Source organism: Ahaetulla prasina, chromosome 3, assembly GCF_028640845.1.
Source record: "Ahaetulla prasina isolate Xishuangbanna chromosome 3, ASM2864084v1, whole genome shotgun sequence".
Classification (NCBI taxonomy): domain Eukaryota; kingdom Metazoa; phylum Chordata; class Lepidosauria; order Squamata; family Colubridae; genus Ahaetulla; species Ahaetulla prasina.
In genome coordinates, this window is record NC_080541.1 from 124845517 (window position 1) to 124903824 (window position 58308).

At 39.5% G+C, this 58308-nt stretch overlaps 1 protein-coding gene across 1 annotated transcript; it reads left to right on the forward strand.

The window, feature by feature from the left end:
• Positions 1 to 2684: 2684 nt before the first annotated feature.
• On the forward strand, positions 2685 to 57979 carry LHX4 (LIM homeobox 4). The gene is made up of 6 exons (XM_058177064.1): positions 2685 to 2760; positions 29799 to 29970; positions 46950 to 47152; positions 53302 to 53456; positions 55467 to 55638; positions 57588 to 57979. Exons 1-6 carry the CDS (start codon positions 2685 to 2687, stop codon positions 57977 to 57979), a joined length of 1170 nt encoding a protein of 389 aa, XP_058033047.1.
• The last annotated feature ends 329 nt before the right edge of the window (positions 57980 to 58308 follow it).

Sequence of the window (58308 nt, forward strand, 5' to 3'; positions counted from 1 at the left end):
AACCAAATGTGTTGAAATTTTATTTGGTAAATTTATTTCATGTAAGGTTCCTCTCCCTCCCACTCCCTTATGATATTCAAATGTTCTGAGAATTTAATTCTTAATTATACTGGGAGATTCTACTCCTGCCCCCATTCTTAGAAAACGCTCTCGGCCACTTATCTAATGCCTGAAAAGAATCGAGCAATTTGTAATGGTTGATGTTAACATTTTAACACTATGGAAGTAAATGGCCGACGACAAATGTCCCTTTCTGCTGATTGAAAAGGGAAGGTTTTGCCCCCATGTTAATTTCCTTAAACTCATCAGCTCAATGCCAGCCAAACAGAACCGAAGTGGAAGCTCAACATTGTTAAAAGTAGCCAGAATATTGCCCAGAGAAAAATCTCATTTTCCAAGCTTCCATCTGAACTCTTATTTTCGATTGCGGGGGGGGGGGGGGGGGAAGAAAAGCTGTGTTTCAGGAGCCCGGCTTCTGTTCGCCAGCGGTGTCTTTTCTTGGTTCTTGCTGTTCCCTGCGCCCAGCCCATCACTTCAGCCCTGCCACATTCATTCATCGCCGGTTGAAGTTTTCTGCAGATTTAATCGCAGCGTTATTTGTGGTTATTTGTAACCATCTACCTGGTTACTTGCCGCCCTCTCCCAGCTGAGTTAAGGCCGGACAGGAGTAGAACAGTTACACACAAAGAATTGGGTTAGAAATAAATGTAATGGCAAAGAAAGGCTGTGATATAATCCTTCAAACGGCAGGAAATCCTACATCGCGAAAAGAAGCGTGTAAACCAGGCTTACTCCTGTTCGGAAACGCGCATTTACGGCGCAATCCTAGGAACCCTAAAAAAAGGAAGCCCGTCCAGGGAAAGGCCCTCGGGATCCGAACGAAAGGCGGTCGCTGTAGTTGAACGAAGAATGAAAAGGCTGGGAAGTGGCTGCGTCTTTAAAAGCTCTCTTTTCTCAGTGATGGCCGAGGTAGTTAATTGGAAGCAGAAATGAATTTTTTCTTCCGTTTCTGATCCGCGCATTACCTCCACACACACACGAGTGAACGCCGTCAGCTGATCGGCTGCGAGTTTGTGTGTGATGAGAGAGAAAGAGAGAGAGAGAGAGATGAAGATGAGCGAATTTTGCAGCACGCTTGCTTTCAACTTTCGATCAAGAAGCGAATGCTCTCCACGTCTCGTCTCAACTTTTTCTTTTCCCGGGGAACCTAAGGCAAGGGTTTTTTTTGGCCACGGAGTTGGCAGTGGATCAGAAGCCAGCAAAAAAGAAAAAAAGAGAGTTTAGGGGTTCGTGGGAATTTGAGGAAGCAAAACAAAATGTAATCTTTACCTCAAGCCTTTAGGCTCATAAACCACCCCGTTTTCTTGAAACAGACCGTGATAGGCTCAGCTTATTTTCTCCACCACAGCCTTGAAAGAATGGGTCGAGTGAGTCTCTTTACAGAAGAGGGTGTGTGAGGGAGAGGGAGAGGGAAAGAGAGAGGGAGGGAGGGAGGGAGGGAGGGAGGTTGGGCCCAGGTCTTAAACAAGAGTTTTGGTCAGGCTTCCTAATTCAACCCAAATCCCCACCAGGTTTGACAAAGGGAAAAAGGGTCGAAGCGAAGACTACCTAGTAGTCGGTAGGGAGAGAACAGTCCATCACCCCAGCGCAAAGCTGCTTCTCCGCACTCAGGGCCTTAGGAGAGACCCTAAACGCTCAGACTTCGTGCTCGCTGAGAGGGAAGGAAAAAATCCTTTTTGCTGAGCCTGGCAGAGACCGCTAAGCGCTTCTTGCAAGTGGTCCTCCTTTGGGATGGGGAATAGTCGTACACAGTTGGAAAGGAAGGCGTGTTTATTTTCTATTGCATCAAGCGTCAAAATTGCAGTGTTATATTGATGTCTGGGGCTGTGATGAACCTTTTCACGGCAGAAAAATACCATCTTTTGAAGACATCCTTAAAAACTACAAATAGGGTGGCTGGGTGAGCTGGGCTCGTGAAGAAAGGGGGGCTTAAGAGGCCTCCTTTTACGTTAAGCGGAAAGGGCTTGGGTTACCTCGGCTGGACAGCTCAGAAACAAAAAATCCAGGGGATAAATTTTGGATGGAAGGCGGCGGTGCAACTCCCGTGGAAAGAGATCCACAGTCTCTCCCGATGCCTCGCCTATGATGCGAAAGACTAAAAAAAGAGGGATCCGACGGGACGGAACGCTCTCGCTGGCAGAGCCTACAGCCCAAAGGCAAAAAACAGGCACGGCTTGCGGGGGTCTTCTCGGCTCAGCGGCATCCCAGAGACTCCAAGATCCTTTGGGGTCCATTTTCCCCGCCCAGATTTTTTGAAAGAGGGCGCACCGGGATTGGCTATGGGGGCGGGGCTTCCCTGCGGAAAGTGACGTCACGCCCTCTCCCTGCAGTGTGAATGAATCAAAGCTGCGTTCTCTGGACCAGCACTCGGCTAGCAGGCGACTGCTGCAGCATCACTTTCCAAACCAGGATACAGTCAAGCTGGAATAGCAGGAGACTCCAAGGGGATCTGAAACCAATTGGGGCCAACCTTCTGCAAATCGAGAAGGATCGGTCCCGAATATACTTCATTTTTTTTATTCTGAGTTTTTTTATTTATTATTTTTTAAAAAAATAACAATCCCCTTGGGTGTTTTTTCCCCCCTTCACTCAGCGTTTTCGTCTTCTCTGTATATTGAAATAAAATGATGCAAAGCTCAGCACTCGCCACGGAAGGTTCAGTCAAGGGGCTTCCAGAAATTCTTGGTGTGCCAATGCAACGTAAGGAATCTTCTTCTTTTTTCTCCCTACTCTCTCTTTCTCTCTTCCACGTTAATTTAATAATCAAGAAATGTGGCAATTTGGAGAGCTTGAATGGTGCAGGGAGGATAGCTATTAAAAACAGCTGCGTTGTCCTCGTTAGGAACAGGGGTAGAAGATTCTGCCTGGCAATATGTGTACATTCGCGTGTGTCTCTTAGGGGGCCTTGTGCGAGCGATCTTCCAAGGTTGTGACCAGGAGGAGGACAGGTTGTTTTGCAGGGTTGTCTTTTTGCCTTATGGATCAATAAATCCTACCGCTGAAAACAACAGCATGCCAGATGGCGAGTGGTAGCAGCTCACAGGGACTCACACAAGAGTGAGTCCCGCTGAGTTTCATGGGTCTCTTTCCCAGATAGGCAGGTGGGGTGGGCAGGAGGTTAATCGTCAGGATGTTGGGCAGACCCGAGAATGGCCTTACCGTGGAGTAAGGAGGGCTGAACAGCGGCTTGCCTCTGTCTTTTCGCTTATGAGCCCACCGTTCCCCTTCCATTGCCCTTCAGTTCATTTGCAGTCTTGTTTTGAGTCCCTTTACTGGACCGGATGTTGCTTGCGTTTGGGGCATCTCCGGGTGGTGGTGGGGATGTGGGGTTAGCTTCCTTCAGCAGAGAGGAAAATGAGAAGCAGCCGGGCTGCATTTTGCTGCAGACCCGAAAAAATGAGGAGCGTCTATGCTGTGTCGTGAGAAGGCGCCTCTTTCTCCCTGCAAAGAGGGGCCGGGTTAATTGCTGAAATCTGTTGGAGGTTCCTCGGATCCCATGAGGTGCGTCAAAGGAAGCGGGAAGTGGATTGAAAACCGGTGGCAGAAGCGGGAGCGTTTCCTTGCCTTTAAGGCAACGCGCATACAAGGCATCAGGGGAAAGGGCAGGGCTCTCTCGAATATATTTCATATGTACACCTTCTCCTCTGATGGGCGTACTTTTTCCAACCTGAGCTCTGCTATGAAGTGGGCCTTCGTGAGCAACAAGCTTCTGTTGGCCTCGGTTCCCCTTCCTTGTGTCCCGGCGGATCTGCTCATCGACCCACCCTGAAGCTGTGTCCCTGGGATTTTAAAGGGGGCGGACCTTTAGGAAGAACCCCGCTCAGGTAGTGCTGGCCTTCCCAGAGGTGCGTCAACTTCGCTTCCAAGTCAGAGACGATGCTTCCTGGGAGCAAAAAGGAACTCGGGAAACTTCCTTCTGGAGGAAAGAGTCGCTGGTTTGGCCTCTGTAAAAATTCGGTGCTTTGCGAGGAGCGATTAAGCAAGCCGGGAATGCATAGATGGTGCGGATGGGAGCTTTCCGTTTTGTAGGCAGAAGAGCTCAGTCCAGGCTGGAACAGGGTCTCCTCCTCCTCCTTAAAGACTGTCACTCTGGAGAAGGGAGAATTTCCACCGCGGGCTGCCAGCCTCCGCTAGTTTGCCTCAATGCCATCGCAGAACGCCAGACCTCGCGGGTGCGCTTTGGCCGGAAGGAGGGAGCGCATTAGGGAATCCGAATCTTCCCAAATAGGCCCCGGTGGAACCAAAGCGAAGGGCCTTGAGGTTCACTTCAGGTCAAGGGAAGCCTAGGAGGGGAAGGTTAGGGGGAGCATATCGGTGGGTAAAATTACCCTCGCGAGGTACCTTGGCACCGCATCCCTTCCTCCTTTTCTGCAAGGCTTAGACGCCGCCAACCCTCCCCTCAGCCTGAAGGTCAAAAGGGCCGAGAGTCTCCTGGGTAGCAGCAGTGGCGCTGGGACTTGGTCAGGACATATCAATTGCTCTCCCCTCGCCTTGTGCTGCTTGGGGTTCAGCGTGGCGCTCTGATCGCGCAAGGCGGCCAGAGCAGCGCTGCGGTCCCGTAAAGTTGGCCAGGTCCTGTCCAGCAGTGGTGCGAACGGGTCAGGACCGAGTGTCATTTGCTTGTCAAGCTGCCCTGCCGCAGAGTCCTGTTTCCGTCACTCCGTTCTCGGCTGTCTGTCGCTGATTTCCCGGCCTCTTCGGGTTCTTCTCTCGTCCCACCGCTTCGGAAGGCCTTCGTTGTATGGAACTGGGCGCTCTCACCGGGCGATGCAGGCTCCTTCGCCAGGGCAAGCCGGATGCTTCCCGTAGGCGTCCTCCTTCCAGAGGAGAGCACCCCCGCAAGAGATGGCTCCGTTTCGCTTTCAGTCCATAGGAGACGAGGGTCTCCTCCGTCCCCGCCCGTTGTACGGAGGGTCAAAAAGGGGATTTGAGGAGTTGTCTAGGGAAGGAGGCAGGTTCTCTGGCCCCAGGAAGAGGGAGATTGATTTGGAATAGGGGATCCCAGGCTCGCGCTTCCTAAGCAAGGCAGCCCCGTCCACCCTGACCTTGTCCCCGCTGAACGTCTTTCCTCCATTTCTTCCCAACAATTGCCCTAAGCTTGACTTAGGGCAATTGTTGCTTATGTCAGAAGTTCCAGTGTGGAAACAGCAGGAGGGAGACTTTCTAATGGAGCAGGCTGTCCGGTAAGGAACCTGGCCAGCTTCTCAGTCGGCCCTGTCACCGGCCTCAGCCCCAACCGTTGCCCGAAAAGCGCCTGGCGGGCAGGTGAATTGGCCTGAGAACAGCTTTTCGTTGCTAGAACCTGACTTGGGCTGAGTTGGTTTCGCACCTTGAGTGAAGTCAGCCATTTTGAACCAAGGCGTTGCACCTTGTCTGAACCCGGTAGTAGAATAGAATAGAATAGAATTTTCATTGGCCAAGTGTGATTGGACACACAAGGAATTTGTCATGGTGCATATGCTCTCAGTGTACATAAAAGAAAAGATACTTTCTTTTATAATGATACGTTCATAGTAATGGCTGGTCAAGCAACCAGAGTTGAAATACCATGAATTTTAGGGCGATTTATGCCCTGATTTTTGACTCCAAAACGCGAGGGTTATACCTCATCCCCCGCAAGTCTAGATTTTACTGGAAAGAGACTTCCGAGGATTGATTTCCCCGCATTATCTTGATGCTGCCAACCTCTTAGAAGGTAAAGTTGGAAGTGGTGAAACCCGTGAATTGTGAAACCCGGATCTAGCATGATTTGACGTGTGGTAGACCCAAGATTGGCAGGAATATTATCTTTGTTTTAACGTCGAACCGGCTTCGTTTCTTCATACCTTACCTCCTCCAGCTTTAATTTCTTTCTCCGCATCCGGCGTTTATTCCAATCAAGAATCCTTTCTTGATTCTCCTCTTGGTGGAAAACCGTCCTTACCTCCTTAGTAAAAATGCCACTGCAGGACAAGTCCTTTTATTTTCTTGGAAACCGGTTCCCACTAAATTAGGGAGGAGGAACCGATTGAAAGCAGAAACACAACTCGGAAACTCGCTGAAAACCATGTGCCCCAAATTTATAGCCTGGGTCACTGCTTGAGTTTGTCTAATGGAAAGTCAATTGGTTCCATTCAATTAGGCCTAGAATATAACTCAGAAAGTCCTTTAAATTCCAATTATCTAACCGCTGATGTGTGTGCATTCTCACTTTTTCACCTGCCTTGCTTTCATGCCAAGAGCCGTTTACTTATCAATCGGCATTTTTCTCTCCTCAGTTAACAGTGGGGTGCACATCTCTCCCTCTCCATAGATATGCTCATATACATACACACTTTTTGTACCTTTACACACACAATCCAAAGTCAAGTTCAATGCGCCTAAGGATACTAATACCGTATCAGCACGAGAGCTGTAGGTAACTGGTATAATGTACTTTGCATATATATATATATATATATGTGTGTGTGTGTGTGTGTGTGTGTGTGTGTGTATGTATGTATGTACGTACGTATACCTTCCAGACCTTCGCAGCTTTCCCTTTTCTTTTCTTGACCACAAATGTGAGAACTGACAGCAGGAGTCATCGAAAGACTGGCGTTTTACCTCAGTTTTGTTCGTTTGATGGGTTATTTTAGTAGCAGTTTTTTTGCACTTTCTCCTTTCTCCAGACTCTGCATCTTTTCACACACTATTTCTCTCCTTTCAAAGCTGCCTTGCCCAATATAGCGATCTTGGTTCCCATCAGTTCTGGCCTTTCCCATTTTTTTCTCATGCAGGAGATGTGGGATACTCTGACGGGGCCCTGTCATTGCTGGCTCCTCACTTGGAGGCACAGTCAGATCCTTTCCTAATTACTCCTTCCTCTCTCCGCCGAAAAGGTAATTCTGGAGAGAAAGCCCCGCTTAGGTGCGTCAGGCCTCCAAAGGACGGTGGATTGTGGACTCAGGTCGGCTTTTCCCAATATGGTGCTCTCAGTTTAGGAAAGGTTGACTTGGCCTTCTAAAGCATTTGGGAAACACATGGGTGAGGCGGGGTGGGGTATGGAATGTCCTTGGATTTGTTTTGCGCTCCCGAGTATTGCTGGAATAAGATCCCCAAAACACCTCTACTTCGCGGAGAGGAGTTGAGCATGGGAGTCAGTTTCCTTTCACTTTTTCTAATGACAGGAAGTAATCTGGTTCAAAAGCCCAAGATTGGTGGTCCCAAATCAAGCCTCGGCTCTTTCTATCTTTCTTCCTTATTTATCTCTTTCTTTCCTTTCCCTTCCCCTACGAGGTATCTCCAAGGCAAACAGGCTGATATGAAGCAGAGGAATGGAAGGGCCTTCAGGTGTGAGTCCAGCCTTTTTCCCAGCTCAGAGTCCCCTTGGGGCAAAAGGCGCTGCAAGTGGAGAGAGGTTCCCTTCAGAGGCAATTCTTCCCTTAGCACAGTTGACCTCTGCTCTAATCCGCTGTAATTGCTGGAAGCCTAACTAGGACCTGGAAAATTTGTGGAATAGCAGCAATTTTTGCTTAATTGTATGTCAGGCAAATAACATATCCCTCTCCCCAGGGTGAGGAATAAAATCGATTTTCCGGCTTTCCCTCCCCCGCCGCCTTCCCGGGATTTTCTGTCCTGCACATGGTTTAGAAATGGAGCAAAGACTCTGTTTGCCATCCTCCAACCAGGCGCAACAATCAGCTGCGCTCCGTTTATTTTCTATTAGCGAAAAGCAAGGAGGGGCTAAGAGCTGGAATAAGCCCTGGTTAATAAGAAGCTGGCGATGCGTAATTTGCTTGACTTTTCCAGTCACATTGTTCTCCAACCGATTTAATGCAAATGTGCCTTAATTCGAGCAAAATGCCAAGCTTTCCCTCCGTGGAGAGAAAAACAGGACAAGCAGGTGGGATGACTTCCTGGGTCTTGCTGTAGATAAACTGCTTGGGGGAGGGGAGGGAGGGAGGGAAGAAAGTCTGAGAAATCCCCCTTTGGCGGTCGTGGGATAGAACAGATTCATCTAAGGCGCTAAACTACGATGTCATTTGCTTGCTTGTAGGCTCAGATATGAGAATCTGAACATTATGTTCTATCCAAGAAACTCAGTTTGAGCGAAGCCTGATTGGGCGAGATATGTAAATGGCTTTAATTCTAATTACACACGCGAAGGACACGTGTACAATTTTCGATTGTTCTCTCGGATGGAAAGCTTATTTCTTCTCCACCTTGGTAGGTAGGGCATAAGTAGACTAACAGCTCTGCATTTTTAAGATAGATTCAACCATTCTCTCCCGCAACCCTCGAGTCTAGTTCCTCGAAATAGACTTCGGTGTGGAACCCGGATTTCAGTTTAAATATCCCCTTCTTCCCTTTCTTCCGATTTGATAGGAGGGAGAATTTAAACAGACAGATTAGACTCGAAGCAAAGTCTGCTCCCGGTTCATCACAGCTGGGATCTGCTTCAGTCTTTTAGGAATAGCTTTCCGAGTTCCGAAAAGATTCGGATTAACCGAAATAGCTGCCGTGCACTTCTCTGCTTTCCTGTCCAATCTTGATTCGGTTTTAGCAAGTTTCGGTTGTATGAGTTCCGCAATTTATTTAACCGACAGTTTTTTTACATCTGCTAGTTAGGGCAATCAATAGATACAACAAGCAGCTTAGAGTTACAAAAAGCAACCATCAGAAGCAAAAGATTAAGAGTGAAGGACGTAAAGAAAGAAAGGCAGGTAGAGAGGCAGCATTCAGCATGGCAAATATATATATTTTTAATGGTATGCAACGGCAGACTACATACACTCTAACATGCACTTTTCCAAGTTTTTATTGCACCTCCATGCAAGCGGATCGGGCCACTTATGCAGATGGGATGTGCCTGTAAGTGAAGGTCCCATGTTAAGCGCGGGAAAGCTCACACTTGCGGGGACCTGCGGCCGGTCATATCCCGGAGGCTTTGCTTGCTCAGCTACTTTGCGGTTTTAGGAAAAATCGGATCTTATCGGCAGGGAGGGGCTTCTTTGGGGTTGCTTGCAATCGTTTTCTCCTTCTTGTAGAATCTACAATGCTTTGTGTAAAATCGCAATTCCAGTTAGAGTCTGAGAGAACAGCCTGAAATAGCATTTCTAATCTAACCTTAAGCAAAATACCGATCTGGTATGTTTGCCGCAATGTACCTTTTCTCCCTCAAATTCGTGTATTTTAATTTCATTTGGGACCAGAAAAAATAACGGAAGGAAGGGGAAGTTATCCTCAAAATAAACATGGAATTAAATTGCTGGCATATTTTTTTAAAGATATGCTAATCTTCGTCTTTCTCACCTTTTGTTTGGGAGAAGCTACAGAAGAAGAAAAAAAGACAGTCGCTCGAATTGACTTATCGAGACCAAAACAACTAAAACAGAACCCCTTGTGTTTTTCAAAACTATAGTTTGGAAGCATAAACATTACAATTAAAAACATATTCTTTTTGAAAGTCATATTTGCGGGGGAAGGAGGAATAGATATATGGAATTCAATTATTGCTCGGTGTGTCAAAGAGATTGTGAGCCTCTCCCAAAAACAATGAAAACAGCCCTTCATCTCTCCCTCATCCCCAGGCGGGACGAAAGAATCCCGACCATTTGGGCTCTTTGCTTGCGCCCAGACGACTCCCTGTCCTCTGCAGGTGATGCTGACCCGGACGGGTGCTGGAACGAAGGGACCGGTCTCGGAGGCTCGACCCGTGACCAGGGATCGGTCCTTCTTCAAGGGCCTTTAGTGCTGGCCAACTTAATTCTCTCTTGCAGACGAAGGGCTCCCGCCAATCCATTTTGTTGAATTTCTGTTTTGGACCCTGTAGAAAGAGCTCGGATGCCTCTCTCCTTCCTTCCCAGCCTAGCTGGGACAGAACAGCGGCGGGCGGGCCGGCGGGCGACCTCCAGGAGGCGACGACACCAATTTACCAATTTTAGGGGTCAGGATGGCGAAGGTTTCCTCCGGAGGTTCGAGCGGCTCGCGAAGATTCTTGAGCTGCTCGTCGCTTATAGGGGAGGCTCGAGGGAGCCCTAGGAGAGGCAGCCCGTGCAACACCGGGGAAGGAGGGCAACTTTGAAGGGAAACGCAACCGAGAAGCCGTCCTGTTCCTTCAACAGCAGCCCGGAGGGGACTGCAAACCCTTCGTTTCGCCCGATCGGAAGCCAGTCAAGAAGCCGCCGAAACCTCCCTGCTGCTTTTCTGCCCCACCGCTCCTCTGGAGACTGGCCCAGGCACTCCTGTTTTTCTAACCCCCGCCCCACCCCAACCTCGTGGGATTTGTAATGAAACTGGGTTCGCCTTCTAAGGAAAATCCGGAGGGGAAAGGAACCGCCGTAGGATGTGGAAACCCTGCTCGCCTTCACTTGTGACAGGCGCGGCAGGCAAGGAAGTTCGTAAAATGCAAATGAATTCAAATATATTTGTGCTGCGCGACCGAGAGTGTGTGAGCGCCGTGGAAAAGGAAGAGGCGGCCTGCCACCTCCTCCGGCTCGGGGAAACTATTCCGCGCCTCTCGGACGTGAGGCCGGCCTGCCCTTCTAGCGAGTCCCGCGAGGCTGAAGGAAGCGTTAGGTGGCCATTTGGACCAGCGTTAAAGGCGCGTGGCAGCCAGAGAGGCCTTTTACCTCACGGGGAAGGAGCGCTAACCTCGCTGTGCTGAGGGGTGGGCGGTGGGCGGGGCCGCGAAACGAGGTAATGCTGCCTCCGTTTCGGAAGCGCCCCAGAAATTCGAACCGAAGAGCAACGAGGCCTTCGAGGCCTTCCCCCCGCCCCCATCCTTTGGTCTCCTCCGAGGCGTTTTGGGCCCAGTGCGGCCTAAAAGGACCAAGATCCTTCGCTTTCCTAGATGAGAGAGCAGCACTTGCTTCTCTCCTCTACGGTTTAATGGGTTTAATGGCCGGATTCTCCGGCAGGCCTCGAATGAGCAGCGTGTCCTGAATTCAGCCATCTTCACCTTTTGTTTGCTTTCCTTTTGATTTGTGGTTTTAAAAAAAAAACAAGCTTGTTTTTTATCTCAAGTTTTAGTCTCTTATTAGAGAAGAGAACCAGCCAAAACAGACCATGAAACAGATGAGATGATGAAATGATAATAATTACTGCCTCCCAATTCCCTCTTCTCCTTTTATTGCAACAAAGTCTGTCCTGAATTCAACAAATAATCTACTGCAGAGCCTAAGGGTAGCCAACAATTCAAAAAGAGATTACTCAAGAATTAGTCTGTAGAGTTGGGTTTTTTGTTCTCAAAGCAATGACTAGAAGGACAAACCAAGATCAATTTCAATAAATCTTGCCCTCTAGAGGCATCACTAGACACTAGAGGCATCACATCCAAAGTGGTTTGAAAAGCATGCAGCTTCTGTCCTAGAGAAGTCATGCTCAACTCTAATAAAAGAGATCACTCACTGATTGTATGTCAACAATTTGTGATAAGTAGTTATAAGTTGATCTATGTGGTATCAGAATCTTAACAAAGAACACACATCTTACTCCTTATATAAGTTCCTAAAGACTTTCTGAATATTGGACAATGAATTTGCTTCCTTTCCATCTTTAAGAATAACTTAAAATTAATTTTGGTCTATGGAGGATCAGTTTTTTCAAATAATACATTTAGAATTTTTCCACGAACTTCTTGGCAGCTCTCTAATTGCTGTTGCAAATCTACCAACTGGTTGTTAAGCTTAGTTTAGTGGGTTCTGGATCAGAGGCATGATTCAATGGTGCAGATTGTAGATCAATTTAAGATTAATGTTCATGCATTTATTCTCTTCAGCAAAAAAGTATCTTGGAAAAAAGAATTGTGTTGTATTGGAACAAATATGATTTTATTGTAGGAAAGGAACTTGTAACTAGGTATTTTTGATAAAGTCAGTGTAAATTTACACCATATCAAATGGATCCTGTGGTCCTTCCTGTCGTACTTTTGTCCTTTAAATTAATTAACATTTGTTTGAATTTCAGAGCCTGTGTGGAAATTTCTGACTTTTCCCTCCAACCCCCTCCAATTAACCTGAGGCTCAGTCTGTTGGGAGGTTTCCTAGGTGGACCATAAAAGCTTCAAATATGCTTTGATAGTTTTCCTGGACCTATCCTTCAAATCAAATGATGGAGAGTAGGATAAATGTTTTCCTGACCTTGTTTACAATGTCTAGTGAATGTTGTCTGATAGATCAGCTAGAAAGTTGGGGGGGGGGGGAAAGGACAAGGAACAAATTTTCAATATGTATTCAATGTGGATTGATATGCCTGAGGAAAAAAACTACAAAGTTAAGAAACTACTCTTGGACTCAAGAAGAGTCCTTCTAAAAATGGTATAGAAATACAATTATTATTGCCTTTGCTATTGTTAATATAATGAATACATAATAAATTTCTTTGCTTAAAGATGGTGACTACTTTTATGTCTCATAATATTTAACACAAGACACAAATGACTTGATATATTGCTACTGGTCCCTTTAACTACTACACAACACTGAATCTCATTAGCATTGCTAGAAAAGAGGACTTATTAATTACCTGGGGTAGTTATTACCTATATTATATTTTATTTACATTTAAATTAAATCAAAATGAGGTTTTGACCTAGATTTAGCTGCTCTTTTGTGCTGCCCCAGCCACTTGTTGGCAAATATCCCTTGTCTTTAAGTCAATGGCCAGGTACAGAACTAAGTCTGAAAAATGATTAGGTTCTCTATTTTTTTCCTTCAAAGCATAAATACACACAAAATTAGACAGGTGACAATCTACAATGAAAACACTCTTCATCTATTCTTCGTTACTGATATGGTGCAATTAATTGTGAAACAACCTGATATTTACTTACCTAGTGACAAACTTTTTGTGTTTATGTCTAAGTAACCATCTATAGGATTGCACTGTACATGCATTGATTGGATACAATAATGATGCAGTTTTTTAAATCTTTTGAATACATTACATTTTTAAGTTCTGATATATGTACAGGGGTGTTCAAATGTACAATTAGTTTGGAAACACATCCATCTTCTTGCAAAAATATGAAATTGTAAAGTAATTCTTTCAACTGAAGGATTGGATGAGGTGTGGGGGATACTTAATTGTGGATAAACTCACATTTAATTATATATATATATATATATCAAATTTATAATGGTGTTGCTTGTCACACTTAAGCATATTGCAATGTATATTATTTCACAGACTTTTCCTCAGTTTATTAAAATGTTACTCTTTTGTTTGTATCCTTGGCTAATCTAATTATTTGAAATGTCAGTTTTATTGTCTCTATCATATTCCCTGAAATCTCATATTTATATGTCCTTACTTTATAGGGACTTAACTGAACATTTTGTCTTATTTAGATAAAAAGGCATTTGAAGAACTCTTTCACAGGGGGAGTGTGAGGGAAACAGTTTCAAAACAGCAAAACATACAGATGTTATAAGGCAGCTGAATAGTCAGCTATGTCCATATTTTTTTTCTTTTCCATTCATGTTTACTCATGAATTTTCGTTGGCTGTGGAGTATATGTGATCCCTCATTAACCTGTATTTTCATTTAGAGTAAAAATATTTCAGAGTTGATTATTTGGGAGGATTATCATTAATAATATTAATAATGGGTTTATTTATATATCAATTTTGCTCCCAAATAGAATTTTGTACTTGTACATTCTGTTACCAATAGTGTTTCATCTCTTTAAATTCTCCATAGCCTGTTTTGGTTCAATTTCTCTAGAATTCATCACTTCTGTAGAAAATCAGAGGGGGTGATAAAGGCAGGAAGTATGGCATTGAACCTCCAGTTCTGAAAGCTGGAACCTTTTTTTCAGGCACATTTTCCATTTGTTCAAGCATAATTTAAGTCCCATTGTAACAGAGCCAAAAGCCATTTCGTAGCTTTTCTCCTAGATATCCTTCTCATCTCATTGTCTTCTACTTCCCACCTCATCATGTTTTCACATCCTAAGTATAAGAACTTTGTCTTCTTGGTTCTGCTGTTCTTAAAGTATAATAAACTTTAACATAAGTAATGGGTTTCTACCAGCAGAAAAAAAAGGGCAGTCCATGTATTGGTATACTGTGCCCAAGTGATGTGGTAACCAGTTTCTTGGAACTGCATGAAATTTCAAGATAGATAAATAAGTAGACTGATACTCTGCACAGTCCCCTAAATCCTATTGATTCTGCATGTTCATCCCCTTGGTAGGGGGAATTTAAGTATCTGTGTAAGGTGAGAAATAAAGCAAAAAAAAAAGTAGATGATCTTAGCACCACATTTGGTCTCTTGCTGAAGCAAAAATCAAAGAGAGACTCTCTAGTCTGTTTGGGGAAAGACAGGGAAATCCAGTGTGCTAAATTGCTAATTAACTCTGGTCAGCTTTCCCATTGTTCTCTTTGCCTAAGCTATTGCACATTCAGAAATCTCTCACTAAGAAAGGAAGGAAGAGAGCAGATCCACAAAATCATACAAATTAATCTGGGCTGCGTGTTATACCAGAGTTAGAAGAGTTATGAAGCAGAAAGATGATTGTCTGGAAGAACTGTAGTAATATATAAAGTCAGGAATATAAAAGAAGAGAGTGCTGTCATCTGACAAAGTCTGTAAAGTAATAAAAGATTTGGTGAACTAGACGGCTGATTCTGGATTCTGCCCTAGATATATGAGAATTGAGCCATCTGTTTATAATTCACAAACAGCTGTTTTCTTAGGATCCAAACTGCACCTCTACCCAGCCTACCAAAGGATCCAGGGTGGGATACGTAGCTGATGTTGGAGTCTGCATTAGTACATCATTCCAAATGCATCCCTGGCATTTGGTGCTCATGGTTGAATGTCTGAATGTAATGCTCAAAGGGTTTTTGGGAAGAACCCTTGAGAATGAGCTGCACTTCATTTTTTTCATATGAAGCAAGATGAGCAATTAAACTGTGTCTATTCAACATTTTAGGTTATCTTTAGAGGTAGGTCAATGCCACAAGGTAGCAGGAGGAAGGCTGCCTCTATATTATGGTATTAATATTATGCAAACGAACAAGCCTCCTTTGAAATCAATATTAAGTTGTTCATAATCACTATAAAAGGAAGGTTACTGTGTGGGGACTGTGGCAAGATACGTTCTCTTGGGTTTAGAAAAGTTCTCTTGTTGAATATGTTTTCAAGTTATAGTAATGAAACAGCAAGAAATAGCTTAGCTTGACATTCTGGAACTTTTATGAAACTTGTCAAGCGGTCTCTGACTCTTTTGTTTTTTTACAGAAACAAGAATGTATGGAGATTGTATTGTGGATGACAGCCAATGCTGTTCCAAGGTTCTAGATGAAAGCACTAAGATGACTGACAGATAAACCAGGGCAAAGGAAAAGCCCTTTAAAATAATTTGAACCTTAAATTTGGAAGTAGTGCTTAATCATTTCAATATATTCCAACATTTCAACTTAAGGTTTTCTTGTTGTGTGTTTATATAAGACATACAAGTGCCCTTGAGCCTCTCCTGGACAATCTACTCTAGATTTTGCCCTGTGCAGAGTGTCTAGATTTTAGAATGTGCAATAGTTTTACTGATTATACTTTTTGTCCTGTTACATTATTGATAACAAATAATGGTTTCAGTCACCATCAACACATTAAGCTTCTGGCATGGTTGGCAGAGAGAAGAATCACTATTCCCATTTTGAATCCACCTCAGATTAAAATAAGTGTGCTATATTGTTGAAAGGAAGGACTTTCTAGACCCGCATTTGGCTGAGTTGTGGATTAGAGGTCTTTATGTGCCCATATTTTAAGATGGTGATTGCTTTGGCTTGCTGCTTACTATAATTTTGCATTTAGCAATTAATCACGGCAATTCTGTCTCTCTCGTTGTTAATAAGTGTTCATTTAGCTAACTTCCTCTTCTAAGGCACAGAGGGAATCCCTACCCTACCCAATATCTTTGCAATGCCAGCTATTACTTTTCCCAAGTGTAGTAGAGCTGTTATTTAAATCTTCTGCTTCATGCATTTGAAACTTAAAGTATGTTAAAAATATCACATTTAAGTAAGGAAAGTAATTCTCAGGAAGTATTTGATATTTTTTAGGAGAGAATCAATCACAATCAATCTGCTTTAACCCAACAGTCTTTTAATTGCTTCTATACTTTGATCTTCCAGTCAGAGGTGACACATTTTTGTTTGAATTATGGACCTCTGCATAATGGAACACTTACAGAAGCATAACTAGACTGACTTGGATGAAACTGGGATAATAAATTAAGGGTATCATTGCCCTATAACCTATCTTTGTTTCATGTATGAATTCTAAAACTGAATTTAGCCGGGACACTCTTATCAGTGACAATATGAATTGTGTTACTATTATTAGCGTGTTTTCTTTACATATGCAAAATGCTATTGAAGGATGCTTTGAATTTATACAAGTCAGAGATTGTGATTAGTGAGATGAAATTTGGAAAGGTATTCTTGTGATCTATTGGAAATGGGCAGAAATGGATTACAGGAAGCACAGCATGCCCAGGCAACACTGCTTTTCTGTTACTATATTCCAGCTTCAAGGGTTGCTAATGACTTTTAAAATGTGGCATTGTCTCAGAGTTTCATTGCTCACCTGGATATACTTCCTGGAAGTTCTCTCAACTCTGCAGGAGAAGCAGATCCCAGGATGCAATTATTACAGGCAAAGTTTTACTGGGGTTTCCCCCACTGTCTATAAGTCTTGCCAAAGGAAACATCATTTCAGGCATTTCTAGGTTTTAGATCACACTATGACTTCTCTTTCTCCCCTTTTGCAGTATTGAGATGGTTTTTATTTTATTGTTGCAATTTTATATTGGCCTTCTATAAGTCCTACCATCAATCAGAGTGATGCATCATTTCAGGTAGGAAAAGCTTAGTATTATGCAGCAGTCATGGATTGTTGACAAGTTCCTCTTCATTCTGATCTGTTGGAATCCAAAACCTTCAGCCTCCATTGCATTCTGTACTGTAAACAAATTTGCCCTCAGATATGGTTAGGGATATTTGACCTTGCTTTTACTCATGACATGCTTATCAGAACTGAGAAAACCTACCCCATCAAGGGCACTTTGCTGGGAAAATTGGCATCCAAGTTCTATTAGGCTTTCTATGTGGCTTGAACTTACATCTTAAAATAAGGGATAGTCTCAGCAGTTGGAGTGAGGCAAGATGATATTCTGATGAAAGAACAAGGAAAAGGAAGCTAAAAACTAGGGAAAGCATATTTGAAGAACCAATGGGATAAAATAAGTGCTTTTTTAAAAAGAGAGTGTTTATATTTCCCTTATTTGATTTATTCTGGCATTAAATATTCTGTAATATAATACTTCATATAATTTTATTTTACATTATAAAAAGGCAAAATAAAAGTATATTTGTACAAATTAAGATAAATATAACTTTTGAATTTCTCAGTGAAAATCTATCAATTTCAGATAAAGTAAAACCCGTAATATTTTGGAACATAGTTGACTTAGTCCTCTCTTAACCTTCTGCCCAGAAAGAAATTCTTCAATGATAGGAGACAGTCTGATCAGTATTAGTACATCAAAGAGATGTAGACACTATGTTGCACCTTGCTTGATATGTCCAAATTGTTTCAGGCATGTTGTTTTAATTACTGTGTTTCGATACAAATTGATTGATTTTATTATTTATTACTATTATTTATTGTTGGTACATACTTCAAGTAACATGCAGTTGGTAGAGATTACTGAATGAATATTGCTATCCCCACCTCCATAATGGCAAGGGCCATACAGAAATGTAAGAGTCATGTTATAATGTCTATAAAAGTTTTAACATTCAAAGTACTATATGAATGCTAAATAACTATAAATAAATAAATTTAAATCTTAGGGTAAATAAATTAATCTATTAATTAAATCTGGTAGCCCTAATTTTCCTGCGTTCCATACTGCTCTAATTTCTAACTTGCAAAGTATTAATGATGTCATTAAAATACTCTACTTCCTGTTATGTACACAACAAGTTCCTGTCACTGACTAGGTCAAGTCAATGCCAACTTTGGCTCCAGCTCAAGGAGAACTATCATTTCCTTCAAGCTGTACTTTTGGGTGATGTTCAAGTTCTGCCCATTTGAGTGACATCACTGTTTCTATGGTAACTAATGCACTTCAAGGAGAAACCATTATTGGATTTTATTTTCTTTTTAAAAGGGGAACTAAAATTGGTGGCATAAACAAAATCTGCAATGTCAGTGATGCTATAAAGTTTTCATTGCCACTTATGGGGAAGAGCTGTATAACTCACTGACGTCTTGGGAAGCCTATGCAGTCTCAACTAAGGGAAATAAAACTTTTATAGAGCTGAATTCTGCATTAATTTTGGCACTGTCACCATATTCCTCATCAAAATACATGAGGAAGCCCCCAAAATAAGGCAATGAGCATAACTTGCAATCTTCTTTCGCCAGGATCTACAGAACACTAAGAGAAAATAGCATCATCTAATGGGGAGTTCATAGCAGAATCTACCTTCCAGGGATGTTTTTTTTTTTTTACTTCTCAGCAACTTGATTGACTATATCTTTTTGCCAAATTTAACCACAAATTTAGTTACGGCCTTTTTACAATATACAGTATCTATCTCCTAGTTGGTCTTCAGAATGGCAACCGGTGGTGTCTCCTGAGATTTTTGAACCTGTTTCTAAACCGATGAGTGAATCATTGGTGCCTTCATCAATCACTAGGAATCTTTTTCATTATATGGGCAGGATAAACAAAAAGACCAAGAAGGTCTGGGTGGAAGAAGGTGCAAATCACAGACAAATTAAAGGAAAACCCCCAATTTCCATCTGGAAAGCATACCTACAAGTTATAACATGTATATTTTGATTTCTGTTTTTCCCCTGTCTATTTTACTTGGGCTATTATATTTCCCTTCCTTCCTCCTCATTTTTTCATTGCCTATTTATTTTATGTCCTTGCTACCACATTGTTACAAAGAAATGCTTATATTTCTTTTTAAAATCATTTGCTAATTTAGAAGCCACTAACTGTCAGTTGGTCAAAAGCCTTGAAAATGAGGAGTACTAAATGCCTGGAATGCAAAAATAGTCAGAGGAGCTTTGATTGGACACAGAACAGACATCCTGAATTGAGGAAACCAGAAAGGAAAGAATAATTATTTCCAAAATTTCAAAAGTTTCTGTGTCGCTTTCAAAAGCTTAATTAATATCACTTTTTACTAACAAAAACCTGCCCTGAATAAAATGCAACAAGACTCTAAAAGCAAGGTAGAGGTGAGAGGAGTCAAAATCACAATTCACAGGTAGAATTAGAAAGGCAGATAATGTGCAAAATTGAAATGGTGTTGAAGTGCATATAGCAGCCCTACCTTTTCTTGCTACAATATTCAGATCTTTTCCAGCCTAGAGGGAAAAATTGACAGAACCAGAGAGGACATGTAAAGGAGAACAAAAATAGTCTTGAAGAAAGAATTCAGGAGGCATTAGTTACCTATGCTCCAAGTTTTTAAATAGAAGTTATACCAGTGCATTTGGAAGGAAGAGTAACAGTTTGGCACGGCTTCATCTCAAAATCTTGCCCCATTTCTTACCAAAGCAACAGATAGACAGATACCGGTATATTGATGGACTCAAAGCTTAACTTGGACATCTCTCCCCACTTCTGTTTCTGATTTTGTTCCCACACAAATTCCGTCCAGCCCAGTAAAAATATTGTTTAAGTAGAAAGAAGTGGAAAGAGAGCTAACATAATCTGTTGTCTCTTGGGCAGTGGGGGAGGGAGCGTGTTTGGAGTGGAAAGCTCTTCCCACAAAATCATCATCTTGGATGTTTCAACTGTGTTTGACTTAGGGTTAAAAGAGGGGGTCCATTAGCTGGTAACCTAATCAAATCTGTGGCCACTGAAAGCAAGTTCAGAACATATAACTCTCTGCGTATATTGCAAAGAAAAAGGCAGGTCTGTGGTTTGTGTTTGTGAAACAGATATGATCATTTATTTAAAAAATGGTAGAAGAATCAACACAGAAATGTGTCTATATTTTATATTGTAAAGAGACAAGCTACTTTCTCTGCAATTTGTTTAGCTTTTTTCTTAAAGAAAACAGTTTTTTCTTACTTAAGTCCACAGCTCCATAGTTGGTGTCCTGCTTCTGATATATTTAAGCAATAGCTTTTTTCACACAGTTCATTACCTTGCTGACAGCTTCTTGGATTTGAAGGTGTTTTTCCGAAATTATAATATATTATTTTTTTGGTCTTGAGTGATCTCCAAGCATACTTTGAGATACGATATTGCTGATTTTCCCTTTCCTCTTTAACACTCTTCTCATTTTTGAGACATTTCCTCTTATGAACTTTATTGTGGTTTATGTTGGACTTCTTCACATATTACCTTACAACAGGGATGTCCAAACTTGGTCCCTTGAACAGTGGTGGACTTCAACTCCCAGAATTCCCCAGCCAGCAACTTGCTCATATTTATGGTTCATGCTGGCTGGGGAATTCTGGGAGTTGAAGTCCACCACTCTTCAAGGGGCCAAGTTTGGACATCCCTGCCTTACAACTTATTTAATTATTTAAACTTGCTCATAAATTAGAGTAGGATTTGGGGAAAGGATGCTTTACCATTTATCTCAAATGATGTCACTGAGCAGTTTTCTGTAGTACTATACAGTACTCCCCGGCTGTTCAGGACTACATTTCCCACCATTCCTAGCTAGCTCGTCAAAGGGCATGGCAGGCCCTAATTTGGAGAAGATATTTGGAGGGCATTATCTAATAAATTGTTGTGAACTGAAATCGTATTTCATATAGTGCTCACTACTGATACATATGTCACTGCTGAGACTGTTGGTCAGAAGCAATCCATTTCCCAGTGGCAGATTATCACAATCTTTGTTGCTGGAACAATGCAGTGTCATTTCAAAGGTCTTCTGTAGAATGGAGTTGATGTTTTCTCCAGCAACGGAATAACAATGGCATATTCCATGCCCTAAGCATCCATGAAAGAGTCCCTACCAACTTATAGTTCCATTCAGGAACTTTTGTTTTGTTATCATCTGACATTGTGAAAGACAGTGAGGCATTTTGAAATTTCAGAAGCAAGGTATACAGGATGTTCTAATATTAATGATGTATAAAGTGCCTGATTAAGACTCTTTTGAAATTCCTAATCATTTCTGAGAATGTTGGCCAATTTATGGCCAATTTATGGCATATTTAGCATTCTAATGTTTCCTATTTATTTTTAAGTTCAATACTGAACAAAAGTCCATTAAAAAAAAACAGATATAGGCATTTCAAAAGGAATTGTCACAAACCTCCTAAGTTTTAAGCAAAACCTTCTGTTAAAAATGTAAGACTTGCAATTCCCTGAGCAGGGAATTTTCCACTTCACTTGTACTGAAAACTCTGGAAAGAAACAGCTTTCAAGGGATTCCACAATGCTTCATTACAATTTCAGGGCCAGGAACTGAAGAGGTAATTTGGCTTTGAAAAGGAAGATTGATAACATGACTTGGGGCTCAAGAATTTAGTACTTACCCAATGGCCCTAGTTTGTAACCGGTCAATTAAACAGCAATACAAATCTAATTCTGCTGGGCTGGATAACTGTCTATTCTTAACAGACAAACACAAAAGAAGCTTCTTTATTCTAATAAAGTACTGTATTGTAAAGATAAACATTTCATACTATAAACATTAAGTGGAAGTATTTGTTGCATTAAACAGCATTAGATTTTAATTTGATCACAAGGTATAATTTCACTAACTGTTACTATTATAGTTAAAATAAATTACATAATTGCTAGATGGAAAGATAGGAGAATAGATCAGCAAGATTTCTCAGGACAAATAATTGTACTTAGAAAGTCAAAGTGGGCATACAGATTTTTCACTGAAGCCCTGTTTTATTTTCATGTTTTGCTAATCATTGGAGGGAAATGAATTTTATAGTTTGGTTGATTTATTTCCTGTCATATGGAACAACCAACTTTTAAAGAAAGAAAAATCAAGTCTGAATAGTTTTACATGTTGTTATTTCTTTATTGATAGAAATGATATTGGATACCTCCATAGGAGGATTCTGTGCCAGTTTGAAAGCAGTTTCTGATATGTTCATACTCATAATATAGACAATGTTGGTGAATGAGACAATTTATTTCCAACTCAGCTGATCTGGAACTCAACCCTAACAGTTCTAATTTTATTCTTGCTAAGCGTTAGCAGAAAATCTTGCTTTGCCACACCGCCTAGCTCATGAATTCAAGAGAAGCTTATTATTTCTCTCTTTTACCTGCTTCCGCCAGCTTTAGTATAAAAGGCAAGTATAACAATACATCCCTAAGCAGTAGCCTGATCTTCTGGTGAAGCAAAAGGAGAAGCAATTCAAATTCACCTTTGCCTTCTTTGTCTGGGCCAATAAACACCCTAGAGATGGTTTGAGGGATCTGCAATTAGTTAAACAGCCTAGAATCTAGATCAAACTTGGCTATGATCTCTGGCTGCAAAAATGCTGATGTGCTATTCTTTTGGCTTCACAGTACATAGTAGTTTTAAACAGAAAGAATGGCTCTTTGTAGCCAAGGAAGTTCTCCTTGTAACAATGGCTCAGATTGAGGTTGGTGGATAGGTGACATTGACCACAAAAACTCACAACTTGTATTGCAAATGAGGAGGCATGTGGAATGGTGGAAATAGATTTTGGTTAGTTTTGGAACTGTTACTAACTGTTAACCCAACCCTAGGACATGCTCAGACAATAATTATATATCTTCATTTAATAGTTATCCTAATTAGCAATCCAAGAATTACATGGATAGTGAATTAATAGGGCATCTTGGGATACTGAATGATCAATTAGAATTCTAATGCCATTTTGCAAGCTCTTTAAATCTTATAGAGAGATCTCTGTAAAATCTTGTCATTTTTGGAAAAAATGGCAAGAGCATTCAACGAGGGTGGACAATATATGTTCAACATTTAATGTTGATTCTGTATGTTGTGTGCACATTTTTTTTTCGTCTTCTTCTTTTACTTTGTCTGTAATTTTTACTTTTGTTTTTATTGTCTTTATAGTTGTTTGTATTAAATGTAATAGCCTATTTTTGAAATAAAATGTTCCATGGGAAAAAGTGAAATGGCTATCTAAAAAACCCACAAATAATTTATTTATTTATAAAGAAAGAAAGAAAAATGGCAAAAAGTCAGGATTTTACTTTGCCAAAGAATATATTAACTTTCATTGCCACCTGCCTCTGTTTAGAGGCTTTTTCAGATTCCTGACCTCTTAGTTAATGCAACAGGCATTCTCCTTTAAAATAACCAACTTGTATATTGGGATTTTGTTTAATTCATATCTATTATCATCTAAAAGCTGACATTTATGTTGTTCCTTTGTCAAACTGTGGCTGGCCCTACATAATGCTGCACTGCTAACCAGGATTTTAAATATGAGCGCTTGGAATAGCAATCATCATAATAAACAATGCTGAAATGAAATACATGCACAATGATACCATCGTGGAAGTTCATCTTTACATACTTACATCCTGACATTTGTATATGAGATCATGGGTTCAACTAGGTAACAACCATTTTACAGAGAAAGGTATTATGCAAAATTAATCTTGTCTTGCAGGTTGGAGGTATAGATGCCTGTGTATTGCAGTGAACCTGTGGCACTAAATGATTAGTTTCAAAACTGACGTTAAACCATTAAGAGACTTGGTTTTGGCACAATCTGGTCAGTGAATCCATCCATGATGGCCCAGCAGTATAAGCAAATTAGAATACTACAGATTGTCCTAAAACACAATTTAACCAAAGAATCTTGACTTAAGGTTATGGGAAGGCAGTTATTCTCAGACTAGATCATTTTAAAATTGTAATGAAAATAAAATGGGATGATTCCTTACAGGTAAATTGAGATAAAAGTTTAATTAATATAAACATTCAGGAGGAGAGGAGGCTCAATTTACTTCATAATGTGAATTGGAATCTCATTTGGAGGGTTGCAATGAGTAAAGTTTCTGCCGTCCCCCTATTTTGTTTTTTGGGTTTTTCTTTCATTCTTCATGACTTAAATTGCTTGGCAATTGAACAGCTTTAGAAATTGAATTACAGTAATAAGATAGAGAGTTCATTTATATTATAAATGTCTTTCTCTCATTTTTTTGTAATAAGGCTGGTTAGAGAGGAACCTCAGATATAAAATGGCCAGAAAATCCACTGAAAAGGAAGGCAAGAGGTTCAGGGATTATCATGAAATCAAGAAGAAAAGGCGAATATGATGAATAATGATGCAGATGTGTTTATTTAAAAAGCCCTGTGCATTATAGCCTGCGTTCAGCACTTCAGAGGCAACCTTTATAACCTCTGTAAAAAAATGTAATAATGAGCTGATTTCATCTGGAATAAGCTTTATATCTTCACTTAAATTTTTTTTTCTACTGCATATTCATATCCAGGTATTCCCTGTTCTTTCTGAATTTTAATTTGAACTTTTCAATGGCACATAGCATTTTATTGCAAGTTTTGTGGATTAGAGCAATGAATTAAACTGAATTGAAATATTTGAGTTATCTTGCAGATATTAAATTCCGCATAAGTTTTCCATCAGGCAGCCCATGCAACTTTCCAAATTGGAGAGTCAGGCAGAGAAGACAAGTTCTTTTAGTTGATATGTATGCTGGAGGACACAAGGAGGGTGTGTGTCCTTGAGGGAGAGTGGTGTCTTGGGGGTGGGTGGGGGTGAAAAGAACAAAATCAAATGTTTGGAAAAGAAAAAAATTTCTTACAGTCAGATTTAACATTCCTAACAGAACAATTAAATTTTGGTGAGAAAAAAGGCAGGCAGTTGACATTAATGGATATTGTTTTTCTTCAAAGCTTAAATGCCAACATTGTAGAAGGGGATAAGAAGCACTTTTTAAAAATTTCACAATGTGTTTATGTGTAGCTGTTATTTTTGTCATCATAGCTGCAATCCCCCAATCTTCCTTATTTTCATTAAGACCCAGGCAAAAAAAATAAAATAAAAACAATCCCAGACCATTCCAGTAATGCTAATGGACAATTGAGTTCCAGAGATCTTGGTGTAGGATTGATCCCCATGCTTGCTTCCTGTTTTTCATATCACTGAAAATAAACTTGTGTTGAGAAAATTATATGTGAGGTAGAAAGCATGATCTGGTGGTGAACTGTATTTAATATGAAAATCATGGAATAAGAGTCTATAACATGTTTGTATGTTTTTGAAAAAGGCCACTTTCCAATAGGCCCACTTTGCAGCTGGATACAACTATTTTAGGAATGGAAGGTTATATCATATCGGCATAATTTCCCATTGTATATACAATTCTTTCTTTAGTCATACTCTCCATCTTTCTTGCAGCTTTTTATGCACTGCAAAACCTTGCATTACCGTATATACTCGAATATAAGCCGATCCGAGTATAAGCCGAGGTCCCCAATTTTACCCCAAAAACTGGGGTAAACTGGGGACTCGAGTATAAGCCGAGGGTGGGAAATGAGGCACCTACCGGTTGGGGAAACCCTCCCTCCCTCAGCTGAGAAGGCTGGCGGCTCCCCCGCCCCGCCCTCTCACTGCACCGGCAGGGCTTCCCCGCGCCGTCCGGTAAAATGTGAAAAAAAGGAAAAAAAAAAAAACTCGAGTATAAGCCGTATATACTCGAGTATAAGCCGAGGGGCTTAAAAAAAAAAAACAACTCGAGTATAAGCCGTATAGACCCGAGTATAAGCCGAGGGGACGTTTTTCAGCACAAAAAACGTGCTGAAAAACTCGGCTTATACTCGAGTATATACGGTAATCTATAAGCAAGCCTATAGAGTAGATGTTGAAAATTTCACAAAAGGCCTGGCTTTTATTAGGCAGCCATCTTAGGGAAAGAAATTAATGGTAGGAGTTAGAAGACAGAGCAGAATTGAGAAAGAACACAGTGTAACACTCTTTAAGACAGCCTGCTGACCTCAGGATAATGCTCTCCTATCGTCATTGCTGAAACCTGATTTCAAATCCTGTTCTGCTCTGTTCTGTCCCGGGGACCCTGCTTTTTATTTCAGCCAGCCAGAGAAAGGTGTGGGGGGTAGGTAATGCTGGGTTCATGATTCCATTTTTAGTCCTCTTGAGAATTAGAATTTTTTTTTCAGCAATAGAATACTCCTCAGTAAATAAGCCAATCAGTGGTTCTGTTTCTTTGGGATTTCAATACAAAAGCTTCTGAGATGCCTGTCTGGCCATCCAGAGGATTTGTAGGAGCATAAAAAGGCAACAAATTCTTCATATTTACTGTGAGTCGGTCTCCTGCCATTCCAAAACTGCCTCCTTTCCCCGAAAAAGGAGGGAAAAGAGGGGGAAGGAATAGAAAGAAGCCTCTGATGCATAAACATCTCTTGAAATATTACACCATATCTGCTCTGTGGTTTGCTTCTTCAGAAATCAATCTTTTCTTCAGACATATATATTAGAATTTATGTGCATTGCTTTTACTGGGAAATCTCCCCTGGCAGACTTTACAACATCTTCCATTATTTGGAACTATAGGCAAACAGAAAAGAGACATGAACTCACAGCTCTTTGCAGCTGTATACCCTACCTATTTCTCCTGCAGACAGATGACTCATGTAGAGACAGAGTGCCCAATCAGACTATATTTTACTGGTCTGACTAATAAGCCTGAACTTGGTCACGCAAGCAGGATAGCGGTCAAAATTCAGCAAAATGGTACCTTTTGCCAGGCTTTGCCCACTTAGCAACCTCATCCAGCATTTCGCATCCTTGACTCTCCAGGCTTGGCCTCACATAAACAAAAAATTGGCAGTCCCTGTCTATTTTTATTTATAACCACTGAAGAGCCATCTTTAATTTATGCACGGCATGTCAGAAGAATACAAAGATTACACCAATTCTAGGAAACTCTGCAGGTTTTCTCTGACATACATGTTAGGTATTGTAAAACTGAATTTAAACAGCGCTGGATTTTATCTTGTCTCTGGTTTCCCAAGAACAAATATTTTTGATTTGTTAGACATGTATTATCTATGTAGATTTTTGGCACTGATTTCAATCATGTGTGGAAATAAATCCTTCATGTATTGTATATATGTACCAAAGCCCTAATAAAGGTTAAGAAGGTTGAAACATCTTATGGAGGCAAAACCATCCATCCATTTTTTCTAATCTCCAGCTCTCCTGAATGCTGGATCTGTTTAAATACTAAGATCATTTATTTCTCTGTACCTTGTTAAAATGGTTGATAAAGTATAGGATGATCATGTGTCCTGTTTTACATAGGAAAATCCTTTATTTGAAGACCTGTTGAGTACAAGTCTGGTTTAAATATGAAGCATAATAAGACTGGGTAGATGAAGCCATGGAAGTCACCATCCTAATTTACTATCTGGATTGAACAGGCACACAAGTCACAGCCTCTCCCACTATGGTGAAATGTACTGCATTTCTATTGTGATATTATGTCTATTTTAATCTTTTTGTTGGGAAAATGTAGGTCATATCATTAATTACAGGATTTCTCAGGATGGAATCCAAACTTAGTGTGCTATTCTTTCCAAACCATTTCTTGCTAGCTTTTACTGACAGAAATCAGTCAGACAGAAATTAACAGGTGAAGTTTCCTGGGGTATAAAAATGATTGCAGTAGAACTGTCACTTATTGAATGTCTGGATTCCACAGTTTGACACAAGGAATTATGCCAAAAGGAAGGGAGGGAGGAAGGAAGGAAGGAAGGAAGTTTGAATTTGGAAAAGATTTTAAAAGGAGGATGTTTAGTATAGTCACTACAACTAATTCTTCAGAGTTGACTGATCAATATGTTAGAAAGAAGGAACAAAAAAATCCCATCTGTTAGAAATATGAAGATCTTACATTGCAAAAATAGAAAACCTCTGAAAAAAGAGTTGTCATGACAATATTAAAATTTTAAAGCCTTTAAAAGCAATAGTTTTGTTTTTTATTGAGTCAACATGGTTTTCCCCCTAGTTTCTTTTAAACTAAGATTCTTAGAAAACTAAGAATCTGCATATTTTTACAATGCTACACAGCCTTAATGGCCAGCAGAGACTATGAAACTGTATGTTATGCTGTGAGTTATTTTGTTTGGCTACTGTTTTAATCAAGGTTGACTCAGCCTTCCACCCTTTATAAGGTAGGTAAAATGAGGACCCAGATTGTTGGGGGGGCAATAAGTTGACTTTGTAAAAAAATATACAAATAGAATGAGACTATTGCCTTATACATTGTAAGCCGCCCTGAGTCTTCGGAGAAGGGCGGGGTATAAATGTAAACAAAAAACAAAAAAAAATATTTGATAATATTTTCCATCTGATAAGAAAAACAGAATTGATTTTAGATGGCAAGAAACTGAAGCAGTCCAAACTGTAATGTCACTTTTCTTTTGAATTTTAGTCATGATCCAAAATGATAACAATATATTATGGAAGTTTCTGAATATCCTTAATAAACATGGTTTGCCTTGGCAGAAATCTGAACATCCCAGCTTTAATTTCAGAAAAGAAATCAAAGCTAAAATTGGGGAAAAGGAACATAGATCCTACACGAGTTTCTCGATCCTACTTATTATGTGCTTTCCAGTTTTACCCTGACCTTGATGTCTTGCTCTTTAATTTTTGTGAGCTGCATCTATATATATTACATCCTCCCAAATTTGACAATTTGACTACAGAATTTGGGCTTTTCTAGCTGCAGAGCCTAAAATGTTTAAAAATTACCAATGGTTTATGGATGAATAGATGATAGAATTTGTATTCGAGCTTACATTGGGTAAGGCTAAATACAGGTTGTCCTCAACTTATGACTACAATTAAGCTCAAAATTTCTTTTGTTAAGTGAGACATTTAAGTGTCTCATTGTCCCATTTTATGACTTTTCTTGCCACAGTTGTTAAATGAATCACTGCAGTTGATAATTTAGTATCCTGGTTGTTAAGTGAATTGGCTTCCCCATTGACTTTGCTTATCAGAAGGTGCAAAACATGATCACATGACCTTGGGACACAGCAACGGTCTTAACTATGAACTAGTGGCCAATCATCTGAATTTTGTTCACATGATCATGGGGATGCTGCAAAGGTTGTAACTGTGAAAAATGGTCATAAATCACATTTTTTAGTGCTGTTGTAGCTTTCAGCAGTCATTAAATGAACTGTTGTAAGTCAAGGAGTACTTGTAAATGAATTTCAGACTGAACTTGGATTATAAAAGTTTCCAAGCTTTTTAAATGATAAAAAAAAGCAAGATGTTTGACTTTAAACAGGCCAGATTTGTTTGTAAAATATAGAAGACTTTGAATCATCTTCAGTCATAATATTATGCTAGAATCTACATGGAAATGATGGTAATGGAGGTGGTGGTATGGAATTGTTGTTGCTTAGAATTTAATAGCAGTGAGTGGTGCTGATAAAAACTAGAGGAAACCAACACCTTCCACTTTTTCCCCTGTTAAAAATGGACATTCCATGATCTTCATGTTCAGGTTCCTGCAGGTTTCCTTCACTGGGGAAAATGTGGGAAAGAGAATTTTAAGTTGGAAATAATAAAACAGGGTTAAACTTACAACCTCATTCCCATGTGATTCAAGTATCTCCTTCATATTTAATTGTGCACAATTAAATCCACCCCCAAGTCCCCTCCACCAATCAGATCTGCCTGCTCGCTGCAGTCTTTTCATGCTTTGCAGAAATGTTTGTTGTTTGTTGCTGATATTGTTCTTGTTCTTCCTTTGCCAGAGATCCCCCAGTGTGCTGGCTGCAACCAGCACATCTTGGATAAGTTCATCCTGAAAGTCCTTGATCGACACTGGCACGGCTCCTGCCTCAAGTGTGCAGATTGCCAGATGCAGCTGGCAGAACGTTGCTTTTCCAGATCTGGAAGTGTCTATTGCAAGGAAGACTTCTTCAAGTAGGTACAGAAAAGCTATCCAAGATGCCTTGGAAGGCTTGCAGGACTACTGTCTGGCCATGGGCAATGGCCTGAAATGCCCTTGTTTTGGGGAGGTGGCAAGGGGGTAATTGAGGGATGGTATAGTGGGGTTGTTAAAAGGGCGAGCTAAAGAGATGCTACTTAAATGTCAGTGCAGTCCTAAAATGGCATTGCCTCTGGCAAACTATGCTGATGACTTGAGATCAGACTTACAAGATCTTTTGAAAAGACTATTGCTATGAGATTTTTTTTTAGAAAAAATCATTCATAATCGCTTATCCTGATGCTTTGATGACTTCTATATGTAATGCTATTTTGGAACAGCATTCATAATACAATAGAACCTATGACTTCAGCCAAGAATACCTATCCCTGTCTTATATTGGGAAGGGAGGGGAATGTATTTGATTTGGATTCTCTAGTCAACATTTTCTTGATGTTGGTTATTCAGGCTGTAATTCCATGTGCCTTTCAATTCCATTGAATTCTGTTGCTTTTTTCTGTACTGACCCATATAGGATTGCCTTATCAAGGTCCCACAAGCCTATTCCTTTAAGATGGAGTCCCTTAGGATGCTTGGACCATCTGCTTGGTCTTCTGGTGCTAATTCCCAACTAAGCCTAGAGCTGGGGAGGGGAGGAGGCAGGCAGGGGAGAAGCCAGGAATAATGTTTGTTCGTAAAGCACAAGCCCGGCAGTGGAAGAGGAACAGTAACTCTGAGAGAGAGAAGAAAACTTAGAGCAAATGTCCCACCCGAAGAAAGCTTAACCCAAGACATCCTCCAGCATTTACCAAACCCTTTTGCATTGAAAATGAATTCTTTTGAATTTTATAATTTGTTAATCAAATCCTGATTTATTTTGTGCAGCTGCTTTGCCCCCAGGGGAAAATCAAGGCATGAGATGAGCGGGCTGGAAGAAGGGCATGGCCTCTAAGATCAGTGCCAAGGAACTCAGTGGCCTTGATAGTTTGGCAGGCAGCCAGGTCAGGCCTAGAACTGGCAGAAAAAAAAATAGTAGGTAATGTATGTCCACTCTGGAATCAGTGGGGGAAAGGCCACCTAATCCACTTAGTTATTTTGATGGACAATCCCAGTTATTAACATTTTGGGTCTCGGTATTTAATATTTATTTGAATGTAAATTAACAGAAAATAAATACTGGGTTCACTAATTATTCCATCTGTAAAGTAAATAAACATCTCTAGCCTGCCGATAGTAAATAACTAGTTTCTTCAGAATTAATTGTTTACAAAGGTAGGCTAGAAATATTTGATTATTTTACAGAACAGCAGGAAAAAATAATGTGTGTGCTTAGGTTTTGTTTTGCGTGAGTGGTGCATTGCTATCAATCTGTCATAATCCAGATTATTTATTTGCATAATTTATATCCTGCCCAAGTCTACAAACCTTGAGCAGCTCACATAAAAACATCATAAATATCATAAAACAATCAATTTAAAACAACAGGGATAATTAAAGTAGCACAACACATCTAACAAAACAGCCCTCCTGAATTCTAAAAGCGCCAGGACCATATACAAGATTTTATAGCTCAAAACCAACATTGAGACATGGAAGCATCCTGGAAAAGCTGCTGATCCTTTATCCCTCTGTGCTGAAAGCTCAGTTGGAGAATCGTGCCTTAGAAAGACCCAGAATTGCATACTTACATGAACAAAAATCTTGCAAAGTTGTATATATATTTGCATTTATCAGATATTCTTGCATCTGCTAATCTTGGGGAGGTCCAATGGCTATATGGAAATCTCTTTCTGAAGCATCGAAATGCACCTGTGGCCAGAGTTTTCTTAAAATCTTTTTCTCTCTGTGATCACTCCTGGTCACTAAAGAGAAACACTTGCTTTTAAAAAACTGACAGTGAAAATGTTCAGGAAGCTATCCTTGCTATGCACCAAAGCAAAGTCTAGAGGCTTTTGCTGCATATGGGTCAATGGTAGATTTCAAATCTTTTTACTACAGGTTCTGTGGGTGTGGCTTGGTGGGCATGGCATGGCTTGGTGGGTGTGGCTGGGGGGCGTGGCAGGGGGAGGATACTGTAAAATCTCCATTCCCTTCCCAATCCAGGGGAAGGTTACTACAAAATTCCCATTTCCTCCCAATCAGCTGGGACTCGGGAGGCAGAGAATAGATGGGGGCGGGGCCAGTCAGAATTTTTACTACCGGTTCTCCGAACTACTCAGAATTTCCGCTACCAGTTGTCCAGAACTGTCAGAACCTGCTGAAACTCACCTCTGATATGGGTGATGAATGATTCACAGTATCCTTCCCTCTGGAAGTCTACCACTTGCCCAATTTGCTCCAGATATGAATCTAGAAAGAGAAATGCTCTTGTAAAGTAGATTCCCAAGTACACAAAACATACATATTTCTACATGATTTCTATCTGTAGGATAGAACCAGCCCAGCTCAGTATAAAGGTGAAAGGAAAATGTAATCCAGGAAATGATGCCCCCTCATCTCTTTTTCATTATTTGGCTCTATTGCTTGATATCAAAAGCATCTGCCTGGCAACCTTCCCTCCCTCCCTCCCTTGTCATTAGCAAGGGAAGAACATGTGACATGTGGTTGCATGTATGCAGGGGATGAGGGGGGGGGGAGAGAGAGGGAAATAGTTCTCTGCAGATTTATAAAGTGTCATGATGATGATGATGATGATGATGCTTTCAAGATGCAGCTTTTATGGTTGCTGGAGGGATGGTTGCAATAAAAAAGAAGGTATTCCTAATTTGACTGATTAGCTTCATCGATATGGTTAAATATGAGGTGGCAGTATCTGGAAATGGGAGACTAAGCATACCAGGTAGGCTAGTGTCATTTTGGAGTTCTCTCTTACAACCTTTTTACTACATATGTATCCACTTATTAGTTGCAGGGGATTTTATTAATTGCAGAGGGTCTTGCAACTACCGGTAGCAGCATAAAGGCATGCCATCACCCCCACCATTTCATTCTGCTAGCACTGTGTAGACCAGGTCCAACAATTGGGCAAGGAGTGGGAAGAAGATTGTACATGCAAAATGTCTTAATGGAAGTGCCTGTTGCAGTCACAGGCATTCAGAGAGCCTGTTGGAGACACTGCAAGCAAGGAGTAGATTGCCCTAGAAGAGGAGGAACACGTGGATATGGGGAGGCAACTGAGGAATCTCCAGAAGGAAGATCTAAAACACAAATCGAAAAAGGGAATGGGATGCATGTGCTTTTCCCCTTGCGTTTAGGGACCCTGGTGGTAAATAAACAGGATGTACCATTTATGTACTGTTTGACAATGGAGTTGGTCCTGGGTTTGTTGAGCTGAATCCCCCAGAGGTTTTCCAAGCAGAAATTCTTGTAGCTCTTGGATTATTTACTCATCAAGCCTGCTGCCAACCCAAAGGGGGAGTTCTAACAGTGGACCTCCCTCCCTTTTAGGCCATCCAAGTAAGCCACTCTTACCCTTGCTCCCCCATTCCATAATGTGTTCATTATGTTCCTCTGCTAAGCTATAGCTTAGCAGAGGAACATAATGTAAATCTTCAGGCCATTTTTTTCTCTTCCTAGGTAAATTTCTAAACTGCTTCTCAGCTCCTAACATATAAACTCCCTGAGTTTTGCATCACATGGACTCAAGGGTCCTTGAGTGGCTCAGACTGCTAAGACAGTCTGTTATTAACAGCAGCTGCCTGCAATTACTGCAGGTTCAAGTCCCACCAGGCCCAAGGTTGACTCAGCCTTCCATCCTTTATAAGGTAGGTAAAATGAGGACCCAGATAGTTGGGGGCAATAAGTGGACTTTGTATATAATATACAAATGGATGAAGACTATTGCTTAACACAGTGTAAGCCGCCCTGAGTCTTCGGAGAAGGGCAGGATATAAATGCAAATAAAAAAATAAATAAAATGGACATAGCAGCCAATTTTTGATCTGGCATTTCTTGCACAAAACCTCATATCTTCCTTCTTCATCTCTTGTTCATGAGTTTTGCCATGAGTAATCTTGCTGCCCTGAGGAAGAGGGTGGTCGTGGGGAGTCTCTGCTAGTTCCAAATACGATTCATTTCTTCCTTCTCATTCCTCCTTGTCTCTCCCTCCTTCCTGCCATACCCACAGTTGAGGTTTTACATATGTTTCTGTCTCTTCCCCTAATAAGAATAGATTCCCACTGCAGTATTCTTTTTATTTCTCCTAGCTATTTCATCCATGCTTGGTCTCACTCTGGTCAAACTCTTGCTTACATCAATCATTATCTCTATCTTTGGGTGGACCCACAACTCCATATTTTTTAATTTCTTTTTCAAATGTTTCAGTTTTATTTCTCCTTGTCAGTTCTGTGGATCACCTCCCCTTTTGAATGTAAGGCCCTTATTCATATATCCTTGTAGGATTTTCTCTAGTCTGTGGTTATTTCCACCTGTAATTTCTATATTTATTTCTCCTTGTCTATCTATGCGCCATTTTCCTCTTTCCTGCCTCCCTGGGTACCCAAATTCTTAACATCCAAATTATTTCCTTGCTTTTCATAGCAATCCCAAAATGAGTGAAATTGCCCCAATTTCAGACATTTCCCCCAACTTTACTACAACTCCTTGGTTAAATTCACTATTAATATATACATACTTACCTACTTATTTATTGACTTCCTAATGAAAAAACACTATTGGCCTTGAGTTCAAAGAAATAATACACATGAATAAAAGAGGGAGACATGGAAACCAGACCCCTCTGCAAATTCAGCCCCCCCTTTCTTAAAGGAATCTCAGTTCCACATAATAACTCTCTAAATCCATGCCTGCTTGTTCTTAAATGGTACCAAAATGGCTGGCCCTGTGTAACATGTGCAGCCTTTATGTCTCTCTGTAGGGGTCTTCCATAAAAGATCTGTACATATGGCTGCAGGTAACATTTTTCTCTGGGAGTCTATAGCTTTTTAATCCAGCAGTTAATATCCCGCTCATTTTATCAGTTATTTGGATCTCTCTGGAGAATGGGAATGGAAGTAAAAAAATGGCTGATTTTGATTTGCTGAGCATAACTGCATGTTTCCTTTTAGTTAAAACCCCTCTAATGGCATTACATAAGCCAGTTTTAAAGGAAGTAACGGCTCTCGTGTGGGCACCAGTCAGCATAAGCTTTAGAGCCAATTCTGTATTTAATTCAATGGAATAATATTGTTGGACAAATAAGCATTAAATTGTCATGAAAAATGAAAGAATATAGGAAAGGGAAAATGGTTAAAGCTGAGGAACTTTTCTTACAATAGAATTCTATTGGTACAACTCTCCATTGTTGAAATGTTCCCTATACCTGATTCAGCTTGATAAGATGAATCAGGTGTAGGGAACATTTCAACAATGGAGAGTTGTACCAATATAATTCTATTGTAAGAAAAGTTATTTCCTGACCTCATGTATAGCAATAAAATATTACTTCTGATTTAATATTCTTCAGCAGATATGGAAAGCAGATTCAGGATCCCCTATAGTGATAGAATCTATCCTTGTGACTTGGGTGCTTTTGAAATTTTGCAGTACATCCTGCTTTATTGTCTCTTTTCTAAGGACCTAATGTTACCTCTGATTATGAATATTATTGGGACCTGATGAATTTTTCGTTGACTGTTGAAGGTATGAAAATGTTTTGAATTTAGTTTTGAATGTAAATGTTCTATTCAAGTTTGAAACAGTTGTTTTCAGTTCAGTATATGTTTTTTGAATAATCTTGGAAGCATTTCAATCTTGAAGCAACTGCTTGAAGCAAAAAACACTTCCAGAAAGGTAGGAACATCGTGTTTGGAATGCAAAATTATTGTTCCAAGGTGCAAAATAGGGCATTTTAAATTCAGAACTGTTTGAAACTAGAGCATTTTGTACATCATTGTCCAATACCTTCTGAATGACCAAAAACCAAATACCATCACATTCCAATCTGCTAGGTTTTCTTAGTCCAAATTGCTAGGTTTTGTTACTTATTTGTTAGTAAGTATGGCTGCATATATGTCAGAATCAAAATCTCCTGTTTATAATATCATTTTACCATAATGTTGATATATAACACATATCCTAAAACAAATGTATTCAACTTAATCCACCAGTAGCAGTGAAACTGCTTTGCATTTATTTTTGCTTTCTATATTAATTCATACCTTGCACAAATGACAGGTTTATCCATGCAAAGCTATCTTATAGCAACTTAAATCTCTGAAGGATGTGTATATGTGCTTTTCTTGCTTATTTTTAAAAATATTTTTTAATGATGAGGGTTAAAGTTGGGACTTTCTGCACAACAGGCATTTTCTTTGCCACAGAATGAGAACATGCTGTTCTTCTGTTAGCAAACAAAAATGTTATAAAAGATGTATACTAAGGAGATCTTACATATCACATGGATCCCAGTGGATGTGTTGCATGCCTATAGCATCAGGATGAAAGAGAAATCATGCAATTTATCTCCACATACTGCACAGTATCAAATGACAGAAGTTAGAATTATCCATGTGCATGTTTCAAGGTGAGCAACCTCTCTTCCAACACCCCAAAATTCAGAAACAAAATGGTTGGTTTTCTGAGATGCAATCCCCACTTTTAAAATATCAGTTTTATTCAATTTTATATAGATAGAAAATAAACATGAACTAATATATGAAGAAAGGTTAACAATTTCCCACTTTGTTAAAGACAAGGGCAGGTATGGGAACCAGAAGGAATGGGATGCAAACTGGTCCTATTCCAGCAACAAAGCCCCACAAAATAGCTTAAAATATGCCCAGATTTTTATTATTTTGTGTGGGCAGAATTGCTAATGGTGAAAATGGGAATGGTTTCCTTCCAAGATTCCTTCTGCTCCCATTCCCACTGCTAAAAGGCTAACAGGGGATAGGAAGGAGAAACCCCAAATATACCATGAACCTTCTATTAAAACAGAGGTCACTGGAAAGACTTTTGCATCTGAAGTGAGTTGTGGCCTCCAACTCAGGAAGTTGCACACCCTTAATATAGGAAAGTGTTGCTGCAATGTCCACAAGAAAAAAAAATGGTTAGAGAATTATAGCTGTCAACTTGTGCCAATTTTTGGAGATATCTATAACAATTTTTGGAAAAATATATTATTTACATACTTATTGGCTCTCCACTCATGTAAATTAGGGAGTGACCCTAACAGTTTGAGATCATGTATGTATTTAATTTCTTAACGGGGAAGTTATTATCCAATATTAATGTTGCTGTAATAATAATAATAATAATAATAATAATAATAATAATAATAATAATAATAATAATAATTGCAGAGACTCCGGCATAAACCTGTGCAGGTGGTTCCAATGGTACTCGGCACACTGGGAGCTGTGCCTAAAGACCTAGGCAAGCACTTAAAGGCAATTGGCGCTGACAAGATCTCCATTGGTCAGTTGCAGAAGGCCACCTTACTGGGATCTGCTCACATAATTCATCACACAGTCCTAAACACTTGGGAAGTGTTCGACTAGTGATCTGTGATACGAAATCCAGCATAGTTATCTCATTTACTGTGTATACTGTCATTTTGTGTAAATAAAATAATAATAATAATAATAATAATAATAATAATAATAATAATAATAATAATAATATATTGTATGTCTATTGCTGGTCGATGACCGTAATAAAGTTCTGTTCTATTCTATTCTATTCTATTCTATTTTGATATAGGAAAAAGTATATAAAATGCTGTTTATAATGGTGTAATTGAGGAAGTGCTACAGCTGCTTCTCCTGGCTTAACAATCACAATCATATTTGGTTCAGGGGAAAATTCATCTCAAGTGTCAAGTGAGACTCATTAGTTCTAGCCTCACTTAGATATTTTCAGAACTGAATATCATCCTGTCACCACTTTTCTACCGATTTAATCAGGACTTGGCTTCTATTTCTAGATGATCCCTCTAGAGTAGGCTTTCTTTATTATGGGATATTCTGCATAGGTTGGATTTCTAATTTCATTAGTTCTCAATTATTATGGAAGTGGAAGCCCAACATATCACACACCCCTTTTTTTTTTTTGGAAAAAGCTGTTATATAAAGGTTATCACACTGATAGCATTATATACGGCTATGGCAGCATCTCAAATAATGGCCAAGCTCTAGGGCAGGGTTCTCCAACCTTGGCAACTTTAAGCCTGGTAGACTTCAACTCCCAGAATTGATAGAGTGTCTGTTCTTGCTGGCAGATGAAGAACCTAGGTAGAAAATAAGAACAAGAACGCAGGAATAAGATGCTTATGTCAGAGGCAGAGCAGCTTAAAAGTTAGTCCTAGGGTCTGAGAAAAACATCATGCTGAAATTTTTGAAAGAGTCTGCCAACCTAAAGGTGTGCTTCTTGATCTCAATTGTAAATTACAGATATGGCCACATTCACATAAACATTTGTTCGATTGGAAAAAGCTGCCAATTTTGTCTCTTTAATGCATATATCAGGTATGTAGTTTTTATTTCATATCTGTTTTTGTTTTTAGGTACAGGATTAAATCTTCAAATCTAAAATGTGAAGAGTTCTTTTGAGGAATACAACTGAACCAGTATATCCGATCCCCTGCAAATTCTTTGGCTGCTGAACATTAGTGTTACAGCTAGCCATTCCCTTTCAGGGGCCTGGTTATTACTATATTACCCAGAGGAGTATTTGCTGGGGGAGGAATTGAATGAATTTTCCATGTTAATGTGTTTATGCCACCATATATCCTATTATTAATTTGCCTTTTAAAAACTGATTGATGCAATGTCCAGTGGTTGCTGCTCCTGCCCAAAATAACAAATGGCATTATTTACTTAGCCACATTTTCTGATGGTTGATAGGCTCTGACAGATGCCATTAAAAGACATGTTTTTTACAAGAGCAGAACAGTTTTCACATCATGTGAATGGAAGCAAAAAAATGTATTAAAATGTAATCATGGCACTTGGAGTTTCTGGCTATCCAGGTAGGAAGGACTGTACTAAATCAGTGGGTCTAAGCCTTAGATGAGGAAGTAGATATTGGACTTTGGAAAGTCTAGTTTGATACTGCCAGCTGTAAAAAAAGTCTTAATTGTAAAGTCCATTAGAGAATAATGTGAAATGAGGCAGCAGAAATGTATGCAAGATGCAAGACCTGAGAAATGTTAACTGCCTTTAGTTTCAGGACAACGGACAGCAACCCGGTAGCAGTGACAGTATTTTTTTTTTTTAATGAGATCCCAGTTGTCTTTCTGCAAACTCTTGTCTCTTCATGTGCTTTAGCTTGATGGAAAATAGCTGGCTTTAGAAAATAATCCAAATCTATTAAAGGAAGAGGAAAACTTATTTTATTGGCATAAACAAAAGTATGTCAAGTGTCTGGGTTAATGTCACTGTTGGTGGTGCTTTTGATGAGTTTTGCCTGAGAGATCAGTTTTTCTGTTTGTGCAGAAAAGCTCCTACAATGATCTCTCATATCATAAACTTATCATTCAATCAGTTGCATATTTCCTTTGCCTGATAGTGAGCAAGGTAACTTCTGTGTTCTTGTGTATATTGGGTTGGACCCAAACAGGCTGTTTCTAGAAAGAAAGGCACTCAGATCCAGTAGAAACTCTTTGCTGGAAGAACAGCACTCCCTGCCAATTTATCTACTTTTCTCATCACAATTTTTTTCCAACACAAAGGCAACTCCACTACACATTGAATGATTGATTGATTGATAAGTGCCATCAAGTCATATTTTGCTCCTAGCAACTATACATATAGACTGTCTCCATGACAACCTGTTCCCAATCTGATCATTCAAGTCTTCCAACAGTGCACTCACTGCTATTGTTCATCCTCCTTGCTGTTGGTCACCCTCTTCTTTTTCCTTCTACCTTTGCTAGCATTAGATTCTTTTTCTATTTGGAACATATTATATGAAGAACAGCTCTCTGGAATTAGTCTTCATATAATATGACCCAAATAGAGTAATCTGAACCTTGTGTCTTGAGTAAAAAACAATTGGGTTGATTTGTTTCATGATAGATTTGTCTATTTTCTTGGCTGTACTCAATACTCTCCAACCCTAAAGTTCAAAAACCGAGAGATAATGCACATATCTCTATAATTTGCATTATGGAGTAACCTTACAATCCATTATTATGAGAGCAAATGAAGACATCTGTATACTATTAAAACTTTCATTTCCATAACCTTTAACTGGACAAAATGGTCCATCACAAGGCAACAAGGTATCACAAATAAATTAACTTACACAAGCATCCAAAATCTGGGTTTCATGACTTCTTGAGGGAATCAAATTTGGGAAAGTTATTGGTGTTTCAGTGCTGCCGGGCTGTTGCTGCTTCAGCAATTCAGGCTGCTGCTGTGGTCATGGGATGCTCATTTTTAAGGTTCCAGGTTCCCAGTTACTCTCTTGCAATCTCTTGGTCATTCCCTCAGCTAGCAACAGGCATTGACTTGCCTGCTGGGAAGGAGAGGGAAGATAAGGAAAGGAAAGAAAGAGGGAAAGCAGGAAGAAGGGAGGGAGGGAGGGAAGGAAGGAACAGTAACAAAAGAATGAAGGGAGGCAGAGAAAAAAGAAGGGATGAAGGATAGAAAGAAGGAAATAACAGTGAGGGAGGAAAGAAAGGACAGGAAGGGAGAAAGGAAACAACAAGAAGGAAGGAAGAGGGAGGGAGGAGGAAGATTTCTGATGCTTCCTAATCAGCTTCCCACAAGGAAATTCATTGTCTAGTTTACTAACTAGCTACTTTAATATAAATATTAATACAACAGTAGGTCTGTATTCACTTAAGGCTGTTCAGTTTTGGAAATCAGTGCCATAGAACTGTGCTTCAGAGCATGCAAGGAGGTGAAAGTAGCACCTGCGTATAACTCCTTAAAACAACCCCATGTCTTCCTGGGATCATACAACTGCTGTGAAGGCTGCTACATTCAGCCCCTCCATGTTCCAGAATGTCTTTTGGGATCAGATTTGTAACACCGCATAGTCTGGCACAGGTCTGATATTATTTTGAGTAACAGTATAATTATTGAAAAGTTCAGACGTTTGCTCTATTATCTGTGTAAGTTATTCTGGGCAACATGTGGCCCTTGACCACTAAATTATTAAGCATCTCTTTTGTATAGATTAAATGATCAGTTTCCAGCCCTCTTGTAGCTGAAATAATTGTCATGTATTGGGTGACTAATAGGAATTAGAAGACAAATTTCTACAAATACATTTTAGGCTTTTTTTCTTTGTCTTTGAAAACAAGCAATCTGCAAATTGGGAAAGCAAGCTGTAATATTAAGGTGCTGTCTTGGTGAACTAAAATTCTGTTCTCAAGAACTTTTGTCCATCTCTAATGGGGGGGGGGGGAGAAAGACATTGCAGCTGCATGTAACCCACACATTAAACAGATTAAGTGCATGCTTCTCTAGGGAGGGGTTTGGCAGGCATGAACATTGCAAATTGAACTGCATGTGATTTTTTTTTTTTAAGAAGAATGTCTCCAATATTTTAAGTGTAGATTTGAAAATAACAAGCAGGGACAAAGTGCTAGTTCCTATAGCAAATAGATCATTAGGGAATCAGATTAGCTTGGTTAGACTATTTAGAAAGTCCATGGAGAAAACATTTGAATGTACTTCAAATAATTAATTATTCACTCTTCGTCTTGGCTAACTTAAGTTTTTGGGCTTTGGAGACCAATAGATTAGTCCTCTACCGAAGATGAGAGACCCACATATAGCTGATTGCAATCTGAGAAAAGGATAGATGCTGTAATCCATCAAGAGTCACCTCTGTGTGGTTGGCTTTATAAATTTGTTAAACAAACAAGCAAATACATGGGATGGGGTTGCATGGCATGGCATTGTTTAGAGGACACAAATATGCAGATTCTTTCTTTTAATGGTCCTGCCTTTCTTTCTAATGCATTGGTCTCATGGCTTTTGGTTCCTTGCCTGGAGATATTATTGCCCTCTGCTTCTTGAATTCATAACAAAGTTGTCCTCATCCATAACTTAATTCTGAATAAAAAGGCTACTGGACAACTAGCAACTAACTTTCCCACCTGCAGTTCCAATTCTGCAAAAGCCTAGGCTAGATAGCTAATGATGAGGCATTGCTGTGATAATTAAAGGTTTATATTTACTGGCAAATCTCTGAAATGTTTGAGTGAGCAAGATAGAATTGGGAATGACCACTCACTGTGCAGCTCAACAGCCTCCCTGACTGATCTGATTGAGGATGTCCATTATAATACCGGAGAACCCATATTTGGTCATTCTGAAGGACTTCAGCATTGACACCAAGAGAACCTTTGTCTGGTTCAGAATTTCCTGGTCTCAGTAAAACCAATTAAACTGCCTCCATTTGTCCTCAGGCTGGTGCACAGGCCAGAACATACTTCGGGTTAGTCTTTTTCTGTAAGCTGTGAGGAGGTTGCAACCTAGATAATATTAAAAACTAAAGCTGGTGAACATGGTGATGTATCAGTGGCTTCCTGTAAGATAAGGCCTATTACAATATTTGCTTTTAGATTAACAAAATTGGATGGAATGCTCTGTTAGAATTTCTAATAGCAAGGAGCAATTTGATCAGCACACCTATTAAAGTGAGCACAGTAGGCTACCAACATAGCTGCTCTTAGTTGTTTCTCTACCCTAATTTGGGAGCAGAGGAAATCTCTGTCATGAAAAAGGGTGGAAGATGGCCATATTTTAATAATGTAGCATTTTATCATGAAGGCAGTCAGGCAAGTATTAGGCACATCTCTCATGGGCATTGAGGGCAATGAAGAGGGCAGTGTTTCCATTGCATTCTCATTTAGGTGTCCAGAAGAGTTTCTCCAAGTCATATAACAAGTGTTGTTATCTCCTCTGATTATTCCTGGGTTGAAGTCCTTAGAGCTCTGCTATGACAGATTTTCAAATTATATTGAAGATGTAATTATACTAGTTTGAATGCTTCTTGAAAGGGTACCTTCAAGTCAACATTGAAGACCATCCAGAAGATACAACTGATACAGAATGTGGCATTTAGAGCAGTGCTGGGCACCTTTCGATTTTACCATGTTATGCTACTGCTGCTTAAATAGCACTAGCTCCCAGGTTCTTTCTGGGTGAAGTTTAAACTGCTATTTGTTACCTTTAAAGCTCTACATAATATAGAGACAAATTATTTTTTTCCTGAGTGTATCTGACCACTCCACCAGTTCTCAAATCAGTAGTTTGAGAATACTTCTAGATTAATAACTGATAGTACACAGCTAAGTGAGTATTGTAGTAACAAATACCTGATTATCTTTTGTAGTTCATACTTGGGCAAGTACACATTTAGATTTCATGTAATGCAGTGGTGGGTTGCTACCGGTTCACACCGGTTTGGGAGAACTGGTAGCAGTGGCAGTGGGAGGCTCTGCCCACCCACTCGGACATCATCAAATACATTCTGCGCATGTGCAAACGGGTAGCAAAGGTAAATGAAACCCACCATTGATGTAATGTTGAATTATCTTTGTGTTTGGTCTGGAAACAATGGATGGTGCATCATGTGGAACTAGAAAAACTAATGTACTTAGCAGCAAACATATTAGCCTGATGAAGAAGCAAACTGTACTACTTGCAGTCCCAACCAGGGTCAAGGTTGGGTCCTGAACAACCTGGAAATTGGACTCTTGAGCAATTGAAAACTGAAGGCAATAAAGAACTGTTAAAATTTAAGGAGGATTGTTATCCAACGGCTATTTGAAAGAAAGTGTTCCTGATTGTATTATTTAGTTTGAGAAATATTGTGACTGATTTTTCTGAATTGAAATGTTCTGGTTGATGAAGAATTTTATATATTTTATGTCAGCAGTAATTTGAAGCTTGCTTTGTTTTTGATTCTGTATTGTACATTGATACAATGCATTTTGTTCTTAAGATAGTATGTACAGTTATTCAGAGCAACCTAAAGAATAAGCATACATAATTTTAATAACCCTTGTAACATTTCTGTATGGTAAGTAGTTTTCCTATTCTCATATTGCTGTTTGACAACATACAAAACAGTATACTGTAGTAAGTTTACAACTGAATTGGAATTTTTCTCCACTCACCCTTTTTTTCCACAGTGCTATAACCAACTTAATCTGTTGGCTAAAAGAACATTTAAAAAATAGCAAGTGAACTTTTAACCTGAGAATGATATTTTTCAGTTGGGATTAATTCTTATGTTAATATCCAATGGCCAGCTTCTGTACAAGGCTTCAAACTATTTCAGGGTGGACTTTTCTGAATAATAGGACTCACCCAAGATTTTGTAATTCTTATTGGCAGGTATATTCATGCATCAGAGCATAGCATTTCCTCTAAATGATATAGCTTCAGGTGCATTATGTGGCTTAATACACTGCAGTTATGTGTAGCTTTTATTTGCTAGATTGCATCTTTCCTCCAGAGAGTGAAGGCAGCATATATAATATTCCTTTTTTCAATATTATTCCCATAACAGCAATACTTGGAGGTAGATGGGAGGTAAGAAATAGTATTCAGCCCATGTGAGGTACCATGGCTAAATGAACTTGAATTTAAGTTTTCATAGTGTTGGTTTAATGTCTCAAGTTAAGTATTATTCAATACAAATGCATCTCTTCCAATTACTCTGATCCAGAAAGAGTAACACTAAGTCTGACTTAAAGTTCCAATTCAGTATAGAATTTGGGTTAAAGAAAAGCAAAATTTCTTCTTCTGATTTTTTAGATTCAGCTATTTGTTGAATTTATTCATTACTTATAAGACCAATGTAAGTCAGAACTGTTGGGAGTTTTGATATTTACCTAACAAAAAACCCTGAATTTTCAAAAATATTGTTTTTTAAAAATACTTCATCCTTAAATAACATAACCTGGGAATGGTTACATCTTTTTTGCTACTTCCAAAATGTATAACAATAAGGTTTAGTTAGTCCTTTAAAAATGGAGCAAGTTAAAAGTCGAATGAATCTCTCTGTGCAAATAAAGTGATGCACAATGGAAAGAAGTCCTAAGTCCATAGTAAAGCTGATAGCCAGAGGTGTTGGCAGGATCTTAATGCATGTACAAAAGGGATGGAGCTTGTGTCATGTGTCCCTGTCGTTTTCATAATTCCTCCCCCAACTCTCTCTGCAAATATCTCTGCGGATGGAATCTGGAGTATTGGCAAAGATTAACCTTGAAAGACAGATGGCATTTAATAAAAGCAGCCAAGATATTTGTTTTGGCCACAGGAAGGGAAGGAGCAGGGGAATCCAAAGTCCATATAGATAGTCCTCAACTTACCATCATAACTGAGCCCAATTGAGCCCATTGCTAAGCAAGATAGTTGCTAAGTGAGTTTTGCCCCATTTTATGATCTCCCTTGCCACCGTTGTTAAGTGAATCATTGCAGTTGTTAAGTTAGTAACATGATTGTAAAGTGACTTTGACTTCCCCATTGACTTTGCTTGTCAAAAGGTCTAAAAAGGTGATCACATGACCCAGGACACTGCAACAGTCATAAATTCATGCCAGTTGCCAAGGGAACACATTTTGATCACATGACCCAGGGACGCTGCAACAGTTGTAAATTTGAAAAATGGTCATGTCCTTTTTTCAGTGCTGTTGTAACTGACAAATGGTTGTAAGATGAGGACTACCTGTACTTAAAAGTACTGTAGTACATTTTAGACCAATAAAGAAAATTTTACATGCTTTCCCATTCTAAATAAGATCACTTTTTTATGTTGTAAGGCTTAAAAATGCAGGGAAACTGAGAGAAGAAAAACGATGGCTAAAGTTCAAACCATGTCAGTATCAACTTGGCAGGCAATAGCGGTGAAATGTCAAATGTTGTATTTAGCATTATTAGAAAAGAGACTGAAAACATAGCAGCCACTTAAATAAATAGGTAAATACAGCTATAGAATCAGTTTTTTTTGCCACTATAACCCATTGATTGTCATCAGAAGATCATTTCTAATCTAGCAAAATTGTGCTTTTGGGCTGCAGTCCCCCCCCCATGCCCTGGCGAAATTGTCTGGTGCTAACCAGAGGAAGGCTTAAACTGCTCGTGGAAAGAAAAGTGGCGTGAAAATTCAGCCAACTGTGCTTTGTCATCCATAATTTGTAGCTTATCAAAAAGTGTCATTGAGACATTGTCTTTAATAAAGAACAGTGCTAGGCATTCTTCTTATTTTAGGATAAGTTTGCTAAGATGTTCTTAGGGACAGCTCCTCAGCTGGTGTGTGGTGCCACTGTTATTGCAGCCTGCAGATTTTATCACTTTAAATTAATCTTGAATATTTACCTTACCGGCAATGACCACAAGTAATTTATTTAGAACTAATGTGGATGAAATACCTATATCCTTATGGGAGTAACTGTACACCCTGCCTTAACTTTAGCTTAAAAGGACCATCAAACTCTACCCTTCAATTAGCCCAGTCACTTTACACAAACGGAGATAAAGACCTTCTTTGTCAAATGTTGTGCGTGATTGGGTTGGCTTCTGCGTTCAACTCGGCACCTTCCTCTGCTTCCTTTTGAAGGGCCACTTTTTTCAGAGTTTCTTGTGAAGGATAATATACTTTTGTGAATTTCTGCAACAAGAAGAGATAAATTTATATTCCACAATTAAACGATAATACTTCAGTTTTAGCTACTTCTACATCCAGAAATTCAAGTTAAAGTCTTTGTATGAATGACTTATGTACAAATCATTCTGAATGTGATGGTTTCATTGTAAGAAAAAGTTTGTCGCACGTGGAGTTTAAGTAACTCCTTGAAATACTTGTTTTTTGCGGATTAAGCAGGCATACCCAATAAGCAGGCTTATTTGTAGAGTCAGAAGAACAGACATTTATTGTTAAAATATGAAATTAGAAATTTTCCTAGAAACCTGCATCTGACGGTTATCATAATTGTGTTTTTTTTTTCTACAAAGTACATACCCTGCTCTGCTTCTAGGCATTGGTACTTTTTTTTCCTCCTTTGCAGGCGTTTTGGCACAAAATGCACAGCATGCCAACAGGGCATCCCACCCACCCAGGTGGTCAGAAAAGCCCAGGATTTCGTCTACCACCTGCACTGCTTTGCCTGCATTATCTGCAACCGCCAACTTGCCACAGGGGATGAGTTTTATCTCATGGAAGATGGGCGCCTAGTCTGCAAGGAGGATTATGAAACAGCCAAACAGAACGGTAGGGGTTGAACAATGCATACTGGTCTTGATAAAATGGGACAGATTTTATGATCATGATATCTCCTCTCCTGTTCAGGCTGGTGAAGACCTGCTTACAGATGTCAATGAGAAATTATGTGAAAGCAGACAGAATTGGATCACTTTTATTTTCAGACCATTAATAGACCATCAATGATTCAATTAGGTATAAATTGAAAGCAGGCTACAGAATATTTTGTAGATGTGGAGACAATAAGATTGTGTAAACAATGAAGGGAACTGAGAAGGGAACTTTACACCCTTTCATTACAACTGTAGTTGGTTTTATGAGTGGTCACATAACTATCGTAATGAGTAAATGAGAGAGAGGGAATTGAGAGATTTGCAACTCTTGTGTACATCTTTGTATTTTGGATGACTTGTTTGAACTGGAAAACAAAACAATGCAACACTGGAAGACAGCATAGATTTCCTTGCTCCACCTACGGCAGTGGTTCCCAATCTTTATAGTGCTGCGACCCCTTTAATACAATTCCCCACGATGTGGCGACCCAACCGTAAAATTATTTTCGTTTTGAATTTATCGCGCCTGAAGCCGTATTGGCTAACAATCTGAACTGCTTGCGATTGCCTTGAGGACGGAGGCATTAAAGCGGAGACTCCTCCCCTATTAAATTTATCGCGCCTGAAACCAGATTAGGCTAGCGATTGGGAGTGATTGCAGCTGGCTTGAGAGGGAGACATCAGAGCAAAGATTTCTCTCTTTTTTAATTCATCACGCCTGAAGCCGAATTCGGCTAGCGATTTGAAGAGCCTGCAGCTGGCTTGTGGAGTCAACCATTGGAGCACGATTCTTCGACTCGCAATTATACTTCCCATATTTCGGATGGTCTTAGGCGACCCCTGGCAAATCGTCATTCGACCCCCAACGGGGTCGCGACCCACAGGTTGAGAACCGCTGACCTAGGGCATATCAGTACCCATCACTTCCAGTGCTGTATTCTTGCTGATATTCTTGCAGTTGTGATGCTGGGGGTGGGTGGTGGGTGGGTGGGTGGGGGAGAGGGATCCAGCCAACTGCAACTTTTGTGTGAACTAGAATATGGCATGCAACTGTTGGCTCTGATTCTGCCCCAAGTCCTGATTACATATTGAGTCTAATGCACTATATTGAAGACCTGGATTGGTCTCATTTGTTGTTTTAGCCTTTCCCCCTTTTTTATTCCTAGGATTATGTGCACAGAAAGCTTTATTTTTTTGCCAGTTATAATCAGTGGCGTGCTGGTAAATGATTCAGAACTGGCTCTGCTGGCTCCATTCCTGCTCTGATGCCACTAGCTGTAGAACAACAGATTGGCACATTAAGGTGTAGTGACTGAGCCATGCTTTTGACTGGCTTGCAAAATTCCAGAAAATATAACAAATGGTTCTCATAAGCCAGTGCAACCCCTCGATATAACATTAGGCAAAATGAACTAGATATGTCAAAATTGGAACTAAAATTGGAACCATCCTATCAGAATGGATGCTTCATCTAGAAAAAACATTTTCCTATAGTTTAACTTTTTTTGTGTAGCATCCCAAACACCTCCATCCTTTTCTGCTCGTTCACAATTGTGTATATCAGATGGTTGGGAGTAAGAGAAGTGTACAGGGCTTTGAAGTACACATTTTATTTTTATTTATTAGGATGAGCCACAAGAAGTTGGTCTTTGCATATTTGTCATCTCTTGAAACAAGTTTTATTGATTTTTTCTTTCACATATTTTATGAACAGAGTATTGACCGAATCATATCTTATACAACTTATCATATCCAAATACACTTTACATAGTTTCAATTTCTGCCAAAATATTCTTTTTCCCTACTTTTTTATCTTGTCTTAATACTTCTATACTTATTATATAAACAATATCACCATCCACCCTCAAATCCTAATTTCTTAACATTATTTCAATTAGTTATCTAGTGTTAATCTTATATATTCTCTTTTAACTTTCATATTAGTTTGTTTTTATCCTAATAAGTATGAGTGTACTCGGGGTTCCCCTTCTACCATTCCATCTCCCTTATTTTACAACAATCCTTCTTCTCCTTCTCCTCTTCCCTCCCTTCTTCTAACCTTTTCTACTTTCTTCTTTCCTCCTCTCCTTCTCCTTCTCTCCTTCTCCTTCCTTTCCCCCACTCCTCCTTCCTTCCTCCCTTTCTAACCTTCTCTCCTACTCTTGTTTCCCCACCCTTTCTTCCTCTCCTTTACCCTTTCTTCTGTTCCTCTCTCTCCTTCTCTTCTCCCCTCCTTCTATCCCTCTTTACATTCTCTCTCCATTGTTGTATTCATTTTCAATTCAATATTTTCCAAAATGGTATCCAAGCAACCCCAATTTTTTCTCCATTTATTGAATATGTTTCTCAAAATTCCCATCACATTTTTTATTATTAACAATGTATTTCATCTTATTCCATTTTTACATTGAAACCTTTTAACTTAGTTAACCTTCCACCTCTTATTTTCCTTAAATTCCTAATTTCTTATTTTAACATCAATTAATTATTTTATTTCTAACATTTCAATTTTATATCTTAATTTCAGTTATTTTCATAGTTAAATCTGATTAGATTTCATATTGAATCTGCTGATCCATTTTACAAGAAACAGTATAGTTCATCTTATTTGCTTCTTACATACAATTTCTACTATTTACACAGTTCCCTTAAATCAACTAATAAATGCTTTATTTCCCTTCCTTCTCCTTTTAACCATTTTATTTTGGCCTCCCTTCAACATTATATTCTTGCTTCTCATTTATATTCTCTTTTTCCTTTTTTATATATTCTAACCAGGCTTCTGCTTCTTTATTGCCCTTAATAAATGTGCTTCATGGACATTTTTAAGCATCTCCATTAGATCCTCATACTCCCAATGCTCCATATTGTCAATTCAAAAATGTTTTTATTTTAATTTATGTTTAATTAAGATTCAAGTCCATGTAGTCTCTCTCTCTTTTTAAATTTCCAAATAATATCCAGTTCAAATATTTATCTAATCCATGCCAGTTTAAGGCCTTATTCTTTTTCACCTCCTTTTAAAGTCTAGATCCAGCTGTTTAAAAAATAAACAAATACTCCTTAAAATTTCTCACAGTAGTCAAAGTCTTTGCTATTCCTTCAATTTTCAAGGCAATCATTGTAGTGCTTTTTTTTCCACCAGCAGATGTCTCTCTCCAATCCACAAATCCCAAGACAACAAAGTAGCTTGTTTAAATCCACATAAAAATACTTTCTCTTCAATTTCTTTTCCTTTTATTGTTTTTAATTTCTCCAAATTCCATTTTAAATCCAATTGTAAAATTTCCTTTCTTGTGCTTTGATATTTTAGCTTTCTCTTTATTCTTTCTTCCAATATCAAATCTATCACAAATAATCCAAATCTTCATTAAAGAATGCTTTTTCTCGGTTTTCTTTTTCCTGTATATTTTTAATTTTTCCAAATCCAATTTTAAATCCAGGTAGAAAGTTTTTTTTTTGGACTTTCGTCCTTTAATTTCCTTTCTGTTCTTCTCCCTCCAATTAAAATTCCCAAGTGCCAATTAGCCACTTATTTCCATGCCAGGACCTCTTTTAAGCTTTTAAAAAAATTATTTTTATCTGTGAGTTGGCCAATCACTCACCCAGTAGCAATACTCCATTCAATCATCGTTCCTGCACAAATCTTAGTCCAGTTGCCCCAGCTTAAGAGTGGTTATTTTAATGGCCACCACCCCCACCACTGGTTCAGAGAGCTGCCCCCAACCCTTTGAGGAACTTGCTTGTTCCTCTTGGTCATCTGAGGTGCCTCTCCTTCTTTGCCGTCCCTCCAAGACAGTTCCGGTCCGAAGACCCCCTGACAGAGGTTTATCTGGCTGGATTTTTGCAAGGTTTGTTGGACCCTGCTATTTTCCAGCCAGTCTTGCTGCGACGCTTCCGGTTTTTCCCATATTTGTCATCTCTTGTTGATTTCAAGCTGCTGTACATAAAATAAGATCAAGAGCTGAAAGTAATCCCAGGCACAGCTCTCTTGAAAGTGGAAGAGTTGCATTCTTGCATTTTAGCTTATCTGGCCCTTCACCCAGAAAGTCTCCCATTTTTCAGTACAGGGTCTAAAATGCCGATATTTACTGTAGGTAAAAAAAACCAATAGAACCAAGGCTGGGTTCAAGGAAGCCAGACAGAAAAAGGCTATAGATCACCAACGCTAATGAATCCACAGAGACTGTCCAACAGTGCCTGACTGAAATTAAAACTGAACTGGTCTTTAATGGATTTCATGTTGACAAGCCCTGACTTCTCATTAATTAAGGACTCTATTTTGACCTAATCAATTTGGCTAGGGTGATGCAATGCCTGCCTGTGTAAAGGAGATTGGTGGAGAGGGAGGCTAAGAGATCATGGATTGAATGTTGCTCAATTTCTATTATAGGCTCAGGATAATCAATGACTTCAGTACGATATAGTTTTGCAACCCACAGAGCTTGGGGAAGGGCAGGGGGAGGAGGAGGGGGAGAGGAGAAGTATCAGCATATAGGTTAAAGTCCATTGCTAACCACCTATAGAAGGAGAATAGGTTCTGGTGCTATAATAAGACACATTTTATCAATATGTGGGAAAATATAAGTTGTTTTATGTTTTATATATGGTTAATTATAATGGTTTATAATTAACCATATATAAAACATGGTTAATTAGAGGGGTGTATGCTTCAAGGAAATTAGAGAGGTTAATTAGAGAGGTTTGCTTCAAGGGAAGGAACTGTTACTAGAAGAAAGGCAGCTAAGTCTGAAATTCATTGTATGAGTTCAGAAAAATCTATATTCTATATATTTCAGCTTGGCAAAACTAGCTCCAGAATGTATTTAATGTGGATGGAAATGGTTACCTCTTAATGAAAGTGCACTAATAATTTTCTTATAGTTATCAGGACCTAAAGGAGAATTAAAATGATGCATTTAGATTAATTTCCCAATGTTACTACAGTTTTAAGATTGTAGGTTTAATTACAGATCAGTTCCATTATGCCTAGTCAAAATGTTACTATAATTATTAAAGTTGAGAAGCCTTATTTATGCCCCTTTTCGCCCTTTTATTGAAGAGCATAGATTTATGAGTAGCCCCATCAAAATGTAAAACAAAGTCATGGTAGCAAGATAGGAACTCTGGTATAAAAAGACAAGAGTGATTACAAATATCAGAATAATCACATTTGCCTTCCTTAAAATTAAGTTGGATATAGTACTTGTTCTGGGTTCAGTCCCTTTCTGTTGCTTGGTGGATTGGAAACTAATGGAAACCAAACCCAAGGGACATTAAAATTGCAGCAGAAATATATGTGCAGAATCTATAAATGAAGTAATTGACAAAAAAAAAAATTGGAACTGGAGTGGAATAAAATATTGAGGATACATATTGCCCTGTGGCCACTTGAGTTATCTTATGTAAACATCAGCCTAAACAGATCTTTTCACATCTCTCTTTATTCTGTTTGGTTTTACAGGTGGTTCTCATCTAATAATCACTCATTCAGTGTCTGTTCAAATTTACCACAATGCTAAACAAGTGGTACCTAAGACCGATCCCTGGAGTTCTAGCTGTCATAGCATATCCACTCTTGGGTGATCGTTACATTGGCAATCATGATTTTCAATGTTCCCTGCCAGCTTTCCCCAAGCGAAGTCAATGGTTTATTTTAGTACTGTGTATCCATCAAAACGTAAGGTAAAGGTTCCCCTCGCACGTACAGTATGTGCTAGTCATTCCCGACTCTAGGAGGCGGTGCTCATCTCTGTTTCAAAGCCAAAGAGCCAGCGCTGTCCGAAGATGTCTCCGTGGTCATGTGGCCGGCATGATTAAATGCCAAAAATGGTCCCTATTTTTCTATTGCGTTTTTATGTGCTTTTGAACTCACCCCATTATGCAGCACTAGGGATTCGAACCGCTGAACTGCTGACCTTTCTGATCAACAAGCTTGGCATCTTAGCCACTGAGCCACTGATGCCTACCATCAAAACTTAAGTGTACCTATAAAAAGATGCAAAATATAACTTCTTGTCAGCTTTCAAACCTCCCCACATTTTCTAGGCAGACTTCTGGCTCATCCTCCACATTCTACAATAACTGGAAACTGTTCCATTGCAGATGATTCAGAGGCTGGAGCCAAGAGGCCTCGAACCACCATCACAGCTAAACAGTTGGAAACATTAAAAAATGCCTATAAAAACTCCCCCAAACCAGCCAGACATGTGCGGGAACAGCTGTCCTCTGAGACAGGATTGGACATGCGGGTTGTACAGGTGAGTACCTGACACAATATTGACTTTTCTTCAACTCAAAAGATGGGCTGGTTTGCAGCGATTCTTTTGGCGGGTTCAAAGTTACTCAAGGTGATAGAGAACACATTCGAAATTTAAACTCCTAGCAGAATGAATGCAAAGCTAAAGGATGTGGATGCCTAAGATGATCTGTTCAGCAATCCTTCTGAATAGAAATCTCCCTTCCTCTCTTGTGAAAGCATAATAGCTAAGTTTAATTGGCAACATGCAGGAAGAAATGGAAGCCTATTATCTCATAGGCCAAAATCTTGTGATATAACATCTCAGAATCTTAAGCTTTGTAAAGTTGATGGAGCTCTAATACTAGAATCAGATGAGCCTTTTCCATAGCTGCCCCTACTTTGTGGAGCACCCTCCCTCCACAATTCAGCAAGCCCCCACCCTTCCAGCTTTTTAGAAGGCCATCAAGACCTGGCTCTTTACCCCAGCACCATGGTGCAATGGAAGATTATAGATGGGGCCTCCTTGGATATGACTGAAGTGCCAATTTTTTTTAAAAAACAACAACGACTTTCTTGGTCTTAGGTTTTTTTTTATGATTTTATGGTTTTATTGCTGATGTGAGCTGCCTAGAGTTATGTTTTAAAATGGACAGTCATACAACTCTTAAAGCAATCAATAAATCCTACATACATAATTCCTTTAACAATTGTGTCAGATTTCTGCTGGGCAGTTTAATACCCGAGTGGGAAAATAATAAATTCTCTTTTCTATAGAATTCTGCAGATGTTTCCATCTTCTACCTGTTTGGTGTCTATTCAGAATAAGTACTATTAGTAAAAGTAAAGAGTGCCTTCCTATTGAGGGCTGTAGTTCTGAATCTATAATTCCCATCTACTTTATCTAAATTTTCAATAAGAGATCACACTGTTGCATTGTATATTTTGTTTCTGAATATTGTTTCTCCTGCTATAAGTCTGATTTTCTAAACTCATTTATCAGCTCTTTTGTTCTGAGGTCTGTTCTTGGAACTTTGCCCTCTTTCACAACCTCTTGCTAGGAAGGACAGCTTCTCAAGGCCTCTGATTGCAGAAGTCAGAGCATTGTTGGGGACAAAGGGCCAAGTGCTATAGCAGGGATGAAACCCAGCAGGTTCTGACAAGTTCTGAAGAACCGGTAGCAGAAATTTTGAGTCGTTCGGAGAACTGGCAAATGCCACCTCTGGCTGACCCCAGAGTAGGGTGGGAATGGAGATTATGCAGTATCCTTCCCCTGGAGTGGGGTGGGAATGGAGATTTTGCAGTATCCTTCCTCTGCCACGCCCACCACGCCACACCCACCACGCTACACTCACAGAACCGGTAGTAAATAAGCAAATACTCAGTGCAGAAGATGTGGAAACTGAGGAGCCTTCAATTGTCCCTGGGTGCAATTGACACAACATAGATCTGGAAGGCCAGGCGCCCTTAAACACACACAAAGTGATTGTTATTGTACATCAGTCAGGACTTTGGATAATGATGTGTTTATGATGTAGGGTTAAATCAGAAGTGCTTCTCTTCATTTCAGTTCTTTGGACTGGTCCTGAAACTCCTTACTTATGGGTGATATCTAATATTGAACAAGTTAAGTTCTTCAAATGTAAGCAAGTTTCCCCCAACAAAAGTCCACAGTAGGAAACGTTGAACTGTCTATATTTGTGCATTGTTATATTACAGATATTCATTATTAATACATCTGCCATATGTCTTAGCCTAAGTTTTTTTTGTTTTTGTTTTTTGCAGTTGGTGTCATTTTATTACTACCACTAGAATTTAGGGAAGCTGTTATCACCCCCAGTTTATAACTGGGGTACCTGAAGGCTAGTACCAAGGTCCATGCAATCACCCTATAGGAGGAGCAGGGCTTTTCTCTCTCAGATGAAATCATGCCTATCCATCTTCTGGATGATGAAAGAATTTTTTTCAATGACTCTCCGGTGGTGGGACTGAAAATGGTCTTGTTCTCATTGCTTTTTCCACCTGATTACAGGTCTGGTTTCAAAACAGAAGAGCCAAAGAGAAGCGACTGAAGAAAGATGCTGGGCGACATCGTTGGGGCCAGTTCTACAAGAGTGTTAAGAGGAACAGAGGAGGCACCAAGCATGAGAAAGAGAGCTCGGCAGAGGACTGTGGAGTCAGTGACAGTGAGCTGAGCTTCAGAGGTAGGCAGGAGAAGAAGCACAATAAAGGAAAGATTCAAGCAAATTAAGATTGGGGCTCCTATTTATGTTTACAAATGTCCTAGATTAGGAGTAGGCTACTTATTCTTTTCCTAGTAAGATCTTCAGATCCTTGGGAGATGCCGACAATCCTCTGCCTTGTTATTTGACAGCCAGAAATCAGGATTTCTGCAGGAAGAATAAAGATCTAAATTAGTGGTTTTAAAAATTAAACTGTGGTCCATCTACTGATTCAGTGCATTTTGTCACCAGATGATTGCCCCCTTTTTATTTAAATTTCTGAGGCACCCTGTTCATTTTTATTTGCATTATTTGTTAGATAACCAGGTTAAATCCCTCCTTTTAAAAGTAGCAAATTTCTGCTGCATTATGTGTAACCTTCACCTACAAATGGTTGCCAACACTCCCTGATGTTAGAAGTTGTTTGTTTTCCTATTGATGTAGAAGCCTGAAAAAATTTGGGTTGTTTTAATAAATAGCAGAGAGGTGCTGTGCTCAACTAAGGTCCAGCATACTTTTTTCTGATTTCTCCTTAGTTTTTAAAGCTATCTTCCCATGGTCCCTTCATGCTTCTCTTCATGACTCCAGAATGTATGTGTATGCATCTGTCTAAAGACTGTGGAAGGTGCAGTGAACTAGATGGGGTTGCGCACTTCATGCACTTAAAAAAAAAAAAGAAATTCAATGTCACCATTGCAGCCACCATCTTGATCTTTTTGACCATACACTGTGAAAACCTGCAATAAAACTTGGACTACGAAATGTTTCCATTTAAGGAGCCAGCCAATCATGCTTTTTGCTGGCTATCTTATTCTACTTTCCCTTATCTTTTTCCCAGCTTCACTTTCCTTTTTCCAATTATCAGCTGTTATTCCAGAGTTTCTGGTCAAGCTCAGTCATTAACAAATCCAAATGTGAGGTGACTACAGCAAGAGTGACTGTGAACAGAGGTGTTGTAATGTTGTTGTTGTTTTTTTTGTCAGGATAGGGCTCTCCTATCCTGGAGGCATTCCCTGGAAGGAGTTTTTTCTTTATAAGCACATGGTTTATTTAGTATATATACCTGTATATATTGTATTTATTGTTCTTAAAAGTATATAGGTGGCAATTTGCAATCAGGAGCAATTCGATTGCTTTTAAATTGGTTCATAGCTGATTTCAGTATAAATTTTGGTTATCTGGGGAGTTTTATTATTATTTCTTGTATGGCACATTCACATCATATTTCAGTTAAAAAAATACAATAGATAATAATATAAAATATTATGAACATATGTCTAGATTACAGATATAATTTTTGCTTCATTTGCTGCAGCCAGGAAATCAACAGTCACCATGATAGGATCTATTTTGGCACTCTTATCACTATACATGACAGATATAATCTGTTTTTCGGCCTCACGGTCACAATTCAGTGATGGTATTTTGCCTCAGTATAGAGAGCGTCAGCGTATCTACCATGTCCATTGTGAATTCAATTCAGTGTTGTCCCTATGGCATGGGGCTGGTCAAATCCGGGTGGTTTTTTTCAAGATGCAAGGCAAACCTTGACATTGTGGAGGGTAAAATGCCGTTTCCGCATTTTATGTATGTCAAAATCGTATTCTACAAGTACTTTAGTAGCAGAAATAGCTGGATGTCTGGCATTATAAGTAAAAGGTATTATAAATAAATAAATAATATTTTTGTGGCAAACAAATAACAACGCTGCATGGAAAAATGCAAACTATTTTTTCAGACATTACTAGTTTCTGTTTTCTATTATATCAGATCAGCATGGCTGATAATGAGGGATGATATGAGATGTAATCTTGCAATAGCTAAGAAGCCTACCTTCTCCATCCCTGACTTAAAGGTATTTTTCAATCTTTGATCAGAGTGTACCAGATAGAGATTTTTTCCGTACTAAAGTTTTGTTTCTTGCTTTTCAGAAGACCAAATCCTCTCAGAGCTGGGCCACAACAGAATATACAGCAACGGTGGTGAGGTGGCTGGTGGACAACTACTGAATGGTACTTTCTCTCTGGATGGGACAGGACAATCCTATCAAGACTTGAGGGATGGAAGTCCTTATGGAATCCCGCAATCTCCAGCTTCCATATCATCTCTTCCATCACATACTCCATTGCTAAATGGTTTGGAATACACAATGGACAATAATTTAGGAATAATAGCACATGGAGGGCAGGGGGTGAGCCAGACACTCAGAGCTATGGCTGGGGGCCCAACCTCCGATATTTCCACTGGAAGCAGCGTTGGTTATCCAGACTTTCCAACAAGTCCTGCCTCCTGGCTTGATGAAATGGACCATCCTCCTTTTTAAAGTATTCTGCTTCCTTCGGATTTGCCATAGTCAGTCCTGTTCTTTTGGCCTGAAAACGTGCTAAACCACCCCCAATAAGGGACAGCAATCAATCTTCAATGAAAGAAAGTTTCCATTATTTTAGAAGGGGAATCAACAATTTGTTTTCTGTAAAGCTGAAAAAAAATACGATAATATAATGTATAAATATATATATATATATATATTTTATTTGCTTTGTATTTGAAAGAGGGGAATGATTGGAGGAGCTGCTTCTGAATACAGCACACTGTTGTGTTTAGTCTTTGTATGATGTTAGTGGTGCCAGCTAAAACAAGGACAAATTCACT

Coding starts and splice junctions, on each gene's coding strand:
- LHX4 (XM_058177064.1), top strand. CDS start 2,685: ATGATGCAAAGCTCAGCACTCGCCACGGAAGGTTCAGTCAAGGGGCTT. Junction 29,971..46,949: donor TGCAAGGAAGACTTCTTCAA/GTAGGTACAGAA, acceptor CCTCCTTTGCAG/GCGTTTTGGCACAAAATGCA. Junction 53,457..55,466: donor TGGACATGCGGGTTGTACAG/GTGAGTACCTGA, acceptor ACCTGATTACAG/GTCTGGTTTCAAAACAGAAG.